Source organism: Aplidium turbinatum, chromosome 10 (genome assembly GCF_918807975.1).
Source record: "Aplidium turbinatum chromosome 10, kaAplTurb1.1, whole genome shotgun sequence".
NCBI classification, from domain to species: Eukaryota; Metazoa; Chordata; class Ascidiacea; order Aplousobranchia; family Polyclinidae; genus Aplidium; species Aplidium turbinatum.
In genome coordinates this window covers 7,751,616-7,823,704 of record NC_137481.1, presented here as the reverse complement: position 1 = coordinate 7,823,704, position 72,089 = coordinate 7,751,616, and the positions used below count along the sequence as shown (strand labels likewise).

The 72,089-nt window shown below is 38.8% G+C and overlaps 4 protein-coding genes across 4 annotated transcripts in view; 2 read left to right on the top strand and 2 right to left on the bottom strand.

Annotated features, from left to right (window-relative positions):
- The window catches only part of LOC145778625 (A-kinase anchor protein 14-like), an 8,359-nt gene extending 2,204 nt beyond the window's left edge, over positions 1 to 6,155 (top strand). Inside the window, exons 4-5 of the mRNA XM_082590154.1 lie at positions 3,556 to 3,608; positions 5,926 to 6,155. Coding sequence (XP_082446280.1) covers positions 3,556 to 3,608; positions 5,926 to 6,010 — 138 coding nt within the window. The 3' untranslated portion in view covers positions 6,011 to 6,155. The remainder of the gene's footprint in view (positions 1 to 3,555; positions 3,609 to 5,925) is intronic.
- Positions 6,156 to 18,392: 12,237 nt separating this feature from the next.
- On the top strand, positions 18,393 to 20,123 carry LOC145778325 (translation initiation factor eIF2B subunit alpha-like). The gene has a single exon (XM_082589791.1). It carries the CDS (start codon positions 18,451 to 18,453, stop codon positions 19,363 to 19,365), a length of 915 nt encoding a protein of 304 aa, XP_082445917.1. The 5' UTR covers positions 18,393 to 18,450; the 3' UTR covers positions 19,366 to 20,123.
- Positions 20,124 to 20,881: 758 nt separating this feature from the next.
- On the bottom strand, positions 20,882 to 29,414 carry LOC145778174 (uncharacterized). The gene is made up of 3 exons (XM_082589608.1): positions 29,230 to 29,414; positions 24,685 to 24,763; positions 20,882 to 23,438 (listed from the first exon to the last, which is right to left on the bottom strand). The coding sequence occupies exons 1-3, from the start codon at positions 29,370 to 29,372 to the stop codon at positions 22,008 to 22,010; spliced, it is 1,653 nt and encodes a 550-aa protein (XP_082445734.1). The 5' UTR covers positions 29,373 to 29,414; the 3' UTR covers positions 20,882 to 22,007.
- A 14,119-nt stretch (positions 29,415 to 43,533) lies between these two features.
- On the bottom strand, positions 43,534 to 50,733 carry LOC145778129 (utrophin-like). The gene is made up of 2 exons (XM_082589544.1): positions 48,238 to 50,733; positions 43,534 to 46,996 (listed from the first exon to the last, which is right to left on the bottom strand). The coding sequence occupies exons 1-2, from the start codon at positions 50,731 to 50,733 to the stop codon at positions 46,802 to 46,804; spliced, it is 2,691 nt and encodes an 896-aa protein (XP_082445670.1). The 3' UTR covers positions 43,534 to 46,801.
- Between the last annotated feature and the right edge of the window lie 21,356 nt (positions 50,734 to 72,089).

The window sequence follows — 72,089 nt, the reverse complement described above, 5'->3', positions numbered from 1 at the left end:
AGGTTATCACTAGCGGATGCTGCATAAGCCTCAGCTAATATGTCTCCCTAAAAAAAGTAAAGTAAATAACAATATTTACTGTATGACGTCATAGAGATATTCTATTCAGTAAATAAAGATGTATATGCATGTTTCATTGATTAATTATGAGAAAGCATTTGATAGAGTTAATCATGAGAAACTGATTCACTATTTGGTCAATATTGGTATGAATGGCAAAGACTTACATTTTATTATCAATTTATACTGGAATCAAAAAGCATTTATTCGCATGGAAAAAGATTTGTTTAATCTAAAGGAACTGATATCAAGCGTGGAGTACGCCAAGGATGTGTACTCTCTCCATGTCTTTTTAATTTGTATACAGAAATGATTTTTCGACACATTGATGATATAGAAGAGGTAAATGTTGGCGGATTGAATATAACAAATGCACGCTATGCTGATGATACTGTTCTTTTGGCTGAATCACAAGAAGATCTTCAAGAAATATTGCACAATGTTAACTCAATTGGAAAAGAATTTAATATGAAAATTAACGCTAAAAAGACTAAATCAATGATAATTTTAAAATCACCAGACACTCCAGTACTCCAAATTAGAATTGACAATCAAAATACACAAAAAGTTAAATCTTTTTCTTATCTTGGACATTTAATAACTGAAAAGGGGAGGTGTGAACATGAAATTCTAAGACGGATAGAAATTGCAAGAACTATATTTGGAAAAATGGAAAATGTTTTAATCAATCAAAGTTTAAATTTAGGCTATCAATTCGTCAAAGAATATTAAAATGCTATGTCTGGTCAACCCTTTTATACAACTCTGAAACTTGGACAGTGTCACAAAAAATGGAAAAACGGATCGATGCCTTCGAGCTCTAGTCATACAGGTAAATGGTAAAAATTTCAAGGAAACAAAAGATCACTAACGATGAAGTATTATCCAAATTTAATTCAAGCAAAATTCTCTTACAAATAGTCAAAAGAAGAAAATTAAAGTATTTTGTACACACAATAAGGCAAAACTCGTTACAAAGATCATTAATAGAAGGGAAGATAAACGGTAAAAGAAACAAAGGTAGACCAAGAATGATTTGGACATCAAACATCACTAAATGGACAAAATTAAGTTATGAAAATGCAGTACGAACAGCTCATGGTCGAGAACAATGGCGCATTGTATCCAACCCTCAATACGAGGAAGGAACGTAATGATGATGATGTCATAGAGAAGCAAAATGCACACCATTGAGGGATCCTGTAAAAAAACGAATTAAATTTATGTTATTTTAAAGTATTTAAGTTTAAAGTTATTGCAATGACGACATTTAACCACCAACTCAGAACGCTTGTTCAGAAGGTCGCTGCAATCGGTCTTTAGAATGGCCAGCTTTTCAGCAAAACAAAGGCCGCAATCGGCAGGATTGTAGCAAACGTCCGCCCCGATAGCTCAGTTGGTTAGCGCGTGACTTCTGGAACAAAAAACTTCAAGATCAAGCGCCGCTGGTTCGATTCTGGAGGTGTGCGCTTGAGCAACGCACGTTAAGGACTGCTCTCCATTCAGCGGCTTCTATTGGATGGAATAATTCTCAGGCAATAAGACTTCAACAATCGGAAACTTTACTCTGTCAATCTCGGTGACCGGGCCTGCGTCAGTGATTCGAAGCCTTTGCAAGTATGCGAAACTGCCAGGATTAAGCTCTGCAAGAAGCTGTCCCAGTCCGAGGATAAAGATTCAATCAATCAACGTTTTCCGTAAAACCACTTTTCAAAAGTGCATCATCAAAAACAGATGCGGTCTTATAAATTCATCCTGGTCAAAGCATGTGGCCGACAATCACTGTGCAATCATTGTCGGTTGTTTCTTAATGTTAGGTGGGTGATTAGACTGGGCATGGATATAAATTAGATCACTGTTTGGTTTCTGAAGGCCAGAATTTACCAGATAACAGATTCAAAGTCACATCAAGAAAATCAGTTTCAGTGAGGCCAGTTTCAACAAAAATACCTCAGCCATGTTGTTTGAACAATTGAATAACATTTTTTTACAAACAGTCAACTTTTGGGCCAGATAAAGTACGTAAGATGGTCCGACCATCATCACGATACAACCCAAGCATCTGTGTCAACAATATCAGACATTTTGCTCAAAAGAAACAAACCAACCAACTCGTCGTAAACCTCAACACCATCAACTGAACCCATGGTAACATCATACAAACCATCTTTTTTATACCAAGTATCGCATTATTGCTTTTTGATGGTGGCGATACTGTAAGACCGCATCTGTTTATCATGATGCGCCCTTTTGACAAGTGGTTTTACGGAGAAAGTTTAGTACAATCCTGCTAACACCTCACGGCCATTTAGAAAAAAGAGTCGAAACATTTTATGGTTTAACCCTCCTTTTAGCATGTAGATTGATATAGCAACATCGGTAAACAATTTTTTAGACTTATTTTCTTACATTTTTTACCCCATCATAGATAGCATCAGATTTTCAACCGCAATACTATTAAGTTAAGCTATATCTGCGCTTCGAATATTGCAAGCACAATATCCACCCACAAAAAATCAATACTACAGGCTAAAAATGAACCATCCCATTTCAGCTGCAATTACAGGGTCAAATCTGATCGTGCGTTGAATGGACATATTGGACAATTCTTGTAAAAAGCCGTTGTTTATAAAGCCACTATTGATAACGGCCCAAAGGTCCTAAACTATATTGGTTGTTGTGAAACAACTTTTAAAGCTCTTTTCAATAATCACAAATCTTTCTTAACAGATAGGTCCAAACGTAATTGTACCGAACTATCTAAGGCGGTTTGGGACCTCAAGGACAAGGGTGTTGATTCCAAAATAGCATGATCCATTCACAGTTATGCTTGCCTATATATATAGTGGAGGTGGCTGTGGCCTTTGTCTTAATAATTCTAGCCTTTGCCTTGATGAAAAGCTGGCCATTTTAAAGACCGATTGCAGCCACTTTCTGAACAAGCGTTCTGAGTTGGTGGTTAAATGTCGTCATTGCAATAAATTTAAACTCAAATACTTTAAAATAATATAAATTTAGTCCGTTTTTTACAGGGTCCCTCAATAGTGTGGATTTTGCTTCATTATGGCGTCATAAATATTGTTGTTTACTTTACTTTTTTTTGGAAGACATATTAGTTGAGGCTTATGCAGCATCCGCTGGTGGTAGCCTTTGATAATTCTGAAGTTTTTTTATGCAGACAGCATTAAGGTTATATTCTATACTTTTTCAAGTGTTGCCACTTTATCATTTTTGCATGTTTTTAAATTCCTTTTGATGATCCTATTGAGGTGAAACAGGCTATTAAGGTTTTTAGTAAACTTGTAACCAACTTTGATGTAATCATTAGATTATATTTTATCATTGTTGTCAGGAACGTAAAGAGTAGTGTATCGATTTCTGATAAACGAGATTTGTTTTAAACCTTCGGACTTTTTTCGACCAAGTTTTTCAGGGAGTTCTAACCTGACTAGTTTTTTCTGTTAAGCAAGCGCACTCATACAAATGTATTTTTAGACTTTGCCAGTGGAAGTGTTTTATGTCTTTGAGGGAAACAAACTTGTGCACAGGTAAGTTGATGCGTCAATGGGTATACAACTTTGCACAATAGTCTACGTACGTGTTAGTTAGTTGGTAGGACAATGGTAGTTTTTTACCATTTAAAAATATTAAGAGTATTCAATTGTATGGATGGTAATAGTATACGGTAGCCTTTGTCTAATAGACTGCTGCGCTAACTTACATTTACTTCACGGCAGAAACGAAAATGGGCCTTCGTTTAAGGGCATAACGAAACCAAATTGCTAAGTAATTTATTAGTTTGCAGGCCGTGAGACTGAGTTTGCAGTCCTTTAGCGTTTTTACATTGAGATGTGGGCTAGGCCCACAGGTGGGCAGTAGCGCGCTACATTTTTGTTGTGTAGCGGCGTTACTTTTTTTAAATGTAGCGGTAGCGTAAAGGCTCTACTTTTCTTCCAGTCGCACTCCCGCTACCTGCTACTTTTCAATTTAAAGTGAAAAAAAATGACTCGTTTTTGGAGATTTTTTATGGAAATAATGCGTGAAAAAATCAAAGCAGAACTTATTCGATTATTGGTATAAATATAAAGCCACGTTAATACCGACAAAAGTGACACTAACACGAGTCCGAGAATGAATTTCTTGGTATGTTTGGTGCCCTCGCATGAAATTTTGGTACGGAAAGAAAAGTCAATGTGGTGGCCTTTTTTCAGACAGAAGCAAGTTTTTCTAGTGCCGATTTATAACGTCTCTTGATTTATACATCACCCCATTCCTTCCAGTGCTGCGGTGGAGATTTTTCTTCATTGGAAAAGACGTGCTGAAGCCAAAGCGGGCAGGACACAGCAACTCGCATTTTGAAATGTTCGTGTTTTGGAAAGATGCGTAGGCCTAACAATAAATTTCACTTAGAATGCGTTTTCTATAACGACCTTGAAACTAGGGTTGCCAGAGGTTAAAATAAAAAGAGTCCAAGCTTATGCAAAGGTAGCCCAATTATTTTAGGGTTCTAAAATGCAGCCCAAAATGGAGCCTAAGCAAAGAGATAGGCTATTATACAAAAATTTTCCAGAGCGCTTGGTCATCAGTCCCAAATTATAAGTGTTTTTCCAGTTCTTCACATCTTTCAAACAGATTGGCAACCATGCATTCATTCAACTGTTTGTTAAAATAAGTACAAACAAATACCAGTTCCTAAACACAAAAAATGGTTTAATTGCTTTTCGTGATGAGCTAACGCATCAAGAGTGTTCTTTCAAGACCATCAACAGTTTTGATAACCCACCAAGGGCGATCAATTTTGTCTTGCTTTTTTTACTCATATAAATTGTTAAAAAAAATCACTAGCCTTTTTTTCTCATCTTTCTACATTTGTAAAAACTTTATTAAGGTGTTGCAACCATGCCATATCTGACTGTCCTGATTTGGCATCATGCACGTTATAACGTCAGTGTTTTGTCGCTTCTACCTTTTCAATTCAATTTATTTTTCTTTGTCGGAAAACAACAGCAATGAATAAAGTTACAAATAGTGAACGGGAACAAAACCAACAAAAGGAAAAGGTGGCAAAGCTACAAAAGTTTAAAACGTGCATGCGATGCAAATTTAAAGGTTACGTACACGAAAGTAAATTAAGCAGGGCCACCAAACCTAAAAAGGTTTTTCTAGACCCCTGCTATGTTCGACATTTATTGTTTTTTGTTGTGATGGTCAGAAATAAAAACAAACTGAACTGATATCCACTGCATTTTCATGAAAACCTGGATCACTTAAGTTGCCAGGATTGCCAGATATTAAAGCCTAAACATGCACATTTTTGAAAATTGGCATCTTTATACCAAATTGGTAATCATGCCTGACCGAGGCCTCCAAATACGCTGCTCCTCAATGAAATAACTACGAATTAGGTAAAAATCTTAAACATGATACAATTTTTACATAAAAAGTTATATTATATTTGAAAAAGTAGCCCAATTGGGCGCCAGCCAAAAAAGCGCGCCCAACGCGAATTTTTGGCGCCTGGAGAAATTAAAATTAGCCCAATTGGGCGTAAAAACGCCCAATCTGGCAACCCTACTTGAAACGGTAGTTTAAATGAATGATACCATTCGTTTTCAAAGTCGTTTTGACGTCACAAAGTGCTTCTTGTGTCAGTTTAAGTTAAGACAAAAGTAGCAGAAACAGGAGCGCCAGCACACGCTGCTTTAACTCAGGTAGCGGTAGTGGGTAGCACGCTACTTTTATCGATTGGTAGGTGTAGCGCACGCCACTTCAGCACGAGTAGCAGGTACCTCGTTACTTTTAAAGTAGTGGATGGCTAGGCAACTGTATCTTAACTAAGGAAGCTAAAACAATTTTTTATTGCAGACCTGGGACATCACGGTTCAGAGAAGTGTGGCTGAAAAACATCATTGAGAGCAAGATTCTAGCTATGGCGTACGTGACATTTTAGCACAAGAAAATTCATCGTAGCATACCGTAGTTTTGTTGCGTTTTTGAATAAAAGAAATTTTTATTCTCATCTGGTTGATCAAATCATTTATTGCACTGCGATAGGCTACTATTTTGTGTGTGGTCGAAATAAAACGTAGCCTACATTTGTGTGGTGCGGAGCAGCGATTGTCTAGTTTAGTCTAGTTTCTTTGAAGCCTATAGTTAGCCTACTTTTGTATTGTAAAGTAATCCTTGGTTGGTTCCGTGCTTTGTAGGCTACATGTTTGAAATATGCAAGATGATCTATTGTATAGTCTATAAGGTTGACTTTCCTCACTGCCTCACACTGATTGCTATCTCTTCTGGGCTTGCACTGTTGCATGTTACTCAAGCTAAGTCTACCGCCGCCACCTGTAGGCAGGGCCGGATTAACCATTAGGCTAATAAGGCTATAGCCTTAGGCCCTGGAAAAAGTCGGCCCTCAATTTTGTAAGGCTGATAGTGATACAGATCCAGTGCCAGTAGTAGGCTACAGTACAGTTTTTGTTCAAAAACGGATGACTGAGTTGAGTCAATTCATATAAACAGTGATGGGCACTATCGGCGATAAGGCACCAAATGGAACGCATGGTATAGCAACGCTGGACGAAGCTACACTCACCTGGCTCTCCATCACCTGCCCTGAAATTTGATTTGATCTAGTCTCAAACGAAAGAAGAAGAAGTAAGTTATATTATGTTTGATTTTTCGTCATGTTGATGAAAACAGTTCGTGCTGCATGGGATAGGGCAGCGCTAATCAAGAATAAAAAAATTATCGTTATGGGACATTAGGCTATCGGTGATACTTTTATCGTTATCGCTTAACTTTTTTTGGATTTATCGTTTATCATCGCTTTAGGCATTTTTCGTTTATCGATTATCGCTTAACTAAAAAATGAGTTATCGCGCCCAACACTGCATATAAAGAGCCCATTTCCAAAACCACGTAGGCGCCACTTTTACCGAAAATGAGTTTAAAGCAGGGCTTTTCAAATTTCAATTATACCTAGGGATCGGAAGCCGTTTTTAAGAGGTTTGCGAGGCGCTTGAAATTCCAGTGTATTATTTTTAATTCTTTTTTGCCAGAAAAGATTAAAAACTGTATTTTTTTCGCAATCGACCATTTCTCTACATGAAGTTTGTTTTTCATATCTTTATCCTGCATTGCGGGAAAGCGGACTTGAGCGCTATGCATCGGTGTACGCCTTCCGACGTACACCTGACCCACGCTGGCAGCCGACGGCAATGTCTGTTTCCGGTTGTCTACTATACTTATGACTTAAATTTGGTACTAGGGGAAGACCTTGACCTATGAACCGGGTTTACCCATGAGCCACCCCCTTTAAAAAAAAATCTGTTGCACTCTAGCGCCAACTTGTACCATTTCTGCACGTGCAAATGCCTCAGAAGGTTCCATGGAAAGTTCTGGGTTAGAGCTAAAAGGTGTTTTCCAGTTGCTAAGAAAGTTCTATTTTGAGCCTTCCAGAGTAAAATTTTGGTGCCATTGATTTTTTGTTCTGGTACCTAAGGTTTAGCTCAGTGCAGGAAGCTGTATTTCGGATATGCAATGGTAGGCATTAGTGCTGAATCTTAGTCAGACTGTGGCTAATAACATGCTTTATTTTTTTAGTTCTGATGCAAAGCATACCAATCAGGCTGGTCTTGACCCATGAACCACCAAGGAGCATGACTCTTGAGCCATGGTTCATGGGTGATGCCATTGTGTCATAGTATGTACGACTGTATAGGTGTATTATGTTGTAAGGTTTAAGTGTAATTTAGCTTGGTAGGGTTAGGGCATGTTCAAATCATATTTAAAATTAATATGTTTTCACACACTAAACCTTTGGGATTACCTACATTTTAATGTTTGTATTGTACACACTGTCATTAAATATTCTCACTTTCCTCACTGTATCTGTGTAACATACTGTTGAGGAATATTAGAAGCTAAAGTGTTTATAACTAGTGAGAGTTTAATTTCTGTTCTAAGAATTACAGTAAAATATTAATGTGAACGATATTTTTGCAAACTAAATTTGTAGGGGGGGGGGGTAGATTTGAATATCGACTAAAAAGATACATAGGATAAAAAAGGTTAGGAACCACTGTACTAGCCTGTTCCGGTACTGTACCACTGTACCAACCGGACCCAAATGAGCTGGTTGAAGGTGGTAATGTTGCTGCTTCTGTAAATTTAGTAACAGGTGCCCTTCATGCAGATCAACTGCCCGAACAAGAAGGCATGGAATCGGTGCTGTTACCTGCGTCAAGCAGAAATATTCCTAGCACCAGCCGGATGGTAGACCTAACACCAGAACAGGTGAGACCATTTTTTCATGCTCAACTGAGAAAAAAAGCGACAAACCGTAGACGTAAGCGAGTAAAATCAGCAGCCATCACTGACTCGCCGGCTAAACCAGCAGAAAATGCTACCACACCCAATTCTGTTGAAGATGTGAGCCTCCAGGTTGCTGCAAGAAAACCTGCTCAAATGGGACAGAAAAAAAAGAGAAATATTTTTAAAGTGTTGTCAGAAGATTCGGAAAATGAAGCTGAAAATGCAACTGTTCTGGATCTTAATGACAACAGTTCGGATGAAAGTGAGGTAGACGACACGATCAATGATTCGAAAGATGAAACTACGGTTAGCATTGGGGACTTTGTGGTTGTTAAGTTTTGTGAGAAGCGAGACGTGCACTTAATTGGAAAGATCACAAAAGAAAAAGATGATGAAGATGATGTAGAGGTGTCCTTTTTGAGAAGGAATCCGAAGGGAAATGGTTTTGTTGAACCTGTTGTTGAAGACATTCAGTCTTTACAAATATGTGATGTCGTTTTGTTGCTTCCTCCACCAAATCCTTGTGGCTCCACTAAACGGACACAAGGGATTAAGCATTTCTCTGTAGATTTAACCCGCTACAACACTGAATAGGTTTTGTGTTAAATGCTTAAACTGAGGACAATTTCTTTAGCAGCATGTAATGTGTTTTATTAATCAGGATCAACTGAAGAATATCCCCCCCCATCGAAATCTAGAGATTTTCCATCCTTCCTAGCATATCCCCAAATGGGGTGGGGAGGGAAAATGGTCTGCTGAAATCTTTCCCCCACTTGTTCTAAGCCGAACTATTTCTCTCCCCCACCCTTATTTTGAGCTACGCTAGGAGGGGCGAAAAAACTACGGATTTCGCTGGGGGGGGGATTGTTCAGTTGGTCCATTAATAGTACCTTTGTAGCCTACTGTACTTTTTGTATGCTTGTGTTTTTTTGCGTCTAAAGTACATTTCATAACAGAAATCAAACAAAGTTGGTTGATTTAATTGCACTGGCTCATGGGTAATTCGGGGTGGTTTATGGGTCATTACCAGCAGGACCCTTGAGCCACTTTGGAAACATTCAGGAAAAAGTTTATAACTGATACGCTATTAAAGGTATTCATCTGAAACTTGCCCATGATCTGCCCCAATAGTTATGTTAAATGCTTTAAAAATTTAAGCGGTCTATCTTCAGCAAAAAAAAAGTTAACGCAAAAAATCTAAAAAGTGGCTCGTAGGTCAAGGTCTTCCCCTACCCATTACTCAAAATCGGTCACTGGGTAGAGGCAATTATCGTAAAGTTTCTTGCCCAGAGAAACAACAGCAAGTGCGGGTGGCTGGAGTTGAACATGCAGGCTCTCGACTGCAAGCCAAACGCGCTAACCACTAGGCCACTTTCAGACGTTGCTAAGGCTTCAACTATAGGAAAGCATTCGATATTTTTCACCAAGTTCTTGTACGTTGTTTTGTGCAGACTAAAGTTAACCAGTAACAACGCTATGGTAAAAAAGCAAAATTATGTAGAATCCTATGCAAAATATAAACTTCTCAGTATCGTTTTCAATGGCATTGAAAAAAGTTAGTGTCAGTTATTTTGTTTCAAAGTTCTTTCAGCAATAGGTGCACGCATTGACAAACTTAATACTTAAAAATATGCAGCACCAACCATCTCACTGAAATTGATTTAAATAAATCCATAAAAGATTGCAATAAATTCAACCGGTGAAAGTGCGAAAACGTAGATTATTCTCATTATTTTTTCTCCTAGTATCAAGCTAAGCTTGATAGAAAATAGAAACAACAATCGGAGGAAATGTAATAAAAGCCGTGATAACATCGTAAAAAACGTTTTTCTTTCGGAAGTTTACGTTGGAACAGCAAAACTAAACATAACTGGATGTCGGCATGAATCAAATTTGGTTAAACTTTGCATTAAATGTGCTTTTGTTGAATACTTTTATGGGGGGGGGGGGGCGCGAGACTACATTGATTGCTCTGAGGGGGTCGCGATGGAAAAAAGGTTGAAAACCCCTGGTTTAGAGTGTCATTACTATCCATTTTTTTTTTCCAAAATCTTTTCCATCTGCTTCAAATTTTCCAATAAAAATTGTGTTTGTTTCCAAAACCAATTATGTGCCATCATATAGCCATTTTTCTGTTATGTATATGTTATTTTGCAGAAAATAATTTCAATTTTTGATGTATATATTTTTATTACTTTCAGTAGCTTGGTTTGCAAAATTATGCCCTTCTCTAGTAAACAGCCTTAGGCCTACAGTACCCTTAATCCGGCCCTGCTTGTAGGCCTAGTGCCCTAGCTACTACGCTGGTCAGATTTCCAGCAATAAAGGTGGAAGTGATTCAACCGCCATATTCGTGTTTTCTATGTGCTAAAGAGTCCTCGCCCAACAATGGCTGGTCAAAATTTTTGGTGACCTCTAGCTTTGCAGGTGGTCTGATTCCCCGTTTCTTCCGCAGGCTAGATTTCAATCTACCAAAACCGATAGATGCGTTAGCAATTCTATTGCAATAGATAGTTCAGCTGGTTATCGCGTGACTTCGTGAACAAAGAATTCCCGGGAAGAAGCTTTAAGATCAAGCTGCGCTGCTGGTTCGACTAGTAGATGGAATAATTCCCCGCCAACAAAGCTTTAACAATCGGAAACTATAGGCCTACATTCTGTCAATCTCGGTGACCGGACCTGCGTCAGTGTTTCAAGCCTCTTCGTGTAGGCTATGCAAAAATACAAGGATGAAGCTCTAAAAAAGCTTTCCCAATTTGAGGATAAAGATTCAATCAATCATTTCCATTTCAATGGTGTCAGAAAAAAGTAAGTGGTGCGAGAAAGAGCACTTCCAAGATGGTAGCCTACTTGAAGCTTTGACAGGCATAAAGTTTCTAACTATTTTACAGTGATGAATGGTTTGCCATGAGATTTTCTTAGGGCTGTTTGGCACTGCACTGTTACTTGGAATACAACACTATTTAAGCAACACATTAGCCTATACTATAGGCTACGCTACAGGGCATCATTAGACCTATAACTTAATAGCCATTGCCCATTAGTCACATCCTCGGGAACCACGCAAAGACTTGAATACGTCTATCACGCAGTCTTTTTTATTTTAACGTTTTTACTAGTTCAAAGATCGAAAATGTTTCACCAACTTTGAAACAGTGGCAGTGTTAGGCCACATATACCCAATCAAAACTATAGCTACTTAATTGCTTTCAATCAATTTTTTGCTTGTTCAATTTCATTTTGTGTTTGTTTAAAAGATCAATAAAAGTCGTTTGAGACAACAAAAAAATTTCAATAGCCTACTCTAGACAAATGCTGATCGAGGTATATATTATAATTATTAGTATGGGTTGCCCACAAACCTTTGAATCACTGTGTGGGTAGCCCATAGTCTGCCCATAAAAAATGTGGGCAGCCCATGGCCTGCCCATAAAAATGTGAGCAGCCCATGGTCTGCCCATAAAAAATGTGGGCAGCCCATGGTCTGCCCATAAAAAATGTGGGAAGCCCACGGTCTGCCCATAAACAAAGTGGGAAGCCCATCAATATTTCACGCTTAGCTCATGATCAAAAATTCTATGTGGCTAAATTTATTAAAATGCATTTATATGATCACGCATTTGAAGATTGGAAGTTTTATATTCCACCTTCTCATTTAGCAACACATTCTGCAAGAAAGCCCATATTGGGCACATATGGCAAAAACACAAAAACCCACATAGAACCCACATGCCCACAAGCCCATTAAAATAGTATATGGGGCCCACATGGGCTTGCTGGCTGGGCTCATGCTGGATGTCGGAGCAAGCGTCAATTAAGTAGTCTGAAGCCGCCAGCCCGGAATTAAACTAATGTTGGCAACTCAAAAATATCAGAAGCTGTAGCGAATTACAAACAGCAAACGAAAACGTCAATAATTTTATAGTAGGCCTAGTGAGTAGGCCTATAATGACAACTTAGATTTTTTCTTTTTATTCAATTTAATTTCCATTGCTGGCGCGCATATGTAGAAAACGATAAGGTAAATACACGAGTTTCGCACCAACAAAAGGAAAAGATGACAAAACCTTTGGGTTTAAAATATGCATCGATAAAACACTATCTTAAAAATTCACAGCCACCAAATCTAGAATAGAAAAAGTAAAGCGTTTATTTCGTCGGTTGTAATTTGTAAAAATAGGCTTACAATCAATACTTGCAAGTGTAACCAAAGCAAGTTAAATTTTACAACATAGCCTATCCTGCAAAAGAAATTCAAAGTTGATTAATTAGCAAATTTAATTCTTACCGTGTGTCCACCAGATCTTGGTTTGTTTGTTGGGCCTGGATAGCTGGCTTTGATTAAGGAGGAGGGGTTAATTTTAATTTCAACTTCAGGCCTGATTTTAAAGTAGGCTACAACAGGACATCATAAGACTTCTACATTTTTTCCGTCCAAACACCCTCCTGTAATTTCCCCTAAAATTACGGTACTTTTCGCATTTATTGCCTTATTGTATTGCATTGACGTCACTTTTTGTTTACGACATTTAAAGTTGAAATATTGTTTACTGCACTAAAACACGTTAATAATAATGCAAGACAGCCGCAAACAGTTTTTCTGGTCTTGGTTCGTAACAAAACATGGAAAAATGGTTATTTTGATTTGTGCGCATGACTACACCCACACGATTGGACAATCTCCCCATTCTCGCTGGCATCTAACCTGCTGAGCTTCGTCGCGAAGAAGCCACTCTGTCCCTCGGTCGACGGGCACTGGAGCCTAACCATCTTCTCCACCACAAGATCTCTGCCTTGCCAAACGGGCACCCCCGCCGACTGAAATCAAGACACCCATTCGTGCCAGCCGCTCGGCTTCTGATCAACGAAGCTGATGAACAAGACATCTCTGCGGCTACTTGGGCGGACCATTAATGGAATTCTGAATGGAGGTCAAGCACCACCAGACTCCATTCATTCATCCCCGACGCCGACACACGCCCCATCGGCCTGACACTACAGAGCAGTGGCGGATTCAGAACGTAATTTATGGGTGGGCCTAGGAAATATCTTGGTGGGCCTTCACCAATAATGCCACGGCGGGCCAGCATCCAAAACTTAGTGTTACCGAATATCTCTTACAAATGCTGTAAAATAGTGATGCCACAGACAATTAAGTGCCACTTGATTGTTTTAGTGTTAAACATTAATATGCTCTTTTTTATGAATTTGATTTTGGGTGGGCCCACTGTCAATCTGGGTGGGCCTGTACCTATCAGGTACAGTTGAGGCGCACTCACGTTGAGGCGCACTCATGCATGTCTCTGTAGCAGGGGCGGATCTACCGGGTGTACCTATCAGGCCCACCCGGTAGATCCGCCCCTGCTACAGAGACATGCATGAGTGCGCCTCAACCGTCTCCGTACGGGCGTCGGGCTTTTCCGCTCAACCATGCACCAATGGGGAATGGCTTCTTCCTCCTCCTGTGAATGTGGTGCCGAGGAACAGACCGCATACCACATCATCAATGACTGTAGCCTCTGTAGGCTACCATCTTCAAGCCACCTAACGGAGTGGAAGGTCTGCGCGTCATGGATGATGAAACTAAAGACTGGCTGCTCTCTAGCAGCCTTCCATTGTAGTCCGGGAACATCGTGAATCTGGGGTGGTAAAAGGATAGACCCTCGGCCCCAGAAGCTCAGACGACGACGACGACTACGCGCATGCGCAAAAGGGATATTTTGGTGTAAATATTCTGGTATTGCAGGCAAGGTTGCCAATTTGGCATATTTTTGTTGTTGTTTGGCATGTAAATTTTGTGTTTGGCATATTTTTGGAAATTTGGCATATTTTGAGTGAAAGTAATGATTTGAATGAAAATAAATAATTTTGAGCTGTTTGCTCTGAATTCTAAAATGTACACAAATTGCGTGAATAAATTTGTGTTCTTTTTGAAGCTGATGTGCAGTTTACACAATGTTTTGATAGTTGCCAATATTTTGTTTGAATTTTCAAATTTTTTTTTTATCTAATTTTGACTTTAAATTTTTGCTAGTTGCTGAATTCTTGATAGTTGTAAATATTTCTTTGAATTTTCAATAGTTTTTATCTAATTTTGACCTTGAATTCTTGCGTTTTCTAATTTGGCATTTTTTCAGAAAAATTTGGCATATTTAGGGCTTTAAAATCTGACAATCTTGACTGCAGCCTAAAAATTAGGAAAAAACCTAGAACATCACACAACTAAGGCGAAAGAGAAAATTGAATTGAGTCCTGTCCAGTGGCGTACGCAGGATTTTCTCAAGGGGGGGGGGGGGGGCATTGACAGTAACGTAGCTAGGAATTTTGAAAGGGGGGGTTTTGACGACCGGCGGGCGAAGCCTGACGGCGTTTTCGCTTAAGACGACACCCAGCGGCGGGGGTCTGGGGGGCCTCCCCCAGAAAATTTTGAAAAATTACTTTGAATTTGGTGCATTCTGAGAGCATTTTCAACAAAAATGTGGGTATGAATATTCCTGTAAAATGGTGCTGTCAGGTGGCATAGCAAAAGGATAAGATCATGTTTTCTTCGGCATTTTTCGGAAATAAAGCTAAGTCTCTATGTTTTCTTGTTAATTCCTGGCTGAGATGTTTGAATGTTTGGTATTGGCAAAACTCGCTCTTTTAATGCAGTTTTGTTTAAAATTAGGCTAGTTTTTTTTAGACTGAAAGCATCATTCCCAAGCATAAAGAAACTGAAAGCATCATTCTCAATATCGTGACGTCACACGCGTGCCAAGTGGGGTTGTAACCCCCCCCCCCTTGGCTACGCCACTGGCCATTGATATCCCAGATGTCTTCATGATATCCCAGTATGGTTTTAGTTTAGACTATATCCATTTCTCTCTCGCTAATCACTGTAATAGGCTTACAGAACACTATGCTACATTGGCATACCTGGGGTGGGGTAGGTGGAGTGGGCCATGCATTTCGTATTGGCTTAGTCTATAAAACAACATTGTTACAGTAATTGCTTTGACAGAGCAATGCAAAACAAATTAAATGCCTTAATCTACGTCGTTAACTACTAAAACTTTTTTAAGGGGGGGGGGGGGGGGGGCATGGCCCAATGGCCCCCCCTGCGTACGCCACTGGTCCTGTCTTTGTCATGAGTTACCAAAGGGGGTGGGGGGGACTTATATACCAGTTTCAGGTATACAAGTCCCCCCATCCCCCTTGGTAACTCATGACAAAGACAGGACTCAATGGACATGGCTCTTTTGCTTTAATTGTGTGATGTTTTAGGCGTTACCAGAAATTAGAATGTCCTGCTGTTTTCTAAGACTAAAACCAACCAGAGTTGCCAGATTAGGCTACTTATCGCGAATTGGGCTACTTTTAATTCGCTTCGCGACTTGAATTTGAAGGTTTGCGATTTTTTGACATTTGCGACTTTTTGGGCTACTATTTACTTCCCAATGCCTAACAAAGATGAAAGTGGAAAGAATCACAGAATAATCGACTTGCATCACGTCTCTCACTTTCGATCGTTTTTACGTTTTTCACTTCTCTCTTTTTTTGGTAAAAATAGCGTGATGATCACGTCCACGTGACCACGTGTACTTGTTCCTAGCCAATGGGCGACTTGCTGAGTTACCCAGATGGCCGAGTATTGTAGCCTCTATCCGGTTCTATGTGTTTGTTAAAATGTAGAAGTTTCCCAGGGGTTTTTGTAAGTAGTTGCTATTGTTAGACTTAGAGAGTGAATTTTGTGATAGACTTATTTTTTGTAGTAAAGAGTTGGGCTTAGGTTTGAATTAGTAAACTTTAGACAAGATATGTATAGTTTAATTAGACAAAAACTAGAAGTGTAGTGAGTAGTAATGTAGCAAATTTTATTAACCTAATGTAGGCTAGCTGTGACAGTCTTATAATATTTTAAGTCAGCAACAATGGTAGCACAATAAATGGAGCTGGTATAAAGGTCCCCCTCTCCCCTGGTAACTCATGACAAAGAGGAATTGACGAAAACATGTGGATTGAAGTGTGTGAACAGTAAAGCAAAGGTAAAGTAGTTTCACCCTATATGTTTGGTCAAGTCCTGTCTTTGTCATGAGTTACCAAGGAGGGGGGGACTTGTATACCAGCTCCCAATACAGCTAATAGAGTGACGTTAAAACTAATTTTGTGACCATCTTTCCGATTACTGACTGTAAATATAATCTTTTTTCTGTTTAGGTAATTTAAGGTTGTAAAGTTTAATTGTACAGTAGGAACTGATATACTATGCAATATTTTGCATTTGGGACATGTTGGAACATTATGCAACATACAAAATGCAATTTTCCTTGAAAGAAAAACATCGTGCAGAAATTGGGCTACTTTCAAATCCATTTTGCTACTTTTTGTAAAAAAAATCTGGCAACTCTGAAACCAACCAGGGCTAAAGAGTAGAGACAAGTTGGATTTGAAAAAAAAGCCGAGTAACCACATCCACTTTAATGGTTCAAGTACAAAGACTACAAGTATCCTTGTAACCCAAGGTAAACTACCTGGATTGACTTTAACAACGGCTTTCTTGGTCTGATAATAAAGATTTCCTTACTTCTAACCACTTGTGGTAGGCTACAGGTACGGTACCCGCCCAGGCCCTAAGAATTTCAGTGTTTGCAAAAAAATTCTTCAAAGAATAAGGTAAAAATAATTTGGACATTTTTTAGATTGAGTCTATAGATAGATACCATATATAAAAACTATCGCCTCTGAGACTATGGTTTCTTCATGTTACGGTACTAGAGCATGATGTCATGTTCTCAAGCATACTTTTTTTGCAGGAGTGTAAGATCATGCATGCATTATAACACATGATGGAACCATTTAAAAAAAATAAAATGTACTTTGATAGAATACTTTCTTTAGAAAGCAGTGTTGTTGATTAGTACAGCCACCAATTCTACTCGTTAACAATAAAGTGTATATAATGTATACATACAAGCACTCATCATCTTTTATCAGGGCCAAGTTTATGCATTTATGGCACATGCACAAAATTTTAGTCAATAAAACAGTTACAAAACCAAATTATTGTTCTAAGCTCATGGTAATTTTAAATGATGCACCAGGGTGTCATGAATCATATTTGACAATTAGGGTACTAGATTGGCCTAATATTGTTTAGATCAGGTTTGGGAATGAGGACTGTTTAGATCAGAGGTGACAAACCTGGGGCCCGCATGTGGCCCGTCAAAAAATTTTGTGCGGCCCGCAAAACAATTTGACAGTCGCTCATGCATTAAAGACAAAAGACATCTCAAAGCTGTTTTATGCCTTCACTGGTATACCTTTCCTTTGCTACAGGTCGAGGCTGACAGATGAAAATGTTAGTGTGCAGTTGAGAGTTGCCACATTGTCTGTTCGACCTAATATTGAACGCTTAGTCAAGCAAAAAACTTCCCAAAAATCCCACTAAGCAAAAAAATTCAGTGCTTCAATGCTGCATTAGATAGCTTCAGCTGTATGATTCGCATGGGCTTTTGTTTGTTGTTTGAAAAAGAAATTGCATTAACTGATTTGTTGTTTAGGAGCATAATGGTCGAAACATTTCGTCAACTTGAGCAAAAAGGATAGAGCCAAAAAAAGAAGAAATCATGCTCATATGAAAGCAAACGCTTAAACTGGAAAATTAAACTGTCTTCAGTGCAAGTACTGTTGCTCTATCCTTTCTGCTCAAGTTGATTTGTTTTTATTTTTACTGTTGTATTTTTCAATTCTGCATAAGATAATTTCAACCATGTGGGTTTTATTACTTTCATTTGCCGTTTGTTACTTTTCATGAATAATATCTTGAGTCGCTTCTAAAACATTTCATAGTAGGTTACGATTAAAAAGTTGTGTGGCCTGATAACTCATGTGTAATTGACAAAGTGGCCCGCGACTGCAAAAAGGTTTGTCACCCCTGGTTTAGATGGTAAGAAATGATAAAGGTTATCACAATGTCTAGGTTGAAACCCATTGTTGCACTTAATTTCCATTCTTATTCAAGAATTTTATTTTAGGTACAGTGTACCACAAGCAGATTGTAACTATTGGTTTCTGTAATAGTTTTACTTTAGGAAAATCATGGAAGAAAATGAAGTATCTGAATATTTTATAAAGAAGATGAATGATGGAGAAATTGCAACAGCCATAGCTGCTATTGAAACTTTATTAGAGTGTATAAAGCGAGACACAGCACCGACTCTCTCTGGATTAATTGATAATCTGAAACAAGCAACCAAAATATTAGTAACAACCGATTGTATGGCATCCACTTCAGTTTCATCAGGTTCTGATCTGTTTTTGAGATTTATTACATTGGCATCTCTTGAGTTGCAAGACTTTCAAGAAGTTAAAAAGATATTAATAAGTCGTGGTGAACTATTTCTCAAAAAAGTATCAACATGCAGGCAAAAAATCTCTCATTTGGGTGTACCATTCATTAAAGATGGAGCTGTAATTTTGACACATGCACATTCTCGGGTGGTTGCATGTGTTTTGCAGCAGGCAGCAAAAGCTCAAAAACGATTTTCTGTTTTTGTTACCGAATCATGTCCTGACAAGTCAGGTTATATTATGGAGAATGCTTTGAAAAATTACAACATTCCAGTTACAGTAATATTGGATGCTGCAGCTGGTTATATTATGGAAAATGTAGATTTAATATTAGTTGGTGCTGAGGGTGTGGTGGAAAATGGTGGCATTGTTAACAAGGTTGGTAGCTATCAACTTGCTTTATGTGCCAAGGCTCTCAATAAGCCTCTTTATGTGCTTGCAGAAAGTTTCAAGTTTGTTCGTTTTTACCCACTTAACCAACAAGACTTGCCTAACCGACTTAAATACAAAGCATCTCTTCTAAAAAATGATAACAAAGATCTTAAAAAAGAACATCCTATTGTGGATTATACACCACCGTCTTTAATTAGTTTACTCATCACTGACTTAGGCGTGTTGACACCATCAGCTGTAAGTGATGAATTAATTAAGTTGTACTTATAGAGGTTTTACATTAATTTCTTGATTTCTTAGTTCAGTTTCATCACATTGGAGTTCAGTCATTTTTTTACTGGTTTTGCTTGACAAGAATGTCGTAGACTGAGTTAAAATTCTGCTAGACATGTTTTCTTTACATTTAACAAAGCTGATGCCACATGCAAGTCTCAACCTTTGTGAACAAGCTTTCATCGACATGCTTCATTCAGTTATCATTAACTACCCCTCATGATCGATGATCTTCACCTAAACGCCAACAGTGAGATCTTAAATGGCTACTACAAGTCCAATTTATGTTTTAAACGTTTTGCCACGCTGTAAACATTTGAGGTTATGTAAGTGATTAGATCGTCGGTGTTGCTTCATTCGTTCAATTACTGGCTTAATCACTGTATTGTTGCACATGTGTGTACGATTACTTTGTTTCATAAAAACTAGTGCAGTACGACACTACGACAGCCTATTATTGCATTTCAGCATGTCTCTGTCTGGTCATGCATTGTTTTGGCATTGTCTACGACTTCTGCATCTTGCGAAGATGGCCAATGGTAACCATTTATTTTAGTCGAAATGCGCACTGGATACGTGTATTTGTTTACGTAGAAGATTATTATGTCGTATCGTATCCATGCCCAAGCAATAAAAAAATTGTCATTTCAGTGATAGTTCCATGTTATTGGGTCAAAATGTTTACGGGTGTGATTTGTACCGACGAAAACCAGGTTTTTATTTCCGTCGTGAACTCAATAAGAATAAAGAATTGGAACCAAGATTTGTTTGGCAGTCGAGTGAGCCGGAAATAGTAGGTAGGCCTACTTAATCTCAATCAATCTACAACTCTATAATAACTTCAAAGTCGGAGTTCTCCAGTTAGCCGTGCATTTATGCACTTGCTCAATAACGAAACTGGTAATAGACTATGAACCGCACCGTTGATAAAATCCGTGGTTACTTTTTCGATTTAGTTGCCGAGTGGTTAGCGCGTTGGGCTCGCAGTTGAGAGCCTGCATATTCGACTCCAGCCACCCGCACTTGCTGTTGTTTCTCTGGGCAAGAAACTATACGATAATTGCCTCTACCCAGTGATCGATTTCGAGTAATGGGTAGTACCAAATTTAAGTCATAAGCAGTGCCGGATTAAGGGTCTGCTGGCCTGTAGGCACATTTTATAAGTAGTCCGAAAATCAGGGTTGCCAACTAAAATATTAGAATTATTAGTGTTGCCAAATCATTGTCACAAAGATCATTGTTGCAACTATAACACAGGGCACCGTGCAAAAACTTGGTCATATGCCTAACTAAATAACAACTTTGCGCGTTTTTGCGATTGAAAACGCGTTAACTAGTTGTTGGAGGTCAATCTTACGGAGTAGATCGCTTTCAATACACAAAAATGTGTATTGAAAGCGATCTACTGTCAAGAGCCTCTACAAGTATGCGAAACTACCAAAAATAACCAATCAAGGCTTTGTCAGTCCGAGGATAAAGATTTAAAACCAACCAAGATAGGCATTGAAACTTTGAAAGAAATAGTTTTGTTTGCTTAAAAAAAACACCTTTATACAACATGCAACCAGTTTATTTTACACAATGTAAATTAGCCAGTCCCTTGTTGCAGTCACAAATCGGCGTTGAGTGGTGCGCATTTCGGCCGATTACATGACGTAGTACATGTTAATAAGAAATCACGTATATATGTGATTTCACGAAATGCACAAATTACGCAATTCACAAACTAATGAGACTGCTGTAAATTGTACAATGGATGCAATGCAGGCCCTAAGGTCCTACATCGCACAATCAGACTTTCACCCTGCAGCATAATGAAAGTCAAGGGCCACAAGTCCTGATGAATTCAAACTGAGTGAACGTACTTCTGGTCCGAGCGCAAACCTCGAAAACAAATCATTTACATGAAATACACGATTGGGATCACTCTTAGGTACGCTTGCCTATCCTAACAATGACGCAAACCAGGGCGGGCGAAAATCATACAAACACGCCAAAATCCCTCCGACTCCACAGCCCTGGCGTAAACCTCAAGATACGCCATTACCATGCCAGAAAAAAAAACGTAGCTAAAAGGTGGGTATACTGTGAGAGTATTGTAGTCTTGAAATATTTTCTGACATTTTTCCGTCACGCCCTTCTGGAAGTACTTAACGAGTGCAACATGTCACGTGAAGCCAAGTCAGTGATTACACTTGAAACTACTTTGCAAGCAAAGAAGTGAGATTACTTGGGAAAGCGCTACTTTTTTAAAATCGATTTTGTCCCCACTAGTGGAGGACCGGGAGGTGGCCGATTTTTTTCCTTTCAACGATTGTCTTTACTCCTATTCTCCATCTCATTCTGTCCATTGCATCTTCTTCTTCCAGTCAGCCAGTAGTAGGTATGAAAATGATTAAAAGTGTGACAAACCTGGCTACAAACAAACAAATAGCCAAGTCAAATAACGATGGTTCAACTCTCCCCATGAACTATTAGGCAACTCAGATATAGTCCTTCATTCAACGATAACCCATAAATAGAATGACTGACTTGTATTGTCTTGGTGTTCGTCGTATTTACTCTGAGAAATAACTTTATAAAATGTCTATCACATATTGGTGACAAATAAAGTGTACTGTTTTACCAAGTTTCAATATCTAAGACCTTCGTGAGTGCTTAGATGCAGTGCGTGATGTTGAGTGTTTGCTGGCTCTTTTTACATCGTGCCGGCTATCACGCAGTTTTTCTGACGACCTGTGACTGCGATGATTGACAGGCGAGAAAGATTTAACCTTTTTCTTCGAACTGCTATACACGTCATTGGAGTCAACAGAGTCTTCGCTAAACGATGTGGGTTTACTTTTCTTTTCTTTAAAAGGCTTTGACTTTCTTTCGCTTTCGGAACTGTCACTTTCCGACCCTGAAGAGCTTGTACTTTTTCTTTTCTGCTTTTTTGGTCTGTGTCGTTTTGAATGTTTCGATTGTTTCTCTCTTGGTGGGGACCAACTAGGAGATCGCACTCGGTCATATTTTCGAGCAGAGTTCTCAAAATTTCTTCTTTCCGCTTTATCAACACTCCTCTTTCTCTGGGAGTGCTTCATCCACCTTTCGTTGTCACTTTCAGAACTGTTACTTCCAGAGTCTGACGAACTTGTCTGCCTTTTTCTTCTTTTTTGTTTCTTTGATTTGTATTGTTTCTCCTCGATTGGTTTGTTGTTTTTTGAATATTTTAGGGGTTTCTCCTCTACTGACTTACGGTTTTTGTAATGCTTTAGTTGTTTCTCTCTTGGCGGTGATCTACTGGGAGATCTCACTCTATCACATTTTCGTGATGTGTATTTAACGGTCTTTTTTTCTGTTATGCTCATGCTCTTTCTTTTGGAATGATTCGTATTTCTTTCGTTTTCACTTTCTGAACTGTCACTTTCCGATTCTGAAGAACTTGGACTTCTTTTTCTTCTTCTGTCGTATTTCTTTGATTTATCCTTCTTTGAATGTTTTACTTGTTTCTCTCTTGGTGGAGACCGACTAGGAGATCGCACTCGGTCATATTTTCGTGCAGTTTTCTCCAACCTTTCTCTTTTCGCCTTATCAACACTCCTCTTTCTTTGGGAGTGCTTCATCCGCCTTTCGTTGTCACTTTCAGAACTGTCACTTCCAGATTCTGACGAACTTGTCTCCCGTTTCCTTCTTTTTTGTTTCTTTGGTTTGTGTTGCTTCTGTTGCTCCTCCGTTGGTTTCTGCCTTCTAGAGTGTTTCGATTTGTCTTCTTTAGGTGGTGATCGGCTGGGAGAACGTACTATATCATATCTCTGGACCTTTTCTTCGGTAGCTTTTTTGTCAGTCATGCCCACATTGTCAAAAGCACTGCCTTTAACATAGTCCTTACGAATTCCAAAAGCAGCCCTAATGTTTTCGTTCTCCCGTTCTTTCATTTCAGCAATTTGATGTGTTTCTGTCACAATAGGTCGTCCGGAAGAATCTTCTTTGCCTGGCAGGGATTCTTGATTTTCTGACAACATTTGACGATATGAATCCACTTTTCTCTTAATTTCCTCTTCAGAATATCCTTGTTCTTCCATCAAGTCCTGTAAACAGTTTATATTATCAAAAATAAAGGTTTTAAAAAATATCCTAACGTAAGTCCTTAAAATCGATTTCAATGCAATTAAAGAAGTGAAAATTGCAAATGCGTGACAAAACTCTGGTCACACTGTCCCGTGATTACCTAGGTTAGTTACATAAAACACAAGACCTTGTTAACATCATTTTCAATTTAAGGAAGAGTAATGTTGTTTCGAGACAAACAATCCCGTTTAATTCTCACCAATGTATTCTCCAATTCAAGAAAATACAATACGCACAATAGAGCATAAAATTGAAACAACTTTTCGTACTTCATACAACATCATGTTGCTCAGCATCTCAAGATGTTTTGTTGTTAATTCAAAATTTTAGAATTAACGTAAGGGATTGTGATTCACCAAGTGAGATTGCATTTGGGAGTTTGAACTAAAATCTGGTGTATTTTACCGTGATATCATGCGCGATTCACTAACAAGCGCTGGAGTAGCAAGGAAACCACTGATTTAATCTGTATTAATATTCAAGTCTGTATGACAAAAAATAAAAGCAAATCACATACAACAATTAGGGATGAGCAATTTAAAATACCGAATTGATTGGAATTATTCATTTTTATATCTCTTCGTGCCACATTCACGCTATTAATAGGTATTAGCGTAATGGCCCGTTTCGGTGAGTCCGATTCGGTGAGTCCGATCCCTTAACGGGGGATTTTTTCAATTTTTTTTTAAAATTATCGGGTACCGTAGCCTAATTATCATTGCCGTTTTAGGGTTAGGGGTTAGAGGTTAGGAACTCACCGAAACGGACTCACCGAATCGGACTCACCGAATAGTAGCAGACCCAGGTATTAGAATAGCGACTGCACTGCGTAATTTGACATATTGTTACTTTCCAATGTGTAGATAACTGCCATCAAATTGGAATGATACTCAACAGGTAAATATTAGAAAAAACCTCAATACTGCAATAATTTAAATGAGCAGAATATGTTGCTGCGAACACAACGTTATTGCTTTGGATTCTAGATTTGGTACACCATTCTAAAATGGATTCAAATCGACCAATATTTTAAAAAGCCCATCCCTGACAATAATTTTCCTAATTAGAAATACGAAACGAAGACACTTTCTTTAATATTATACATAAATAATAGCCTATTCAGTAAAATGAAAAGAATCAGTTAATAATTAATGACTAATTTTTATGTGAAAAAATCATTTCAAAAAGACTTGGCTAATAGCTTACCTGTAGTTCCATACACTTCACTTCAACACGACGCTTTAAATCATGTTGCAACAGCTCCGCATTAGGTTTTTTCTCCATTCTAAAAACAATATTTGATAAAGGATAAAAAATTTAAAAAAAATAATAATGAGAATTTATTTGTCGGTTCTGGTTCATGTCCGAGCATTGGTTTGTCTTCAAATTGAATTTGGCTTTGCATGGTGATGTCGTATGTGGCTTTGGAGGCCCAGTCTATGATGGAAAAGACGTGGGCAACAGGCACATTGTATTGAAGGTGGGGGGCGTGGTAGTTTTAGCTTTCTTTTCTAGCTTTTGTTTCGTTTTTCTTGGGCTTTTTGAGGCAATCTTCCCAACGAGTGCCTAGCATTTGCCTCAGTTTCCTCTGCTGGAAATTTTCAAGGGAACAAGTCTTTTAGGTGCAGACAGTTAGGCACCGGTCAAATAGGCGCGCACACTGTGGCGCCTGGATATTTAGGTGCGGAGCACTGTGGCGCTCGTTCATTTAGGTGCTATTCCTGGTAAAGTCTGCAGAGTGTATCAGCTTGGCAGGTAGGGCAATGCTTTTCACACAAAATGTTATATTGACCAAAAAAATATATTGTTTTTTTAATGGGCGTGTTCGGCATTTATTTGTTGTTAGTACAGGTTTGCATCGGCGAAAGCTTTATCAATAAATTATTCAAGTTTACGAACATGACTGAGTTCACCTTTAGTTATATAAGTCAAATAATAACTACCACTAATGGCACTAAACAATAAACATCAGTAAAAATATACCGTAGTAGCCATAGGCGTCATTTCAGGGGTGCAAAGGGTGCTTAAGCACCCCAAAATAAAAATCTGAGGTAACAACATAAATGAGAGAGCACCCCTGGGCCCTGGTTTGCATACAAAATATACCGATTCAAATGGAAATTTGCATTGCTAAATAACGTTTTTTTTTTCTTTCTTGAAAGTCGTTTCACCAAAGCGCAATATTTTTAGTGTTTTACATTTGTGTGTGGCACGCAGCGCCACACATATTAAAGGTAGACATGATTGTACTATTGCGTAACAATTAAGCACAAACGCGCGCACTGCGTCAAGAAGTGCCGTTTGAGAGAAAACAATTTGTCTGGCTTGAAGAAAATTGCTGTTTTCTACTCAAACGTCTAAAAAAACATTCTGCAAACGGCGTCAGATGCAATCGTTAGCCGTTTCCCCTCTTCATCATACCGAATGGCAGACTTGCTACGAGAGCTGCTAGAGAATCCCACAATGAAAGAAGCCGATGTTACGAAAGTAAGCAAATTTTATGATGGTGACTGAGAACGCAAGGATTTGCTGCGTGAACGCAAACAGTGGTTCGCTTGTTGCAAACGTGACGGTGATGTTGTGACAGTGAATACGCTACGTCAGAAATTCATTGCACAGCCGTCAATGGTCGATATAATGCCAAGTATATATGCAGCTTTGGCAGGGTTAATCGGTTTAAATGGGGGCGGTTTAAACCGCCCGGTTAAAACCGGTTAAAACCTGGTTTAAACCGGGCAGTTTTGACCACCTATTACTGGTCAAAACCCCTTTAGTGTATGAATTAAGTTGCTTTTCAATTGAATTACAAATATTACCCTCCATGTTTAGTAATGATGTTCAACTATATTTTGTTTTGATCAACAATAACCTAAATGCTGGATTTGGAACAAAAAATATTCAATTTCTCAGTTTATTTTTGATATTTCAATCAGTTGGTTATTTTAATTAATGAGAAAATTCAAATTCTAAAGATAAGTTTCTGATAAACCAAAAAATGCTTGGTAGAACGATGAACCATTTGCACAGCCAACTGAAGTACAAGAATTTATTCCAACAAATTTTTTTTTATGAAAAACATTTGCCATAAAATTTGCGCAACATTTGCCCTCCTGTTGCGTAGCACATAAGACGTAGCACGACATGTAATTTAAGGTAGTAGTCTTAGCGCTGTGTGATGTCTTGTTTTTGGCGGCGCTGAAACAAGAGAAAAATTCAAGATAAATATAATCTTTCGTATGAACTTTACAGGCAGCCATCTGTGGCTGCCTGACAGGTCGGTATTGGCAGCCATTAATGAAAGTTCAGGCGGCCATGGCCGCCAGCTATTTCGAGGCCTGCATATCAAAATGGTCACAACTCACAACTGCTTTTATATATATATATTTCCTAAATAGCCCATAGCCCAGGTAGCCGACCATTCACTACATATAATAAAAATGTTTTTCTGGGTTTTGACCGGTTTAAACCTAGTTTTCACCGGTTAAAACCAGGTTTAAACCGCTTAGTGGTCAAAATTAGTTTAGACCACTTAGAGATCAACCCTGAGCTTTGGTAACTTACATTGTTATGCCGACTTCTTCCTGTGAAGCCGAACGTTCCTTTTCGTTATTACGACGCTTGAAGACCTACCTTCGCAGCACTCAAACGCAACAACGACTGAACAATTTGGCCGTTATAGGTAGTCATCGCGAATTGGCGGAGAAATTAAACATGGAAGAACTTGTCACGGAGTTTGTTTCCAAGACAACGACCCGCAGAAACAAATTTGGATGTGATTAATTTATAGCAAGCCGCATTATAAGGCAGACGTGAACAAATTAAAGCAATTAAAGTCGAATATATTTCAATATTCAATGTAAGATCACTTTCACCTCGCATGTAGCCTAATACTTGTTTTCATTTCTATTTGATCGTTTGACATACCGCTGCAGTCTATTCGATTACACATACGACAGAATTATCTTCTTTTATGTTGATTCGACGTTTCATGACGTAGGCTAAACATGGTTGAATTTACTATTAGATTGAGTCATTTGTTTTAACATTTTCCATCGGTCAGGTTTTCAATTGATTAGCCTATATTGACAATTTTCATAAGATAACTTAGAGCACCCCTAAGTTCGTCAAATTTTTTTTAAAAATTACGCCAATGGTAGTAGCCTATATTCAAGCGGGTGGGAGGCTTGAGTGAAGAGTAACTTAGTTTTCCGTCAAAACCCCGACTAAGTTTTGCCAAAGCTGAGCTTATACAATCTGCAGACTTTACCAGGAATAGCACCTAAATGAATGGGCGCCACAGTGCTACGCACCTAAATATCCGGATGCCACAATGTGCGCGCCTATTTGACCGGCGCCTAACTGTCTGCGCCTAAAAGACGTCGACCCATTTTCAAGATGTTTGATCTCACGTGACCGCATGTTCACATGATAATTTATTAAAGGAGTATTAACGAGGCATAGTATTTTACAAGCAGTGAAAGTAACACATCCAGCAGAGCTTCGCAACATCAAGCTAATATTGACAAACCATCCATAAGCTATGGTACACTGTGTGTGTGTTGACAGTCAAAACTTAACTTTACTAGACTATTAGACACTGTTAGTCACTACAAAGTGTTGAAAGTCATAATAGACATTCAGGACATACATATATATGATTCAAATGTTAAATTGACAAGCTAAAACTGTCAAAGCCGATCATGAATCATCAAATTCGCCACATAACACTTTTCAAAGGTAACTTTGAAAAATTGCACAAAGGTGACTTTGCATTCATCTACAGTACGGAACATATCGACTGTTTTCGGACAAAGTTGTCAATTTTTTTTCCAAAAACAAGTAAGAGATCATGTAATTTTTGGCAGCTCTAGTAATTTAGGGTCCATGTACATATTTGCAACCATCAACGTAATTGTGACCATTTCACATACACAAGTTGTAAATAATTTGACAGAAAAAAAATTAACAGTTTATTATATCAATAATGTTATCACAACTTGTGTAAGTTTTATCTTTTTATGCTAACTATGCGACTTGTTTTTGGGATTTCAAATTATGTTTTAAGAAAAACTCTGTTTTAAAAAAAAATAATTAATTAAAATAGCATGCTGACTTTTAAGCAGCATAAAAATAAATATGTAAACGAGAAGTGCTTTTATCAGAATCCACGTGTTGTTGCTGTCATCACATTATTTCCCGCATGCCTTTTACATATGGTTTCATTAGGCGGATCATGCAGAATTATTTCACCAAAATGACAGCATGGGTTTGGACACATTTTGGAATTAAAACAGCAATCACAAAATGCGCTAAATTTTAATAAAAACAAATATACCACCAAATTATTACATGCTTAAGAGCATGAAAAGTGAAAACATCTTTCTAATTAAAAAAAGAGTAACTGTTTAAGCTAACAAATGTGATTTTCAGAGGTTTTTGTAAAAAAATGGTCCTTGAGTAGAATAACCTTCAGTAGTCAAGACAAGATGATAGTCCAAGATCATTACTAAAATTTATATATAAGTAGTCTAAATTTGTTGCAAATTAACAAAAGACAAAGCCCAGTATCAGTAAAATGTACTAAGATATATATAGGTTAAATAATGACATTACAAAATAGTCTTGGTTTATTATCAAAGCCAATGTACAATATTTGGCCTAGTGTGACACTTTAGGCTATTATATATAGTTTTTATTTCAGTTGGCTAGATACTAGTTCTTAGTCAATATTAAATTTCAATACTGAAATACCTTGAATCTAATTTAGCCATATCTTCTTCAGATTTCATTCCCACATGATCCCGTATTCGTCGAACAGCAGATAAATTTCTCTGAACATATCCATTTGTTCCACTACCCCGAACAGTTGTTAAACCAATGCCATTGTACGACATTGCTCTACTTTTAACAGTTTCTTCTATGGGTACAAAATCAGTCAATTAGTTAGATCTATTGAAATAGCATATTAGCTTAGATATGCGCAAAAAAGCAGTTCTCAATCTATTAAAATGCATACTTATTATGGACTGGAGATAGTGTACAAGTCTCTGCAATGGTCAAAAATACCAAAGCATACATTGTAATCAATTAAAAACCACTTTTGCAGCCTCTTTTGTCCCCTGAACACTTTGTCCCCGATTTCAGGGGGCATTCAGTATTTCAGGGATGAAGTATTCAGGGGAAGAAATTGGTTACATCCTTTGACAACAACCAAAAGGAAGTTGGCAAAACCCAAAGGTTTAAAATATACATCAATAAAACATTTACGATATTAAAGCCTGTATTTAAGATTGCCATGATTTAAATAAGTGATGCCTTGTTTCAAACATGGTACTGCTATTTTGCATTCATTGCATTGTTTCAAACATATTTTCTTATTCAAACACAACAATTGATTTTTGTAACAAAGTTTTGTTTTGACTTTCATCTTATTTTTATTGAGGCTGCTGCAATTATAAAATCTGGCAACCTTTGTTTAGTCACTTCTGGACTGCGCATCCGCATACACAGTCTGGAAGTTACAGCAACTTCTGGACAGTTTCACTGGTACCGGTACTACCGGTATCTTTAAACTTTTTTCTGCTATAAGCAAACATTTATTATGCTTTGGCATGTATCTTTGCTGTAACGGTTAGTGATTTTGCTTTATACCTTTTAACAACCACCACGGACTTACAAAGCAAATTAGAGAGGCAATGAGCGAATGATGCCATTGACAAGATCAGCCTAAAATTTAATTGAATTATTATAGAAAGCAGTACAGTGTAATGATTTGGGAAGAAAGGTTGCAATTTCAACTGATTTTTTAGAAATACTACAAATAGCCTAGATCAGGGCCTCCCAAAACTTTTTGCTCGCGACTAGAGCTCGACCGATATCACTTTTTCAGGCCGATACCGATATTTATGAAAGTTTTAGGCCGATACCGATATATATCGGCCGATATATATCAGCTACAAAAAATTTGTTACCAACAACGTTATTAAGCAACAAACCAGTCCAAGAAACTTTATGTTTGGAATGCTTTTTAAAATTTCAGCGAAGACTTTCATCAGACCAACGAGGTGCGCTTGGAGAGTCAAAGCACCGTGTAGCTGCAGCCTACAATACGCCGCATAACTGATTAACTTCCACCGAACGAGGTCGTGTGGCTTCTTGCGTCACAATGCTCTGGGCACGGGTCGAAAAACTTCGACAATGACGCTACACGGGACGCTACTATTTTCTTCAGTGCAAAGTTTCACTAAGCTTTTTTTTGGGTTTATTTTTGCAACTTTTACAATGACGCTACTATATTTTCTTCTGTGCAAAGTTTCACTGGGCTTTTTTCTTTGGGTTTATTTTTGCATGTCATGTGAGCGAAAGTTAATTTACCCTGGGCCATTTCTTTCTTACTGTAATACCAAAACTTGACAAATTTTGCTGCATCATGAAAAAAAAAAGCCTACTCGTATAATCTTGCCTTATCAATATCACTCGGAGATCAAAGTCTGACATGATTGTGACGTAAGACTTGAAATAAGTTGCGCGTGGTTAGTGTAGAAGTACACCGGTACTCCCATCGATTCTTAGCGAAAAATTCACCTTTGTTACACTGATTCAATGTCATCAATCGTTGAAGCAACGTAAAACTTGAAAGTTTTCTTGCTTGAATGGAAGCTAAGGGATACAGTATTAACATTTTCTAGATGCGCGCACTAGAATGGGCAGGAAATCATATTCTCGCAACAATTGTTCGTGCTATGCAAGCACGTTTGAGCAACTTGTGTTTCTTCTAAAGGCATGTATGGCTGGTTTTGAGTTTGCTTTTGCTGGCCGATGTTTATCGGCGAAAAATAGCCGATACAATATATCGGCTACCGTACACCTGATATCGGCCGATATATATCGGCTGACCGATATATCGGTCGAGCTCTACTCGCAACCCCTTTTAATCTCCTAAAAATTTTTGCGACCCCTTACGATTAAAAACGATAAACAGTGCAAAATATTCACTTGTGATTAGAGATGTAAATGCAAAAAAAACGAACCGTTTTTTTTTTAAAAAAAACGTGTTTTTTTTCAAAAAAAACTTGAGCCAAAAAAAACACTCGTTTTTTGGTTTTTTTTGTTTTTTTTCATATTTTTCTGGAAAAGTTGCAATTTTTTTGCAATTTACAGCTTAGTTTCATTATAGTGCTCTTGAAAAACATTAAATTACTAAAAATAGTTTTATTGGTGTGCTGAAATTCCTAAGTGTTTGTGTTTGGCAGCATATGTTCTTGCATAGTCCTATGAGGACCTATGTTGTTTCGCCTTCTTCTTCATTCTCTGGCATGTTTGTGGCAGTAGACCTGACAAACATTGAATTAATGAAATTTGATACATGACATAATGTAGATGAGTTAATTTCTTTTTCCTTTTATGGAAGTTAGCCTAGTATGTTAGTATACTGTGGTACTGGTTATTCTTGTACACACTCAATGGGTTGACGAAATTTTGACAAAACAAGGTGGCAGTATTCAGTACACACATTTACCTTGTTTGTGGACGTGATAATTTACTAATGCAAGCTATTGCCAATAGCTTGTTTAAACATGTTTTGTAACTGATAGCTTGCCAACGATGTATATGCTTTATAAATGTTGAAACAGAAGTATTCTTCGTCATTGATGCTTCTTGCAGATTATTCGGGACATATAATGCAAGAGACCTTATCACTGATATTTTTAGCTGTCAAAAGTTAGTGCATTTGTCAGAAAAGGTTTAGGTTAATGTTCCTTTCAAATGCCCACCACCCATGTTGACTATTGCTAGTAACTACCATTCTACCAACCTTGAATGAAGAAGTTTTTCCTTTAAAGTGGAGTTTTTCAGCACTGCTCAGTGCTCAGTGTTCACATAGTGAATAAATGCTTTATAATGCTTTTCCTGACAAGAATAAAGTTTTACCCATATTCCCACAATGCAGGATAAAGATACAAAACAAACATCAAAGATGAAAACTTATTTTATTTGAGAACTAGGCCTACTGTTTTTTGAGATAAAAAGAAATTGACCTCTTGTCGTTACGCACCAATAAAACCATGATGCAAACTTTAATTTTTTTTATTGGGCAGAGGAAAGATTGACGAAAAGTTAGGCAAAAACAAAAAAAGTGCTAAAGTCTCAAAGTTCTGCAAACTAGTTCAAATTGGATGGATTAAGTGCAACCAATAACCATACTTCTTTTAAACATGTCTATGACAGCACAATGGTGTGATTAAGGGAAAACAAACATGACTATGACGTCACAAAGGATTATTGAATCTCTTCAGGGAAAATAAAAAAACATCAAAACGTTTCCATCTTTCACTACATTTAAATGTGATTTGGGCAGGGGCGTATCCTCAATGGAAGCAAGGGAAGCATTGCTTCCCTTGTCAAAATTGAAAAAAGAGAAGCTGATATTTTTCAGTAAAACGATTTCGTAATTTCTTCACCTAAATGCGATTTAGAACGGTTTTTAACTCATGCCCCCCATATGAGTTTAACTCGGTTTTAATTTAAAAAAAGTTAGAAGCCAACGGAAGCGAAGATTCGCATTGCATCCGTTGCTCTCGTTTTTGCAATAAGAAGAAACAAGTTTGAAAGAAAGGAAAAAAGCAGCGCTAAGTTTTCGCATTTTACGTTTCTTTTAACTAATCGCTGGAAGCGATTTAAAAATTGCTTCCAGTCGCGGGGTTGCCAGATTAGCCAAATTCCGCGAATTAGTTTTTTTTTCAAATAGCTCTTCAAAATGCATAATAATCAATATTTCTCTAATATTGTAACCTTACCAGATGAAACCATATTCAACATTGTTCAATACATGTTCTATACTTGTTTAATACTCGTAATGTGGCGGATCAAAACTCATCCACTACTTTTATAGGCAAACTTGCTATTTTTTGGGCTACTTTCAGAATTATTTTTGCTACAATTTATTAAAATCCACTAAAAGTTATAAAATATATATGTAAATTTTATTATTTTTGATAGAAACAGGTAAATATATCCATTTGACCTTTTTTGTCTAATATTTTTGTTGTTTTGGCCTTTTCTTTGTATTATTTTGACTTTAAGACTTTTTCATAATCTGGCAACTTTGCTCTGTTGGATATTGTGCCAGTGAGCAATGTAATGAGAAAATCTAGGGCACTGTTATGGTTATAATATCGGCCTTGTAAGCAAAAGTTTGAGCCAAATGTTGGCTTTACACTGTTATCCTGGCTGGATAGACTTTGGAATAAGACAGGATATGTGAGGTCTAAGCTAGACTTGACTTTGTAGCTGAGTTTTTGGTGTTCTCTAATAGTCGCACTTTTTGCCCTTTGCTCGTTCGTGTGAAAGAGCTACCTTTAATAAGTTAATAGCTGTTTATCTGCTAATAAATTTCATACAAAAATTACCCTAAAAGTGTTTCCAGAAAGTAGTATAATTCACTATTTGAGTGTAATTTTGCAAAAATTTTCCGGGGGAGCATGCCCCCCGGACCCCCCCTAGAAAACACGTGCCTTCGGCACGCTCCATTCCCCCACCAGTTTTATTGCTTCCCTTGCTCAACCAACCAGGATACGCCACTGGATTTGGGCTAAAAGTTGGGACTTTAGCACTACACTGCTTTTGCCAAACTTGCAGGGCCTGATTAAGGCTCATGGGGGCCCGAGGCACAGCTAAGTTTAGGGGCCCCTGTTGGCAATCGCTTTCAATGCAATACCATGTAGTCTCTGCGAATGATGAAATATGGGCTAACAAATAGTTCAAGCAAAACTATAACTTCATAAATATTAATTTAGCCAATTTACCTACAACTTTCTAACAGTATGAACACTCTTATACTTGTTACAAAAATTATTGGATGAAGAATCTCTCTAACAGATTGAAAATTGAGCTCATTTCAATTTCATACTGGAAACACTAGCAAAATATAGGCTACATTTGAATTTGAACTAGCAGAGTTTATTAATGGATCCTTGAAACCAGTGCTGTGTTAAACCCTTTGTGGGCCCCGGGGCCAGAATAATTTTGGGCTCTCTACCGTCAAGCAGACCTATAATATTGTGTATATTTTCACTGCACCGACATGGAAATGTGGTTCATTTCAATAGACTTTCCCACCAGTTTAGAAAACAACACAAGTGTAAGTAACCGCAAACACAGGTTTATCATTTCTTAGCTACACCTTTGCTCGGAATGAAAGCCAAAAGTGTTAACAATTTCTAATAAAAAAAATACTGGCAATGGAACATATCAAACATAGGCTATCGGTCACGACGCGGTAATACCATCGTACAAAATTTTGACTGTTTGAACTTTGCCGCCCGGTACCGCGCAGATAAAATCTGAGGACAAAACCAAAACTGTAGAAATTATTAATTTCCATTCAGATTTGGTCATCTGGTAACAATTGTTTTTCTCCATTTTTATTTTTTATCTGGCAACATTACTTGTTCTGTCAACCAAGGTAAAAACATTGTAGCCTTAACAGTAATTGTAAACAAAAGGAGTGTAAAGCGTTTTGAGGATCAGGTGTTCAATTATTTTTATTCAACATTATTTCATTCCAAGGCAAAGCTTTCATAAATTTATGTAGGCATTCAAGTCTAATTAAAGTTTTTAGGGTATGGTAGCCTAGGTTAGTGGCAAGAATAAACAGCTTCCTTGTGTTAAGAATGATTTTTGTTTTGTACCGTACAACATGTGATATGCCAGGCTTATAAGGTATTTGAAGATAAGAGCAATTTCATGTGCATATATTCAGAAAAATTAAATACAGAAGAACGTTTCTGCTAAAAGTACAGGACAGGTTTTTCCTGCTCGCAACATCACTAGTCACGAGGATATTTATAATTACGGTATGGTAAATGTTAAAATGAAATGATAATTAAACTATCTGAAATGCTATTTTGCTTACACCTAACAATTTTTTAAAACAAAACACTTTTATTGGTGAAAATAAATTGAATATGTGAATTCACAAAGGGCCCAACCCCATTTTTTTTTACTTTTTGTGCTTTCCGATTTCTTTCAATGAAAAGAAATTGATTATATGAATTCAAAAAGGGCCCTCCAGTTTTTTTTTTCACTTTTTGTGCTTTCCGATTTCTTTCAATGTCTTCTAAATGATACTTTAAAAAAACAGCCAAATATTTAAAACATACCGGTACACACATAAAAAATACCCTATCAATTTTTCCATTGATTTTAAAATGGGCCCAACTACAGCAATTGCACTTCAATTTCTTTGTAGTTTCTCCACAGAATCCTCACTGAGTGAACTTTTTAGGTATGATGCTTCTTACCAGTATGTTTAAGCATATAATCATTATCGAAGTTTCACGACAAAAGTAAATGACCAAAATAATTAAAACAGTTGTGCCAAAAACACTTTGTGGCAATTGGGCCCTTTTTGAATTCATATATTCAATTGCATCAAACCTGTTATATGTTAAATACATTTCTGCAGATCATGTTACTAATGTTATTCCATTTTAACTTTGTTTTTAGAGATGTTTCAGTGTAGTTAGGGCCCAAATTTGTATAATAGGGGCCAAATTTGAGATGTTTTAGTATAATAAGGGCCTAAATCATCTTCTTAATGGACAAGTACCTGCAGTGAACTTTAGCAACTCAAAAACACTTTACTGAAACGCAAAAATGTATTATTTGTGGCCCCTGATATGGTGGGCCCGAGGTCCGGGCCCCCTTGACACGGCACTGCTTGAAACCTATAAAAGTATTGACGCCTACGGTACTAAGGTAAAAAAAAATTGGGGGCCCCCAAATCCAGGGGGCCTGAGGCCTGTGCCTCGTGTGCCTCATGGTTAATCGGGCCCTGCAAACTTGTCATCAATCTTTCTTCTACCCAATTATTATTTTTTTTAATTTACGCACCATGGTTTTATTGGTGCGTAACGACAAGAGGTTAATTTCTTTTTAGCTCAAAAAGTAGTAGCCAAAACTTGTTTTAATATTCATAAACAGATAGCCCACCCCATAAAACATGGGGGTAGAGCTAAAACTTATGTAAATATGTTGAGCGGTTCTTGAGATATGGCCGTTTTTCTATTGCTCCTTATCTATAAAGCCACTTAGTGGCTAAGGTTATTTCACTTATAACTCGAGAACCGCTTGTGTGATTTTCATCACGTTTGCACCAATTGCACATCAACTGGAACAATCTCTTGACGTTGTACTGGTAATGGTGTGCTGGTGAAAAGTGCCTTTGTGAAGTAGAGAAACAGGACCCTGACCACCTGGTCTTAACGTAACATGCCCATTAAGGCATTAACCAAAATCCCAGGTGGCTTCGAAACTGTACACGAGTGTGGTACTGCATTTAACAACTGGCTGAACCAAATTACAGACAATACTGGAGATGTGTCAACCATAGGACACTGTGTTACTATTTGAGACGATGAGAAACCTTTATGGCTCGTGTGTTGAGACTTGAGAGACATATTGTCTCATTTGAAAGATGTTATACGAGTTATGAGACTATTTTTTTGTTGAAAGAGACGCTATTGCAATGAGTTTACCCTAATTGCTGCATATTGTGACATTTAATAAAAAAATAGGTAAAAAAAACAAAAAAAACGAATAAAAAACAAAAAAAACGATAAAAAACAAAAAAAACGAGCTCGTTTTTTTTAAAAACAAAAAAAAACCGTTTTTTTACATCTCTACTTGTGATGTTTACTGAAAAGCTTAGATCAAACGAAAACCAAAAACAATTTACCGGCACTCACTTCAGTTTGTTTTTATTTATTTCTGACCATCACAACGAAGCCTATGGGTAGCCTATTGGAAACAAAAAAGCAAACACATTTATTCAGTATGATGGGTGTGTGTGACTGCTTTCTGCCACAAAGCAAGTCCAGTCGTGGCTCAGTGTTTGTTAATGCAGGTCTTAAGGCGGTTTCGATGTTGCTTAGACTGGAACGGTAGGCTAAGTCAGAACATTTCAGATAAATCATTTTGAAATTTTTGTTTCCTGATGTTCAATTTTTTGACCAATCTTAGATTTCAATTCAAGATATTGATGTTTCTTCCTAGGAGGGCCATATTAAATTTGTTCAATTTTTCAAGCAAATCTGACATTGAGCACCACAGTAATTCCAAAAGCTAGATGCGAAAATGGTGGACCAAGACTGAATTTTATTCTTTTAGAAAAATCCTGATTTCAGTTTTCAACGTTCATTAGCTAGCCATTTTAAAGCTTTGACTTTTGAAAGCCACCTCAATTCACGATGCGGTAAAAGAGTTTATATCTCCGATTCCATATTTCACCTCATAAATTTTTAAAAATACAGGCAGCCTATTGAGTGCGCAACTCTTAATAAAGTTAATAACTGTCACAACATCTCGCACAGAAGTGTTAATTATGCAGTACCTTGTACAAATCGGTATACTTTCTGCGACCCCCAGTTTGGGAAGCCCTGGCCTAGATAAAGCAGGTTCTTCTAAATTTTAATTTAAAGTGCTGAAAATTAACTTCCAAAAATATCCTGCCAAACGCATAACACCAATATAAGAACCCAGTCACTGTGGCTGCCAATGTTGCCACAGCAAAATCAGAAAAAGCACAAGATTTAAGAAAAAAAAAACGCAAGATTTGGATACAAAAGCTTAAGATTGCAAAATTGAACCTTTGCGACCCATTTTGTGCCAATTTGAGAATAACATGACTCTGACGTCAACAGTTTAGAGAAGGTACGTATTAGTGATGCAAGCCGCGCCGCGCCGCGTACGCGGCCGCTTTTGACTTTTTCGCCGCGTGCCGTGCCGCGCCGCGTGGAAGGTTGAAATGACAAAGCCGCGCCGCGCCGCTTGCCGCGTAAACTTTCAAGAAATTAATTTTTCGTAAACGTAAACTTTCAAGAAATTAAACTTTCGTAAACGTAAACTTTCAACTTTTCAAGAATCAGCTATGAAACTTCAAATTTAAATTGGAAACACGGATCAGTTATTTTTCCCTTCGGAAACCCTAAGATGGAAAGCTATGCAAATGCAAATTGCAAATGGCTTGCAGTTGACAGGGTTTTAGGGCTTGCTTGTCAGGGAAGCTGTACGAATGTTTTTGGTTAGTAGCCTAGCTGATAAGCTCAGTTACCAGGCTATAGGCCTAGCGCAACTACCGCATTATTTACTATATCAGTTAGCCCAGTGAGTTCAGGCTATAAGTTTTACTCTTGTGTGTGTAGTTCATATAGCCACTGGCATTATAATTGCATTATTGCTTACAAAAAGTGTTCAAAAGTCCTGATACTGGATCCAGGAACATTCTATTTGTCTTAGTTTGTATTATGTCTTAGAACTTAGATGCATTGCTGATAAGAGAATATGATCTGGTTAGCCTGGCCAATTAGTGCACAACTGTATTGGTACTAGGTTACCAGTTATATGCCATGGATGCTTTTTCCTACAATTGACTTTCTAAACAATAACTCGTTAAAATATTTTTTTTTAATTTTGTAATTTGCGGTGTGCGGTGCGGTGCAGTGTCAAAGTTCCAGATAAATTGCGGTGTGCGGTGCGGTGCGCGGATAGATGAGTCAGTTGCGGTGCGGTGTGCGGATAAAAATTTTGGGTTCGCTGCATCTCTAGTACGTATGCACATTGTACACTGTTCTCTTTCGATTCGTGGTCTTTAATTTAATATCGCAAATCTTATAAAAGGCTAGTACATATCGATCAGTTTTGTCTTCTTGTATCAAACTTTTAAAATAAGGATCATTCAACCATTGACGATTAAAAGGCTGTTTATACCACTTTTTCGTTTTGGGACTTGGTAAATGATTGTCATTATTTGATGCTGATGTAAGCCTACTCTTTTCGCTGCTGTTGTTATCTAGTATCTAGCAACACCACCTCTGAGTCTGACGGCGAGCACATACCGTACTCTCTTCAGATCAAGTTTTTAGCTAATCTTGTCAGGCTTGACAACTCAATGAGTAAAATTGATCAATATGCCTAAGTACGGTACCAGAAACCTAGTTACCAAAACCTTTTAGTTCCAGTTCTTAATTCTCTACTAAACTCAAACCACGGTAGCAATGATTAATTTGACTTTGATCAAAAAACACGAGATTTAGCCAAAAATCGATCGGAAAGCACAAGATCAAAAGTAAAAACACAAGAGCTTGTTCTAAAACACAAACAAGCCGTGACACCACTGGTGGCTGCGCCCTGCAGCCCTGGCCCCTGCAGATAGCAGGTGATAAAAAGGGAAGTTGTTTATAGTGTTTCCATTTACAATAAAAATAATTCAAAGCATAATCAATTTCCGACTTCATTGTTTGCTGTCATCAGACTAGGGCTAGGCACTTTACTTTAGATAGAGTTATGAAATTAATAAATCAAGTGGCTGCTCCACTCGATGACTGGAAGGCCCCTACGTTGCCTCTTCAGCGTTGGATGCATAATTAATTTATTGTTTATGTTTTCGCGTTTACGTGTTCCTATTACTGTTCACATAAATGCAATGATGAATGAATAAACTTTTTCTTGTCTGCACTCGAGAATAGGTAGCCGGTCTCTCTGAGAATGTTTTTTTTTTTTTCAATTCAATTCAATTTATTTTTTCTTTGTCGGAAAACAACAGCAATGATAAAGTTACAAATAGTGAACGGGAACAAAACCAACAAAAGGAAAAGGTGGCAAAACTACAAAAGTTTAAAACGTGCATGCGATGCAAATTTAAAGGTTACGTACACGAAAGTAAATTAAGCACGGCCACCAAACCTAACAGTTTAAAGTAGATGAATTAGTTGGAAGAACCAGTTGGCTCCACATACCTAAAGCAACTGGAGGTGTGCCAGTTGATGAAACCATGCGGGGACGACTGAACCTTACAACCAATATAAAAAAGGAAAATCAACAACACGAGCATTCAAGAATAAACAATGAACATACGGCATATTATTACATATTAAACATATTACATATTATTTACATATTAAACATATTACATATACAAAATACTATGTACAGTAGGCCTACATCGTTTTAAGTAAAATGGAGTGTTCGCAGCAACGACATCTTACTTCTTATCTTATCTTACATCTTATCTTACTTTTTACATCTTATCTTTTAATCTACATCTTATCTTTTAATCTACATCTTATCTTACTTTTTTGTGAAGGTGTTGCTACCGTGCCAGTGTTTTATCCAAAGAGCTTGTTTCGGTCTTGAACACTTTTTACGTTCGAATTTTGTCGCCAGTTACGTTGACAGGGGAGTCCAGGAGATACTTTTGCACCCTGGCCCAAGATAATTTTAGGGCCCCGAAACCTTTCCAAAAGGCCCGGAAACTTGAGAAACTACCACGTATTCCCTGGATATAGGTGGTCACAGCGGTAAACCATAATCTCTTCGTGGGAAAATTTTAACATAAAGTTCCCGAATCCGTTCGTCTGTATATAATGACCGAAGAAACACACACTTGAACTTCTTTTCAAACAGTGTATTTCTGTAAAATTAGCCTGCGGCTATCGAAATGGGGTGCAACGCGATACACCTCTAAAACTGTCACTACGATACAGATTACTTGGATAAAAGACGGAGAATTTGTCCAGCTAGCAAGCACCAAATAAACCAGTTAAATGTGCGACCGACTTCCAACAAACAACTTCGAGAATGAATCAGAAAAATTTGTGATAACTCAAAGGCACGCCAGCAGTAGCGCGACGCAACATTTCATGTCCAAACAGGTTTCAAACTGAAACAGGTTTAAACCGGTTTGACACAGGTCTTACGGACGATGGTGCAATTTTGGCTCATGTTTTAGGAATTTCCATTACGTAATATTCAGTAGACCCGAACGGTTTCTACATGACGTTTGACCAGGCGAACAACCGTCTGGAACAATAGGCCTAATGCGTTTTTCTTAGAATTGTCTTGATTTGACTCTAGTTCGACTCTTGGGGTGTGCACTTGAGCAACGCACGTTTAGGACGGGGACTTAGAGAGCATTACGTTTGGTAACGCTCTCTAAGTCCCCGGTTTAGGACTACTCTCCATTCAGCGGCATCTAATGGCTGGACTAAATCCCCGGCAACAACAGGAAACTTCTGTCAATCTCTGTGACCGGGCCTACGTCAGTGATTCAAAGCCTCTACCACCTACAATATGCGAAACTGCCAGGATAAAGCTCTGCAAGAAGCTTTCCCAGTCTGAAGATAAAAACTTAATCAATCAATTTGGGGCCCGAAAATCTCATTGGTGGCGGGCCCAATATATTTTCTCAATGGCCCTGTTTGTAGCTTTCACTTTTTGTTTTCGTTGTGATGGTCAGAAAAAAACACACAATTGAACTGAACTTTAAACACTATGCTAGCCTATGTGGTTGGTTAGGCCTATCTTTTTAGCATTTAAGTTGATTACGGTAGTTAATTAATGATTTTGCTGAACCTAGTTTAAGGAGGTAGGTGAATTGGTGATATAGTTAATAGTGAGATTCCGTGATGTCCATATTTTTGGATTAATCTGACATAGAATAGTCACCATTTTTAATGGCACAATGAAGTTGAATTTCCATGTGAGGGAGAAATGATGCACTCTATTGTAGGTTAGGCCTAGGCTACATTTGAAAAAAAATGTTCATGGGCTATCGCTAGCCTATATGTTGTTGTAAAACCTTTGCTGTGTTTTGCTCACAACACTTCATTCTCAATGAACTTTAAAACTTAATCTAATGAGTGAAATTTGCTTGCAATGTTTGTTCAAACTAGGCTACAAATTTCCATTAAATTAGTGCACAGTGATGGCCAGGGCCGTGTGAGAATCATCTTGGGTTTCCCCAGAAATCCACTTGTGTCCTCTTATGTTTAATGATTGCTCTTAAAATAGGATCAGAAAGGTTTTAAGGCAGCAAACTTTTTAATGTGGGAAAAATGTAGGGTTAGTTCATTCATAGGCCTTCATATAGGCATAGGCTACATCCCACTTTCATTATTTTAGCAGAGTAAACCACTTTTAAGGTTTTATAGAAAAAAATAGTTAGGCCTACAATGGGTTAAAAGGATTGAGTTGGGTTAAAGTTTTTGGTTTAAAATTTAAGTTAGCCTACCATTTGAAAAAAAAAAATCATTCACGACTAGCCTACAGAAGGTTTTCAATAATATGTTTCTTGAAAGTTTTTAGCCCATAGCTTTGAAAGTGGTGTAGCCTTTCAGCAGGCTACAACTTCGATAATTTATATGAGGTGTTCCCACCTTCGTCGATAGCATTTTCAGGTCATAACCTATCTCGATTAACGCTGGAATTTATAAATTTAATTTTTAATTAGCTAGGCTATTTAAGTTAGCAGTGTTTACTTTGGAATATTGGATTATTTTGTTGTTTTTTGGAACAAAAAACTTTTCACTGACTTACGACTTACGCGGGCCATTTGAGTATTTACTGCTAATTTGTAATCTTGGAAATGGCTGTCTTATAATTTCTAATTAAAACCCTGACACCAACATTTTAATCTTAGAAATGTGTAATATCCTCTTTTACAATCGTAAGAACAATAGACATACCAAGATATAACTAAGTCAACAAAGTTTTTGCTACACGTCGACATTTCAATGTGAAGTTTGGCACTGTTTTTCTCTAACAAGTTAGGCCATATGCGGTGAAATGAACGATGTAGCAATGCAAAGCGACTTTTCCATATGGCTGTCAGAAATTAGTAAACTTACTCGCACAAGTAGCTAAGTGCTGCCGAATAATGATGTCACGAAAACTGCCAATCTGTAAATTCTCTGATATTTTTTATTAAAAACATTTTTTATATCACTGATTGCCTGACTCTTGAAAAGTCCCTACTCTTGAAGCACGAGTACGATTAGACAAGAAAGCAAACAATATATGCCAATTTCTCGAAATGTAGGTTCGCAATGAATTACGTAGGCGATTGAGTTGATATGTCATTTCAAAACATTCCACGAGGGCAACTCAGAACCTTCTCGCGGGCCACGGGTTGGACACCCCTGAATTAGAAGACACAGAACACGTCCACGGCTGAGCTGATAAGCACCTGGCAAGGACAAAGCGGTAATGAAAGTGCAAGGTCATGTAAATATTGCTTCTGTCAAGCACGTAAGTGCTCATTACAGATTTGTATCTGTTAGCTAAACATCGATTCTTGCAATAACATCAATGAAACGTTATTCAAACAGAAATATTTATTGTTATAAACCTGAAGTAAAGAAATGATGTCAAATCCCATGCTATAAAAACAATCAGTGAAGATTTTAAAGAAAATGGCAGGAACTATGGGAGATTGGTATACAGCAAGGCAACACAACGAAATTAATCAATGTAGCCTACAATGATTTCGAAACCACTATTAGAAAATAAACTGAGAGTGTCAACTTGTAAAGCAAGATAATGAGTTATCGTGATTTTGTGTAGTTGTATTAGCCTAACATGTATTTGTTGAGGCAAAAACACGATTCAATATCATCTGACGGCATGACATTGCTGTATGACAACCGGCGAAAAATCAATTAAAGAGTAAAACGTTTGATCTTACGCTGTGCAAACGAGCTGTTATTTTGATAAAAGGAAATATCCTGTAATATCGTTTATATCCATATGAAAGCACCACTATAAAGAGAACAAAAAATTAGTTTCAAAATACAGTACCATCGATCGGTGAAAACTAGAAAGCAATTAGTTTGATTCAACAGAAAGCTAAATCGTGATTAAAGCATATGACAGTGAACATGCTGTGTTATAACTAAGTGAACATTATATGTGCGTGATGCAAAATCAGCCAGGTTTTAAAAATAGAAAATGGCAGATACGTGTTGTGTAAAAATGACTACGGTACCTAAAGCTGTTGCTGAGGTATCATTACAATATTAAGCTTTTCACTTGGAGTTCATAAAGCACCTTCGCCATTTAACAAATTATAGAAAAGTTGTTAACAACTTTGATAGGCCTACAGGTTTATGTTTTCGAGTGTAGTCAAAAAATGGATTTCATACGAAGTACCACAAACTTTTTACTCGACCGAATTGCATGCAAGTTGGCAACCAACGAAAGGCCGCAATACTCTTGTTTCTCCGGATCATTTTGGAATCACTCACCAGCAAATTAATACTGTTGGCAAAAAAACAGCAACATTGATCGATTATTATGCATACCTTGAACATGCAAAAGATACAACAACGCAAAATACACGTATCGACAACATATCATCTTGAATTTAAAAGCCAAAAGGACACATGTCATGCACACATACAGAAAACATAACTTTAAAAAATAAAAATGCAAACAAGCAAGTGAAGATGATAATGACATGAAAAATCACATTGGTTACGGTCATATGAATAATTGAATATCCGCTTGAAGTACAGTATGTACTATGTGTCTCGGATGAAATTATGAAGTACTTTGGGATGAGTGTTAGTATTGTTTGGAGAAAATGGCATGAAGACCCTTAAGCATGTTAAAATATACAATAACTTGTAGCACATAGGCTAACTTTGAGCACGCAACAGGTATAAAATTCAACGCTAATTAAATACACATGAATTGTAAAAACGAGAAAAACACAAAAAGATCAACAAATCTCTATGCCTTCGAAAATTCAGCGTACCTTTCAGCCAGCAAAGCATTTCAATAAGAAACTAGAAAAATGATTTATTTAGCAAAAACGAGGTGAAACAACGATTGGCAAGCTGTGTACCCCAGCTTGGTTGCGGGTCTCACTACCAATCACAAGGGTATAGCACAAAACACTGAAATAATAGTTGAAATATTTATTTTGTTACGGTAGAAAAGCATTATGTAACAAGTATTGGATATTTCAGCCGGGAACATTCTAGAAAACTAAAATAATTTCAAAACCACGCAAACACTTAAAACAGTAACACAATACGACCCAGATATCCAGCACGGGTCAGACAAGCGAAGAAACTAAACAAAATGAGAGAGTAGAAGTTGAATGCGTTCGTCTGTGCATCTACTCTTGCTTTAGCTAACGAATTTTGTATGTTCATTGTGAACCATACCGCAGTGCTGCCTTGTGAGTTAATATGGAGAAGCCTTTTTATTCTATTTGTTTTGTAATATGTGCTTTAACCTTGTACATTTAAGGTGTAAACACAGCGTGTCCCTGGTGAGAAGTAATTATAGGAACGAATTAAAACACACTTGTCAGTCTCAAGCCTGAAAAAACTTAACATGGAACAATTTTCTTGACACCGTATTATTTCAAAAACGTCGTGCGTATCAAATGTTGACCCGTAGTTGACCTAGATTAAGATTTGAAAAAGAATAGGAATCTTACGAAACACTGGAAAACATATGAGTAAAAGTTTATGCAACACATCACCATTTAAAAACAATCACACCACAGACACAATCCTTCCAATAGAAAAAGTTGCTAACAATATATTTCAATGTTCAAGTAATTTATGAAATTCATATCTTTATTACACATCTTGATATATGAATCAGATTATAAACACATTTGCCCCACCTTATGAAAACACGATGCTGGTATAGTTTACAGTCATATGAGCTGAGCAGTGCTTAATTGCTAAATGCATCTTTTGAAAAGATAATCACCATAAGTAGCAAAAGTCGCCATTTTTGCATCATATTAACGTCTACCAAAGTTTGAACGATGTAAAATGGCCCACCTAATGTTAGCTGAGCCTTAGCTATTTTAACGATCGCCACCAAAACGTTTTCCCTTTTCAAAAATTCTGCATGAAAATTAGTATTGGCAAAATTTGCCATGGCTACCCGAGCCTGTATTGATCAATGCACATGTACAAATCAAAATGATCAGTCATTTGATATTTACATAACTTATCACAGCAATTTTAACAAAATCCTATTGATTTATTTCAAAGTTTCCACAAACTTAAAACCATAAAATATTTGATCTTATTTTTAAAAGGTTTAAGTGTGCTGTGTTAATATGGAATAGTTGTTCAATGTTCAGAAGCAATAAAAACCTTGATAACCATGCTCAATCATGCTAAAGCAGTAAAGCCGTTTCTATGCAGGATTCTAAACTATCACTGTTTCTTTTTTAAAAATTCTTTTGATCTCTCTCAAACACGCAATAAGAAAGTTAATTTCCCTTTGCACTGATATATATATATATATTACTTTACACATCCCATGATATAGCATCAATTCAACATCAACAAATACCAATTCACATGAATGAGTTCACAACGTATGCTGAGATAGATACACAATTTTCATTGATAAAAATAAACACACCGATATTACATGAAAATCAAACAAATAAACAAGCTACTTTTAGTTCATAGCTTACAAAACAATATATATATATTGTACTTCCTATAGTTTATTTTTCCTCCAACAAAAACAAAAGATCTCCCGCATTACACAAAAGTCTGTTGATGTGTGAAGAAGCTGTTGGAAACATTTGATCTTCATCATGAGGACTACCTTGTTCAAATGCGGCAGTGGTGCAACTTGGTGAAGACAATGGACTTTGCTCAGACATGGATTTTCTCTCTTGTGGATTCTCAATCAAAACCTGAAATAAATTGTATAAACAACGACTGATAAAAACTGTTATCAACAACAAACCAGTGTTGATGCAGAAATGGCTAACAAAAACTGGAAGTTACGGTTACGGATTAGAAAAGTAAAAAAGATAGAAATACCAGAGGATTAAGTGGATTTAGGCTGACTGCTTAAGTAAGAAACAATGATACCTGCCTGCTCACACACACTTAGCCAACTAAACATTACGGTCCAGCAAGGCCAAAATGTGCAACTTCAATGGAGCAGGTAAGGACATAATGTTGCACCGGGTCGCTAGGTATTTTGCCTGTTAAGCCACGCTATATAGGGTGCGTGCTTGTCAGAGACCACACAAAATTTGGACAAAAAATAAAGATTTATGTGTGTACATTGGACACATGAGATACCAGTAATATCGCTAGTGTTCATCTATTTTAATGAATAATATGTTGAATGCCTATTGCCTACTAATGGCTATTGCAATGCCCAGCCCCAGATCTAGTAATAAATTTGTAGTTATTAATATTAAATAATAATTTCTGCAGATACTTTTTATAATAAAACTCTATTGATTTTTTAAAGTTTAAATTTATTATGTAATGCTACAAGGTTAGATTGTTTTAAAAATGCCACCATTTAAAACCAAACTGCTAAATGCAAATTAGCAGTTCTAGTTTTATTTTGACAATGCTATCTCTGATTCTATCAATGAATAGTGCACATTTGAAACAAAATAAAGTGACTTGAATTTGTAAATAAAAGGCTTACACTATCACAGTCAAATTAATAATAATCAGTAGTCCAAGCACATCTACTTGAAACTTGTAAATGGCTTAAATTTTACAACATTTCATTTATATTTTATTGTTAAAATCAATCTTCACTCTATAGCTTTCTAAAGGCAAATCTTCAAAAATTCAAGGTTAAAAATTAATGAAATACATATGTAAGATATCAAAACAATGAAAACTATTAATACTACAAAAAGTGCTCAATGCTAAGCAAAAAAGCAAAGCAGAGCGAATAAAATCTGTTAAAAAAAAGTTAAGGCTGTTAAGGTTTCAAATAATAATAATTATATTTGATTTATGTAAGATATCAAATATATATTCAAAAGCGATTTCTTCATTGACTCAAAGCACAATACAGTCAAATGCAATGCTTAATCTGACAAATTTGTATTCTTAATTTAGTGTAATATAAAACCAGCAATAATGGATTTAGTGGTACTGTACTACAATAGCACAATACCTGTAGCTCTTCTAGTTGATCCTTTATTGCAGAATTATGGTCTTCTAGCATTTGTACCTGGCTGTCTATTCTGCTGGAATGTTCATGAAGAAGTTGGGCTTCAAGGACTAACTCTGAATTTGTTGTTTCTGAAGATGAAGCAACAGTGTTCTGGGTGATGGTGTGCAATCCAGGAGCATGTTCAGAATATGCAATCTCTGTTGATGCAGTGTTCACGGAAGACTTTTCATTCAAGTTCATATCAGAATAATTGGCTGCCAAGTGTTTGGAAGCATGATCTGTTTTCAGTTTATTGAATATAAAACTTGGTGGTTCACTTGCAGTTTGTGGTACCACATGGATTCCATTGAAAGGTGTGTCATCTTGCTTTTGACTGAATATTGCAGAATGACGTTGTGGGTTACAGGCCAAATCACTCTGAATTTGAGATTGTTTCATTGCTTCGCAATATTGAAAAATCATTTGTTGTTCATCATCTAACTCTTCTTCAGATGTTTTAAATAATCCCTCATCATCACCAATTTTTGCTAACCTTGTAGCATACTTCTGAATTTTCATGTGGGCTTCTGAAGCAATGCTTTCTATGTTAGGCATACACGGTGGTGGATTGCTTTCTAGGCAATGTGTCTCAGAATTGCTGTTGGTATACAGCTCTTGTAACACTGGAGAATGATCCTTACTTAAGCCATTGTTATTTACAGGCAGATAACCCAGCGGTGCTTTGGTAACTTTACCACGAAGTTTGTTTTTTAAAACCTTTGCCATATCCCGAAGATTTTCAGAAGGTGTTGTTGGGATGCAGTGTTCAACAATTGGAAAACAAAACTTGTTTCTTTTGGCAACTCTTCCAGAAAAAAAGCAGCTTTGGCAAATATCATAATTAAAGTGACGAAGACTACGATATCGTAAGCCCACAATTGGTGACTCACGACAAACTACACAACGAGCAGAATGAATGACATTTTCTGCAGCAGTAAGACGGTGTAAAACATGGAACCAAACTATTGTCTGAGGTTCATGTCGCAACCAATCAATAAACTGTGCTGCATCAATTTCAGGTTTATTTCTCACCAATTGAAAACAGCTCTGAACACTCGGATAGGGGTTTGTTCCCCCAAAAGAGTCTGATTCACCAAGTTGCCAAGGTATTTTCATTAAACTTTTAAAGATTTCAGCCAGTTTACCTTCATCTGCAAACCCAGTATGTGTTGCTACCTGGCAAAAGATGTATCTGTACTTGTCTTCTAATTGGGCATTACATAAAGATACTAGTCCTATTTTGAAGGACAATGCATGAATTTTTCCTTGACGCTTAGTATCATAAACATTAAGAAGCCAGTTTAAGCACATGTCTACACAAAGAGGTACATTAACCAATGCCTTGTGATCTTGTTCTAGAAAATCATACAAAGTTGTTAAGCAACCAATCATTTCCAGAACACTCATGTCCTTGTCGAGTGCTGGATTCCCAAAAGTTGCACTCAATTTATGATGATTGAAAGTACTTTGGGCTTCTTTTAGAGAAAGCAAATCCAAACATAAAGCTTTTTGCAGTCGACGTACTTTCATTGCTGTCCTATAAGCAGCAAATCTGATATCATTAAGATCAACCATTGATTCAAGAAGTTCAGCCATCTGGGGATGGTCCCAACTGGTCGAGAGACTTTTGTGATTCATGTAGTATGGAACTTTATTGTCAGACACTGCTCTTTCCCAAGGCCCATCTACTGATGTTGTCAGAAAAAGTTGAGAATTTGGACCAAAGTCTCTTATGGCCTCTAAAAGTTGCTTTGTGCGTTCATTGCAATATATTTGAATCAATTTCCAGCGCATATGAATCTCATCAACTCTTTTACCAGCATCTATAGAAATTCCCATATTAGTGTTATGAAGTTGAGCAACATGAGAATCCAATACTTTAATCTGGTCATGCAATGGCAAGATAGATGAGTTCTTGAATTGCTTCATTGTTACTATGTGATCTTTCAGTGATTCAACAGGAAGCTCTCCCACGGATTTCCACATGTCTCTTACTATATCTAACTGTTGTAATGTTTCGGTACAGGATTGAATATGATTCCATAGTACTTGAACAGCTGGAAGTAAAGTATTGATTTGATTCTTCCACTGCATGTTTTTCTTTTTGACAATGTTCCATTCCTCTTCTAGCTGATGAGCAAGTTTATTCATTGAATTTATTGTAAAATCACTTGCCTGGCTGTTTTTAGAAATATTACCACCTGCCACAACAAGTCGTCTATTTTCCATCTGTATCTGTGCAACAGTATTTTTGGCTGTTTGAATGCTGGTCTCAATGATAGTTGTTTTTGCATCCAACTCAAGTGTCAGCATTTGCTGCTGAGTGTTTTGTTGTTGCAGTAACTTTACATCTGCACTGGTTTGCATCATCATGGTGTTAACATCATTATTCTTCAGTCTTAACCACTCTAGTTGTTCTTTCAGTATTTGAGCTATATGAGTAACTTGAGCATCCATCATGGAAGAATAATCTTTTATTTCCAAAATAATACTGTAATTGTAGACTACTATCTTGATTGATTGTGCAAATGATTTAACTTAATCTTTTCCATATCAAAATTCCTCAACCTGTTGTGTAAATGCAAATAAAGATTAAAAGTGATGGAAGTAGTGTTCTCATGTGCCAAAGCAATGAAATTGGAAATATTTACCCACTACAAATGGCAATAGAGAAAAAGCGTGACATATTATTTTAGGAACATTCTGACTTGTTTAAGCCTCACTAATCTTTCTTCATTCATGAGCTAGATCAAGTACAAGAGAATTCTTTAGGCAATTTCCATCTTATCAAAGTCTTTTTTACATTACATGATATTCAGGGGTGCATTCCTAAAATTTTTTTTGGGGGGGCTCTAACACTTGGCTGTGTTGTTATAGACAAAGTATGTATAAGTAATCGGTGTAGGTTAGCCAACAATGTTTACCTTTTTTAAAAGGAAACACTGTTCAGTATGTTTTTACTTCTGAACATCATGTCGAAAAACAAACCATGCTAAAACATAGCTTGAAGTACAGAAAAAGGTAGAAGCAACAAAATGTGAAAGCGTGGTTGAATCCGATATAAAATTATAAGTTTGAAATTTGGCTTGGTTGCTACACTGCAATCTCCTTTGCTTTTTTTTACTGAGTAGGCCTACACTTGAAACTCGATTTGCATGAGCTAATTTCAATCTCTTAACTCAATTGTAAACTTATTTGTATGAGCCAATCCTAAGCACACTTGCAAAAACATTGACTGCAATAGGAAAGTAAGGAAATGCAATTCTTGAAATGAGCGATTGTGGTTGCAGATTTGCTATATAAGAACCAATAAGCTGCCAATGTGACAGTTACACTAAAATCTCATTTAGTTATTAACGAACAGTTTAAAAAACTCCAATTACAGCAAAAGCATATTCCAAGTTGGTGCAAATGAGATTACACAAAACAAACAGCCTGTCTGCCAGGTCTTTGGTTTTATGGGCTAAGTTTAAAGCACCACGACAGTCCTTGATTTTAGCCAGCAAACAGTTTTTGCGGAGATCTGAGTTCATTCAATGTGGGCAGCTTAGAATGCTTAACTTGAACCTCCACAGCCGACCGATGAGTCTGCAACCACTTCTGAGTTGCCGCAGTGCCATTCCATCAATGAGGAGGTGGTCCATTGATGCTGATGAACAACAATGCTGAAACAAGTGATATGGTCAGCCGTGATCGTAGCTGTGTAATGACCAAGTTCATTTGTGAAAATCTACGTTCGGCTTCAGCAGAACTTATAGCAATCATGTTTAGTACTATACGTTCTTGAGCAACTTTATCGTATCTGGTATATGACAAGGATTGTCAACATACAATCGAAAATCGGAAATAGGAGTGATGACATGAAATCTCTCCTCTATTTTTCGTAATCTCTGCTCCCCTTCTTGCCATGGAACTTCGACTGCAGCAGGCCATAACTCTGGTACAATAATTTCCAAGCTCTTCACAGAATTTTCATTGTTGGTGTCCACCATCCTGCTTCCAATGTTCTCAACCAAAGCTTGAATAAACTGATTACGATCAAAAGAAGGGTAGGCTAGTCTCTACGTCGAGCTTTGAACTGGTCCAATGTTGTGCCTTTAAAGGAGTAGTTTTTTGTACTTCCGGAACTCAAGTTAACAACTTCATCAAACGAATACTTTCCTTCTTGAATAGCTTTTTTTATTTGAAGTAGGCTAGAGAATTAACAGTCCATTTGACATGACGATTAGCTACTACGAAGTTGATATTCCCAGTCTGGAGAGTTTCTGACAAAAGTGATAATTGGCGATTGCTATCAACTTATGTTCGTGTTTTTTTGCAGTTCTGTTGTGAGAAAGCTGTTAAAGTGTTACTTGTTCAGTCAAGAAGTTGTTGTTCAGCCAGAAAAGCTGAAAAATGGAAGCTTGAACGAGCCCCCCCTGAGCCCCCCCTACATCAAGCCTTTTCGTTTTTCGGGGGGCTGGGCCCCCCCAGGAATGCAACCCTGATGATATTACCTGACAGGAGTCAACAAAAAAGCGATCATACGCAAACACCAGCGCGGATTCGCGGGGGAACTCGGAAGCAGCGGATGGCGAAGCGCAGCAAGCGACCTTTTCTGTTTATTGAAGGTTGCCACACAAATTTTGAATTATGCTGGATTGTGATCAAAACTCCAGAAAATCGAAAAATAAAGCAAGCTGCTACAAAAATTTAGTCGAAAACATATTCGATGAAAACCAGACAAATGTATAATTTTATTAGTTTATTTTAACAATAACCAAAGCACAATAATGATATGCTAGAAAAGAAATAGCTGGAAAGGGAGCACAACACTTCCCAAGCTGGTTATCGTGATAGAACTATGCAAAAACAGAGGTACCGTATATGGTTAGTGGTTTTGAATCTTTATCCTCGGACTGACAAAGTTTCGCACACTTTCAGAGGCTTTTGACCATCGGGAGTTACTAAAGAAGTAGATGCGTAGGCTATATGTACGAAGGAGGGAGGAAGTAGGGATATCTAAAGAAGTAGATGCGAAGGCTTTCATTACGTCTGACAATAGCCTACATACCTCCTGTTTATCGTAAAATTACAATTGGCACCGATAGTTACTTTAATAAACCTTGTTATGATAACCTGCATTGAGTTGTTACTTATTAGGTACCGTCAGGATTCAGGAAAGGATATCCACTGAAACGAATGCTCATAATTCAACTACCGCACCCGAATACGGTAGCCTATTTGCTTTACACCTAGCCTACTGCAAAGGCTTTGTAAAGAAAAACAGCTTTCTGGTACTCTTTCAATTGTCTTTCCAAACAAGCATTTTTTAAATATGTTCTACGCATGGATATCTAGAGAAGGGGATATGAAGGCTCGCAGCGATTACCTTATTCTCATGACACTACCAGGGCGGTAGTTTGCAGCGCTTTAAACATGTGGTTCTTTTTAAAATCGTAGAAAGTTTTGCAGTGCAGCTGGTACAGTCAGCTACAGAAGACAGTTAGCAAATGTCACGTAGAGCATATTTAAAGAATACTTGTTTACAAACACAGTTGAAAAGTTACCAGTAAGCTGTTTTTTTTTAACAAAGCCTTTGCAGTAGGCTAGATGTAAAGCAAGTACATGGGTAGTGTAGTTGAATTAACAAGCTGGTCACAGCGGTAAACCATAATTTCTTCGTGGGAAAATTGTAACTTAAAGTTCCCGGATCCTTTCGTCTGCATATAATGACCGAAGAAACACACACTTGAACTTCTTTTCAAACAGTGTATTTCTGTAAAAATTAGCCCACGGCTACCAAAAACGAGGGGGTGCAACGCGTACACCACTTAAACTGTCACTACACAACAGATTAGGCTACTTGGTTAAAAGACGGAACTTTTGTCCAGCTAGCAAGCACTAAGCCAACAGTTAAATGTGCGGCCAACTTTCAAACAATCATTTTACGAATGACCAGAATAGATAGCAATATCTCAAATTCACGTATGCAGTACTGTGACGCAATAATGAAAGACAATTATGAAGTCATTCCAACAGGTGTTTAAGCTGATGTAATATTTCCTGTTTAAACAGGCCCAAACAGGTCTTATGAACGATGGTGCAATTTTGGCACATGCTTAGGAATTTCCATGACGTAATATTCAGTAGACTTGAACGGTTTTTATATGACGTTTGATTTGGTGAAAATTGTCGGGAACATAGCGGCCCCTAGTTATGACAGTCTGACATGGCATAACTAAAAAGAAATGACGACAATTGTGAGCCAATGAATAAAAACACATGATACACAAATTGTTTGAATCACTCACGTTTAAGTTAATACGCAAATACAAAGGGCATGCAAAGAATGAACAGCAATAAGAATAAACACGACGATACATGAAATTGGTACCATAGGTACACGCTAAAATGACGCTATATACAATTGTTGCGATAATAACCGACTGTTCTGGGCTCAGACAAGTATCGGCCACCGCAGACAAAACCAGGCTCAAACCCTAACACTTAGGTGTTCTTTACGGGGGCGAGGCACGAAATATCCCTCAACACGTAGTCTACTTTTACTTTCCCCGTACTCTCATCATAGTTGCAGACGGCAACTTTGGCTCTACGAACCACAGGCTTCCCTTTCCTAATTTGTGGAACTACCTCATGCACCCTCCCAAGTTGATACTTCCCACGTTTACCAATGTCTTGGAGAGAACCTACCACTACAAGTTGACCAGGCTCCAAATTCTCGGCCATTTTTAGCCATTTTTTCCGGCCCTGAAGACCTGGCAAGTAAAAATCGATCCATTTACTCCAAAACTGCTGAGAAAGTGACAAATTAAACCGATAATCCCTTCTTAATTGGTCACGATCATGTGGTTGCCCAACAGCACAGTATGGGTCTAAGTATGGGGTCAAAAGTGAGGCAGGGGTGATGACAGTAAAATCCCTAGGGTCGTCACTCAAAGGTACCAAAGGGCGTTCGTTCACGATCCGAACGGCACTGCCTGTGTACGTAAGCAGTTCAATAAAATTGGGCTTACGAATTGAAGAGTCCAAAATGTGAAAAAATGCAATTTTAAATTGTTTAACCATTGCCTCCCAGGCGCCACCTTGCGCCGGAGCATACGGAGGTATAAATTCCCAGTTTATCTCTCTCTGTCTCAGGGCGTTGTGAAATTCAGCTGATTCTATCAACTCGGGTAACTTCTTAGATGCTGCCTGAAAGGTACTTCCATTATCGGAATAGATAGCATTAACCTGCCCACGTAAATCTGTAAACCTTGTAAAGGCAAGTAAAAAATCACTCAGCGACAATGACGTGACCAGCTCAACATGAATAGCGCGAGATGCCATACATGTGAATAAGAGTCCCCAAGCTTTTTTGTGACTCCTACCTTCAACAAAGGTCAATGGTCCAAGATAGTCCAAGCCGCAATCAAAAAAGGGTTTCCTATGGGCAGTTGTGCGAGACAAAGGTAAATCAGACATGAGCTGCCTTATAGGCCGAGCTTTCTCAATCGCACATACACCACAATCATTAAGATACCTCTTCACGGAAGCATTACCATTAGCGATCCAAAACTTCTGTCGCGTAGACAACAAAGTGTGCTGTACTCCACAGTGCGCATTTCGATTATGATGCGACAGTACAACAAGCCTAGTGAAGGGGTGCTTCGAAGGCAAAACAATCGGATGCTTTGCTTCTAGAGAAATCTCGGGAGAATTACTTAAGCGCCCTTCAATGCGGATTACACCAGCATCATCTACACAAGGTCTGTACTTTTTAAGTGAACGCAATCCTTTCAAGCGTTCCTTCTCACGTTGCGAAGCGCCAACACTACCCCGCTTTATCACTTCCTCAAGTGCATCCGGCGATCGTTTGGTCATTAAATGTAACACATCGCCATACACGCTTTTCTGAACAAACTTCACAGTTAAGTCTAAGGCTTTATCAAGATAAGAGGCGTCCAGTTTTGGCTTCATAAAGCTACGCTTTTTCGTTTTACAGCACAAAAATTCAACAAAAGCAACCAAATAAGCAATTCTCTTTTTCATAACATACAAAGAAGGTGCGGCCTCGATCAATCTGTGAAGGCCACCCTGTCCAACGTCAAGCGACCCCTCTTCGTCACGAAGATATAGGCTATGGACAGGTACTGGAGTGGGGTTTTCTACAGATGGAATTTCTTCACACTGATAGAGAAGACTAGAACCATTTAACCACAACTCTCGAAACTCTTTCTTTGTAATAAGATTTGGCCTTGTGCCAACATCAGCTGGGTTCATATCGGTAGGGCAAAAACGCCAATCCTGGGCTCCAGACAACAATAAAATATGCTCAACTCGACGCGTAATAAACTTATTCAAACGTAAATCAGGGTTCTTAACCCACTGCAACACAGTCCGAGAATCACACCAAAAATACTTACTGCAGTCGGGCATCTTCAATGCCTCGTAGGCCTGCTTCACGAGTCTTGCTGTATTTAAAGCGGCAACAAGCTCTTTCCTAGCTATCGGCCAAGAAAACTGATTTTTTACAACAATGGTAGATTTACCCAGAACGAAAGACACACTCGGAACTCCGTTAACCAGTCTACGTAAGTAAACAACAGAAGAGAAAGCTTGATTCGAAGCATCACTAAACCCATGCAATTGATATGAAACAATATCATCAGGACTGCACACACCAGAGTTTGCAAAATACCATCTCGGTAACGAAAAATCCTTAAGCAGGTCCAAAGAGCGAAGCCACGACTCCCACTCTTTAACAAAGCTATCAGGGACCTCGGTGTCCCAATCAAACTTGTCTATCGCCAATTGCTGAAGTATAAGGCGTGCTTTTAGAAAAAATGGCGCTCCAAAGCCTAGCGGATCAAAATTTTGTCCAAGCTGACTGAGCATACTTCGGCGCGTGTGTTTAGCTAAGGGCTTTAAGGAACATGCGATACGCATCTCGTCAGACTCGGTTTGCCACACACAACCCAATGTCTTCGCTGATGGCAAAGTCATATTTTCAGTCTGAAAGTCAATGTCACGAATCAAAGGTGAAAGCATCTCATTATCCAAATTTGACAAGACAATCATAGACTCCTTGTTAGCACTCCACTTAACAAGTTTAAACCCACGGCTATCAAACAAAGCAATTGATTCATGAGTGATTTGCTGAGCTTCCTCTAAGCTATCAGCCGAAAATATAAAATCATCCATGTACATATTATTTGCAATATTGCAGAGAGTCAATTCACCAGCACTGCTGGGATTCTGCTCGATCATTTTCTTTATAGCCAAGCAAGCGATATACGGGCTACTCTTTATTCCCCAAGGGTGTACACAAAAACGAAATGGTACCATCCTACCATTTTCAAGGTCATCATCTTCAAACCACAATATACGAAACAAATCCCTTTGCGACTCCGGTAACTTTATTTGAAAGAAGCATTTAGTCACATCAGCCATGAGACCAAATCTACCAAGCCGAAATCTAGCCAAGACATTTACCAGAGGGTTTAACAAGTCAGGACCCGAAAACATTACATCATTAACACAAGTTCCTCGAAATTCAGACTTGCCATCGTAAACAATGCGCTTTTTTAATTGTGACGTCACAAAGTATGGTAAATACCATTCAAATCCCTTGACATTTCCTGCTTCACCCGCGCGCTCAATATAGCCATTAGATTTAAGATCTTTCATGGTGTCAGTAAGGAAATCACGAAGTTCAGGTTGTTTTAAAGCTTTCTTTCTTAAAGCAGCAGCTCTATCTGACGCCAACACAAAATTGTTAGGTAGATCAATATCTTCCTTCAACGGAACAGGTATCTCAAATCGACCATCTTTCAACTCAATATTCGGTTCGACAAGTTCTCTAGCCAAAATATCATTGCGAGACAAATCACATTTTTCATTTTGCAAAGTCAAATCCTGAATGACTTTATTCAGGTCTGCTATTTCCATATCACGAGACTCAATTTTACGCTGAAAGCCAGAGATGACATCCGACTCTGAAGACGTCTGCACTCTGCACACTTTAGCAACGCTTTCAACTAAGGGTGACTTACCACCACAAGCCAACCAACCGAGAGGAGTGAGTAAAGCATGCGGTTCACTGCGATTTTCACCAACACGTTCTTCTTTTGCCCACATCAAATAAGCGTTGTCGTTTCCAATCAGTACATCTACAGTACTACAATCATTCAAATGAAACATATTCACGTCATGAAAATGACGGAAACTACTTAAATCCTGCTTATGTGGTAAAGTCTTAACATCGTCAGCCCAAGCTGGGTTAACCACCGAAGTTATATCACAAAACAGTTCATTCGTCTCTAACGACTGAATGTTGAGTTTAACAAGTTCAGCACAAGTAAGTTTCTGACCAGCCAGAGTATCCATTTTAAACGACGCTTTATCATACGGTTTAAGGCCAAGTTCGCACACCAAGTCACTCGAAACAAAGGTCAACTGCGAACCAGGATCATGCTGACAATACACCAACTTCGATTTGCCAGTCATTGGATTCAAAACACGAGCAGCAGTAACGCGGTTAAAGGCTGCTTTAACATTTCCAATCTTAACATTACGCACAGGAACTCTGGCACCAGCATCATCTTTACCGACCGAATCCAGAGAATCACGTGACGTCACATAAAAATCATGCAGAAGAAAATAGTGTTTCCTATCGTTGGTAGGTCCACACTTACGACAGTTATTTGCATGATTACAGTCTCTAACCATATGCTGGCGCAAACAATTCAAGCATTTGCCAGCTTTCACAATGACATCTCTCCGATCTTTAGGTGTCAAGCGCAAAAATTCTTTACAATTAGACAAAAAATGATATTCAACTTGACCACGTGACGAACAACAAAAACATGCCGGTATGTCACTACGTCTGGCCACACCGCCGCGCGGTGCGCCAACAGCAGTCGAGTAGCCTACTGCGAACTCCCTGAAATCACATTATCATGGGGTTTTACCGACGTCTGCCTAACCGGACATGAAGGCAATTTTCCTTTGCCAAACTTTTTAAAATGCTGCGACTCACCAGAATCGCCCATTAGCATAATGCTAAAATCAGTCGACTTGCGCGTTTCCTCCCGTACTACAAAATCAAACAAACTCTGAAAGGTAGGTTCCTCAGTGCTACCATACTGATCACCTAAAAAGTCAAGATAACGCTGCTTAGCGTCAAACGGGAGTCGCTTAGCCAAATCCAAAACAAAACGTCCTTCTAATTTATCACGCTGACCATAAGCTTTCGCGTAAAGCAAACACTGCGACAATTCATCTTTAAACTCTTTCAAATCACTGGAAGAGATAGAAGTCAATTTGCTACCATAGCGATACTTTCTAATTTCTGGTTCTGCGAAAAGACCTCCACGAACCCCAAAACGTTGGGACAAGCGAGCTAACGACATTTCTATCCTGTCTTCCTCTGACAAGCCAGGAGTGTCAGAAACCAAATTAGCAATCGTTTGTGCAGCTGTTCTAACACAAGCTGCTTGCAACAAAGTCAAACGAGTTCCCTTAAAGGGCGAAGCTGCCATCAAGGCCATAACACGATTTTTAAAGAAAACAAATGGCATATTATTACCATCGTAACCAATCAAGGCCGCCTTATCGAAGAACGTCCTACTATTTTGGTATTCAAAAAAGCAATCCTGCTGTTGAGAACTCGATTTAGCGGGAGAAGACAAGCTATATCCCTTAATGGGCTGAGTGGGCTCAGTCACATGCACAGCCCGATCACGATTCTCACATACGTTAAAATCAGGAGACACGATACGCCTCTCACAACCACCCAAATTACGTGTAGCTGGGCGATCAAAAACTAGCGGCGCTGAAAACTGTGAAGGGGGCAAAGCATTACTGCTAATGGCGGCCCCGTGACCTGTACGCTCTGGGGGAGGAGTTCGGTTGTAATTTGCAGACCTTGGCTCTACAGCCTTCGGAAGATCCTTAGCCGCGGCCCCGAGACCTCCTGAAACAGCTGGAAAACATGTGGATTGTACAGGTCCACTTACGGATTGAACAGGCGTGTGGAAAAGGTTAGGTAAATTAAACTGTGATTGATGTTCACTTCTGGAATGCCTAGAAGAGCCCTTCCTAGAGCTACGCCGGGAGCCCAACTCAGAACGATATTCAGCTAAAACTACCTCTTTACGTTGTTCGGCCCTCAACTGAGCGTCTTTGAGTGCGAACTCAGCAGCTCTAGCTTCGGCTCTCGCGGCGGCCTCAGCAGCTCTCGCTTCGGCCTCAGCAGCTCTCGCGTCGGCCTCAGCTCTCGCGGCAGCCTCAGCTCGTATGACCTCAGCTCGTATGGCCTCAGCTCTTGCGGCAGCCTCTGCTCGTGCGGCAGCCTCAGCTCGTATGGCTTCAGCTCTTGCGATGGCCTCAGCAGCTCTTGCTTCGGCCTCAGCTTGGATCTGGAGCTCCTCTCGTCTTAACTGTAGGTTAATTTGTGCAACTATCCGTGACGAGCTCTCAGACATCCTAGTGCTTACATTTGAGGCGCTATCCTCAGGATGTATGTCAGCATCCAACCTATCTGACAACTCACTTTCTTTTTGTTCGAAGTTATTTTTTAACGAGTTAAATTCGGGATCTACCCTATCACGAAGTTCTGCCAAGATTGCAGAGTTAACAATTTTACTCAAAAGAGCATGGAAATGCCGTAATTCCTCTTCTAAAGTAGATAACTTAGATCTAAAAATTAACAGATCCTGCTTATCACTCAAAGAACCTAGGGCTACAGAAAGTTTCCCAATTTGAGTCAAAATATCCCGTCTAAGATGCCGGGCCTCTCGAACTGACTTAGCCTCATCGTTAATGGGTCCCTCCCCAGAATGGCCTGCCCGACCGCAAAGAACATCATCAGGCTTAAACTCAGTCGAGTCGACGGCGGTCGAGTCCCTGTCGCCACCGAGTGTAGACATATTAAATGTTAGGGCTAAATTTAACAATTAAAAAATTAAGTTACACAAACACACAAAATTACAGTAGTTATAAAAAACTTAACTGCAAAGACCGTAAAAATACAAAAAAGAATTTAAATGCACGATACCGTAGCTGTACGAGTATGTGAAGTCCAAACGTCCACAAAACTTGCTTGGATTCTTCCACTTGAATCTTCAAGCACAGATGGATTGCCTTTAATCTTCTTTCTTGCCAATGAATGTCAAAGTTATTTTTTCTTCTGTACCAAACTGAGAAGAAATGTCTTTACTTTTCTTTACTTCTTTAGACTACCAACCAATAAGATCTTCTTTTATTATTTCTTTGCTTCTAAGTGCTTCTTAGCCTACCAACTAACCAACTTCGTCTTTTATTTTTTTGCTTCTAAGTGCTTCTGTGCCAAACACTAGACAGAGAATCGTCTTTTATTTTTTATGGTCACAGCGGTAAACCATAATCTCTTCGTGGGAAAATTGTAACGTAAGATTCCCAAATCCGTTCGTCTGCATGTAATGACCGAAGAAACACACACTTGAACTTCTTTTTCAAACAGTGTATTCCTGTAAAATTAGCCCGAGGCTACCGAAAACGAGGGGGTGCAACGCCTACACCACTTAAACTGTCACTACACAACAGATTACTTGGATAAAAGACGGAACCTTTGTCCAGCTAGCAAGCACTAAGCCAACAGTTAAATGTGCGGCCAACTTTCAAACAATCATTTTACGAATGACCAGAATAGATATCAATATCTCAAATTCACGTAGAAAGTAACTGTGACGCAATAAATGAAAGACAATTATGAAGTCATTCCAACAGGTGTTCAAGCTGATGTAATATTTCCTGTTTAAACAGGCCCAAACAAGTCCAAACAAGTTTGACACAAGTCTATGAACGATGGTGCAATTTTGGCACATTTTCTAGCAACTTCCATGACGTAATATTCAGTAGACTTGAACGGTTTTATATGACGTTTGATTTGTACAGAGATTGGCCGTAACAGCCGTATGCGTCAACGCAACTTGTAAAAAGATTTGGCGGCGTCAGCGCATACACTAGCGTAAACGAATTTTGTTTGCTAGGTGCCAAACATTCACACGGTATAATATAAACCACTCGAAACAAACAAGTTTTATTTTGAATTTTCACGAAGAAACACAAGCATCTGAAAGTGTTCATCTGACATGTTGCTGTGTTTTGGTTCCAATATGATTTGCCCATTGAAAACATTCTTTCAACTGCAGCGCTGGAAGGTATTGGCGTTGTAGCGAGAAAAAAGACATTAAAAAGTATGCGTTGACGCTATGCGCTAAAAAACGCAAAAACTTTACGGCGTAGCCTCAAGCACAAACTACCCAAAAAAATGTGGCCGCAAGCGTTAGCGTAACCAAAAAGTCTACGCCGCAAGTATGCGGCGCAGAATTTGCGGCGTATACATACATCTCTGGATACATCTGACAAAATTATTAGGCTGCTGCAGCTTTAGTGACAGGGAATAGAGAAGGTAGGTAGCCTAAGCTATATTGGCATATAACAAGATCTGGATTGACAGTTTACGGTTTGCGTTTGGAGTCCGATTTGAGTTTCGAGTCAACACTTCCAAAATATTTGAAGCAAAAGTAGCTCTGGAGTCACAGATATTAGCGTTTAACAGTTTGAGTCCAAAAACCTGACTTCGTATGCTACACCTCTGGCCATAGCATCTTTTCACAAATTGGGACTAGGTGGGCAAATTTTCAAAAAAGGTCACTTTTAGCGCGAGGGTTATGTTAAAAAGGGCACTTTTCGCGCGTAAATGATCGGAAAAAGGGCGTTTTTCCGGAGCGTAAAACTTAAAAATGTAGATTTCTCTGACAAATAGTGGATGAAAAGGCATATTATAACTAGACTAAACTTTTGAGACCCATAATTTATTCCTATATTCATCCCCGCCCACAATATTTTGTAAATAATAGCCTAATGTAGGCCTAATAAAATTTAATCTAGCAACATTTAGTTGCAGAGGTCTCTTGTACTAAGGTAAAAAGTACAACGGCTTTTCAGGGCACGGCAGTGCTCGAACTGTCGAAAAGTACCGACGACCCACCGTACTGCAGCTGAACACCGAGGGCATCACGGCCAGCAAGCTCAACATCATCGAGCACCTGGCCACCAAGCATCAAGCCCTCATCATCCTCCTCCAGGAGACTCACTGTACATCTGTGGACAAGTTGGTAATAACCAACTTCACACTCGCAGGCGCAACCTGCAGCAGGAAACACGGCCTCGCCACGTTTGTCCATGACCGGCTGAGCTGGTCCTTGGTTGACCAATCCCAAGCTCAATCGGAGATCGAGTGGCTTTGTGTAGATGTAGCAGGCTACAACATCGTCAATGTCTACAAGCCTCCACCTTCGCGGATAACATCAACAGCCATCCCAGTGTTCCCCCACCCCAGCCTCTACGCTGGCGATTTTAACTGCCACCACACTGACTGGGGCTACAACTCCATCAACAACGACGGAGAAAGTCTGGCCGCTTGGGCAACCAACAACAACCTCGCCCTCTTATACGATCCTAAGGGCGTACCGAGCTTCCACTCCGGTCGTTGGAACACTGGCACGAACCCAGACCTGGCTTTCGCAAGTGATGACCCCGATGATCGCCAGCCGGACAGACGTGTGCTAGAGAAGTTCCCAAGGTCTCAACACCGACCCTCGCTAATTACGGCCCCCTTGCTTGCCACACCTATTCCGAGCAAGCCTGTCAAGCGATGGAACTTCAGAAAGGCCGATTGGGAATACTACAGCTTACTCACAAACGAAGCTACGCAGTACCTCCCATCCCCACACACCATCAAAGTGGATGAAGCCTACCAGGACTTCTGTGATGCAATCATATCTGCGGCAAAAGACTCCATCCCGCGAGGTCGACGGAAAAACTACATACCTTGCTGGGATGTGGAGTGCGACAGGCTCTACCGCGACTTCCTCCGTTCCCCCCAGGGCACCGCCACCACCAACTCAGCAACAGCCCTGCTGGCAAGATTGGATTCAAAGAGGAAGAAGCGCTGGACAGAAGCCATAGACTCAATCGACTTCACGCACTCCAGCCGCACAGCATGGAGTACACTCAACAACCTCACTGGCAGATCACGTGCCTCTCGTCGCCAATGCCCCATTTCAGCAAATGCCATCGCCTCACAACTTGTGAAAAATGGAGTGCACAGAACGAGAGACCGTGAATCAGACAAGTCCGTTCTCAAGGAAATGACGGACCTCTGGAAGGTCCCAACACCTGTCGAGGGCAACATCTCTGGTGAGTTTACCCCAGAAGAATTTGCCTCCGCCCTCCAGCACCTAAAGCCAGGCAAATCCCCGGGCCTTGACCACCTATGCCCGGAACTAATACTCCAAGCTGCCCCCTCTATGAGGTCCTGGTTAAAAGACTTCCTTTCCTGCTGCTTGCGTCACCTGCGCATCCCAAGAATCTGGAGAAGAGCCCTAGTGGTTGCAGTCCCAAAGCCGAAGAAGCCCCCAGGGGATCCGAAGAGCTACCGTCCCATCTCTCTGCTCTGTATCCCCTTCAAGATACTCGAAAGACTTATCTACGCCCGTGTCGAACCGATAATAGATCCTCAGCTCCCTCGGGAACAAGCCGGCTTTCGCCACGGTAGATCAACTGTAGACCAGGTCACCCTGATGACCCAAGACATCGAGGACAGCTTCTCGGCAAAAAAGAAGGCTGGCGCCGTGTTTGTCGATCTCACGGCTGCCTACGACACTGTATGGCACAGCGGCCTTACCTGCAAACTACTTCGTCTCCTTCCTGACAGGCACATGGTCCATATGATTATGGAACTTGTGCAAAACCGCAGCTTTACTCTTTCCACCGGTAGCGGCCGACGAAGTAGACTACGTCGACTCAGGAACGGCGTCCCACAGGGCTCTGTCCTGGCTCCCCTCCTCTTTAACACTTACATCTATGACCTGCCTGACACCATCTCCAGGAAGTATGCTTACGCAGACGATCTGGCTCTCCTGCATCCAGCCGGAGACTGGCAGTCAATGGAGAGGAACCTAAGCCAGGACATGTCAACTATATCAACATATCTCCAGAAATGGAAGCTACAGCTCAGCAAGGCAAAGACAGTGTCGGCGGCCTTCCATCTAAACAACAAGGAAGCAAAACGTGAGATCAACATTACCACCGATGACGAACACCTCCCCTACTGCGCCGAACCCACCTACCTCGGCGTAACCCTGGACAGGTCACTCACGTACCGACGACACCTGGAGTCACTGCGCAAAAAACTATCGGCGCGCGTTGCACTTTTGAGGCGGCTGGCGGGTTCCGGCTGGGGAGCTGATGCGAAAACCCTTCGCACAGCTACCTTGGCCCTCGTCCATTCTACCGCTGAGTACTGCGCACCAGTGTGGTGCCGCAGCTCTCACACCCGCCACATTGACACCGCCATCAATGACGCACTACGCACTGTGACTGGATGCCTGCGTCCCACTCCAACGGACTGCCTTCCCATCCTTGCAGGCATCCAACCTGCTGAGCTTCGCCGTAAAGGAGCCATGATTTCCCTTGCTCGTCGCGCACTGGACCCCGACCACCTCCTCCACAGTGCACTCCAGCGCCTACCTGGAGGACAGCAGCGACTGAAATCAAGACGCCCATTTGTGCCCGCCGCACAACAGCTTCTGAACAACGTTGAAGATCTTGGAATAAGTGCGGCACACTGGACGAACTACACATGGAACATGGAGTGGCAAAACAACACCTCCCGACTCCATGATTTCCTACCCGACGTCGATCCCCACCCTCCGGGAATGTCCCTCGCAAGACTTGCGTGGGTCCGGCTTAACCGCCTACGAACCGGCGTCGGTCGCTTTCGTTCAGACATGTGCAGATGGGGCCTGGCTCCCTCACCGGGATGCGAGTGTGGCGCCACAGACCAGACAGTAGATCATGTCGTCCATGACTGCCCAATCCATCAACCACCACATGGAACGCTTGGACTGAAGACCCTGGATGACGAGACTGTAGAGTGGCTGATGACATCATGCCCAAACATATAGTCCCGAAGAACAGCTCATACGACGAAGAAGAAGAAGTTGTTGGGTAGACTGCTGTACAATAAAGCTTACTTTGCACTTATTTTGCTGTACCCGGTTACGCCTACAGCATGTAAGAAAGTGTCGAAAGAGGGAACTGTGTCCTAGTCCATTGTGTTTTAACCTTAATTACATGAAGATTTAAGCAAGCTAACAAAAGCTCTCTTTTTGATCTGGAAGAAAAGTTAGAAGAAGATGCGCATGTTTTGGCAGCTATTGTAAGTCACTGTACTCATTTGTTATACACTTTTATGCCACAAGCTACATGTGTGGTAGGCCATGTCGGAATAGGTACATGCAATCCTATTCCGACATGGCTACACCAGCCTTATGTCATGCAACAACCGATCAGTTAAATTCTAACATGACCTGTTGACAAAATATTTGGTGTTGCACCTATAAAGTAACTGTTGTCATATTACAGTAGTTATATGTTTGTTTTCGCTTTGCAGATGGTAACTACAGTAAATCATACTCAAAAAAGATTAGAACCTCCCAGACAGCAAAACCCGTCATTTTTACATTGATGTGACGTCTGCGGACATTGAACCAATGTAAAAATGACAGATTTTGCTGTCTGGGCTTTTAATTATTCAACTGCTCAGTTTCAATTTTTAAAACTTGTTTGTTTTGCTCTAAATGCTTCCACATACATTTTGTGTGCAGAAATAATTTAGTTTGTAAAATAGAATCATGTTTATTAGACCAATTTATGATGATTTTTAAAGAATAACCTAACGATTAACCAATATATAGAACGTGTGGTTGTTTGGTTTGAGTTCACGATCTAGACTTCGCTTGTTACCTTGTTCAGTTTTAAACTGACTATTGAGTAACGTGTGGATGTTCATTTAACAGCGATGGAAAATAACAACGGTTGGAGGAAATGATTGTACCGAAACTGTGTGGAGAGTTATGCGACTTTTAATGAATGACGATCTGGCCGCTCAGTTTAATTGGAGTGGAAAAAACGAAAAAACTGCCTTTCTTGATCTGAAAATAAAAAAGTGTTATTTGGTAAGTTTGTATTTATATAATTGTATCTTTAAGTAGTTTTACGAGCTACCGTCAGTAATAAGTGCTGCAATGCTATTGCTAACACCATGCATACTACAGTACGATACGATGGTGGAAAATGCCAGGCTTCTTTGTTTTTATGAATGGAAGTTAAATATAAATCAAATCAACTGAGGATTGACAAATTGGAAGATTTATCAAGGAATGGAATATTTCTGTAATATAAACGTTAAAATGTGACAACGTCCTGTAATATATCAGTTTTTACTATTTAGCCATGCCTTCCCGATATCACATGCGTGGTTGTTGTTGCAGGATAAAACACGGGTTTCAGCAGCACCTTATCAACCCCCCTCCCCCACCGATGTGACGCTAACGTAACGCTTTACATACCCCCCTCCCCGTCGCAGGCGTTACGTAATATTTGAACGTTCCCTAATTACAATTTTTTTTTTATTACTACCCGTCTTGCTACGTCATAGGGGGGCTTATACAGTACATTTAATTGTAATGAACCCCGCTCATGTCCTCATACAGGTTAAGGATACTTGCCATCGGTTCGATCCCTAATAATGAGTTAGTAGTGTAATTAAGTTGTTGTGAGCGAAATTGTTTTCACGGAGAGCTCATATTGTATTATTACAGATGTGATACAAGGCAAGCCAAGGCGACGGACAAAGTTATCAAATCTGCAGTGAAGCGGTATTTGAAGGCGGCTGGTGACAGAAATGAAAAAAAAAGAACCGGGCAAACAAAACTTCCGGCGCAGATAAAAATTCGGACGATACATGAACGCTATCTGTTTTTTGATTGTTTGTTGACCTTTTAGTGTTCTCTTTTAACATCTTGCTGCGAATTATTATTTTTGCGTGCCTCTTAATTCGGTTTGCTTCCTTCGTACAGTAGTTGTATTTGGGAAAATCTTATCCCGACAAGCTATTGCCAAACACTGTTGTGCCGTCTATTCACTAATATTAATTCTTGTAGTGAAGTCGAGTTTAATGTTATTAATCATTTAATTAATATGTTTAATGTTGTTATTCAAACGTGTTTTCGGAGGGGTGTTTTGCCGCCAGTACTAATCCCTAACATTACCCCGAACCAAAGCTCTTTGGCGTCAAAACGACCTGTTCCCGTTTTTTTTGTTTATTTACCTAATGGATGTCGGAACGCAATAATCACTCATGATTGTTGGTATACTGCATGTATCCTACGTGGATTTACATTTTTTTTCATGCAATGGTATGTTATGAAGGTTTGAATTTTGTGCTATCTGGCTTTGAAGGTTGCCAGCATGACAGCCACAACAGATGTGCAAACGAAAATGCGTTATGGTCGTCGTTCAGGCGGCCCTTCCCTATAATTGTGGTTGCCGTGCTGGCAACCCTCAAAACCAGATAGCCCAAAAAACTCATTAATTTGAATTTCTCTGCTGGCTACGTATTAATCTTTATTACATCATAGAGTACAGTAGAAGCAATAGTAGTGTTCTTGATGTTGCTGTGTATTTTCTTCCAGTGCTGTGATTTTGACGTATTGCAATAGGCTACCTATCATATATGCTTATATAATTATGATACTGTCGTATGTAGTACACAATTGGTTTCTAACCGGGAGTAAATATTACTTACCCCTACCCTAGGCCTAAGGTAAATCTTGCAAGCAAACATTTTAATCAAACTCATTATAGTTTGGAAAACCAAGAAAGTTTTTTTAATATATATAATTTTTTGCTTAAAAATTATTGTTTCGCGAAAACTGTCAAAATTCACTTAACAGCTGCTGGGCTTTTACAAATAATCTCATGTTTATAGTCTTTAGCTTTGCTCTCACATGGCTTGGACTTGTAAATTGTTCTGTTATTTGTATTACAAATGATCAGAAAAACCGTCATTCCTTATTACTGAAACATTTTTTAGCATTGTGTTACGAAAATGGAGCTGTGGTAAGACAGTGTATTAAAAATCTTCATTGTTTTCGTTGTTTTACATTCTTGAATTGCGTCTCGCTTTAACCACAAAAAGACAATTAATACACGAAATGCTTCAAAAAGTTTTAGTGTTTTGTTTTGATAATTTTGCAAACAACAGCTGCTGCTGGTGGCCGAAAAAAAGGGCTTCAGCAGGGCGACATTCGTCAGTCCAGCGACAGCGCGCGCAGCCGCAAAAGCGTGCCAGTAAGTTTAGCGAAATTCGTTGGCGTACAGACAGCGCGCCGTTAACTAACTTGAGCGACTTTCGCGATCGAGGCGCTTGCGCACAGCCGACTTTATTGTCGAATTTCGCCAGCGTTACGCCGGCTATGCGATGAGCAGATCGGTGGCGGCTGGATGGCGATTATCGCTGGCGCGTCGCCAATAACTTCGCTAGCGTGGAGCTGGCTAGACGCCAATCTTTGCTACTTGGGTCTTTCTTGCCAATAAATGTCAAAGTTATTTTTCTTCTGTACCAAACTGAGAAGAAATGTCTTTAATTTTCTTTGCTTCTTTAGACTACCAACCAATAAGATCTTCTTTTATTATTTCTTTGCTTCTAAGTGCTTCTGTGCCAAACACTAGACAGAGAACCGTCTTTTATTTTTTATGCTGCCTGTGCTTCCGTACAAACACTAGCCAGAGAATCGTCTTTTATTTTTTTGTGGTCACAGCGGTAAACCATAATTTCTTCGTGGGAAAATTGTAACTTAAAGTTCCCGGATCCTTTCGTCTGCATATAATGACCGAAGAAACACACACTTGAACTTCTTTTCAAACAGTGTATTTCTGTAAAAATTAGCCCACGGCTACCAAAAACGAGGGGGTGCAACGCGTACACCACTTAAACTGTCACTACACAACAGATTACTTGGTTAAAAGACGGAACTTTTGTCCAGCTAGCAAGCACTAAGCCAACAGTTAAATGTGCGGCCAACTTTCAAACAATCATTTTACGAATGACCAGAATAGATAGCAATATCTCAAATTCACGTATGCAGTACTGTGACGCAATAATGAAAGACAATTATGAAGTCATTCCAACAGGTGTTTAAGCTGATGTAATATTTCCTGTTTAAACAGGCCCAAACAGGTCTTATGAACGATGGTGCAATTTTGGCACAAGCTTAGGAATTTCCATGACGTAATATTCAGTAGACTTGAACGGTTTTTATATGACGTTTGATTTGGTGAAAATTGTCGGGAACACAAGCAACCATGCGCATGCTGTGAATATCCAGGCCTGATGCTAATAGCGCAATGCAAGTTATCATAACAAAATTTATTAAACTATTATCGGTGCCGATTGTCATTTTACGATAAACACAAATTATTTACGATCAACAAAAGCCCTTCTATTGTCAGACGTACCGGTAATAAGAGCCTTCGTATCCCCTTCTTTAGATATCTTTGGTTCTACGTAACATTTGCTAATTATTATTGTCTTCTGTAGTTGATTGCAGGCTCAGCTGCACTACAAAACTCCGCAATTTAAAAAAAGACCGCATGTTTAACTCGGTACCAACTACCGCCCTTCTAGTGTCGTGAGAATAAAGCAATCGCTGTGAGCTTTCGTATCCCCTTATTAAGGGAGGATGTTTTCTTCGAAAAGCATTAACTTTGAAGGTAGATGGGAAGAGAAAACGGGGACGTACAAAAAGAGCATGAAAAAAAAACAGGTAAACAATAAGGCCAAGTCGGACTAAAGGAAGAAAATGCAATCGAGAATGGGAGTGAAAGCAATCGCTACAAGGAAAGAATCGGCCACCCACTCGTGGGTACCAAACGAATTTGGATGGAGGCTGGAGCACATACAAATTAAGTAGACTACCAAATAGCAAGCATATGGTAGGGTTGCCATACCGTCCGGAAAATTCCGGACATGTCCGGAATTTAGGGTTAAATTTTGCGTCCGGGAGGAATTTAAAAAAATGCTCAAATGTCCGGAATTTTATGATGGGTGTTTTGGGGAATTAAAATTGCGGGAATAATCCTGTAAATTAGGAGTGTCCTAGAAAATTCGCTCAGCCAGCTCATTTTACTGCATCTGCAATCGTACTGTGCAGTGTGCGCACTGCCAATCCAGAACATTGTTATTTCGTACCGTGTGCATTTTTTTTACTACGAGGTTGTACAGAATTATGATGCAACAGAGCGTTTTCCTTATCAATGATGTTTACCACTTAGAAGTCAGTGTTACCATTTGAGTCTTTTTAAAACCAAATCTGGTTTATTTTGCAACCGTTTGGTTTATTTTTTTTTCGATTTGGTTTATTATTTTTTTTATTTTTCTGTTTTTTTTGGTTGATAATTTGTTTTTTTAACATACTTTACGTCAGGTATTCGGTTCGTTGCAGTGATTACTTCACTCGAATAGTACTTCACTCGAAATAGATTACTCACTCATCGCCAAATATTAGCACGATTAATTTTGTATTACCTTTATGCTACCGATAGACTACTAAATATATTTCTCTATGACCATCTTCTAACACCTTGTCTCAATTTTCGTTATTGAATTATTCTTATCGCAATTTTAGAACTTCTATTAGAATCTGGGGTATCTGCTTGACTCGAAGACCCATGGTCTCTTCGCAGATTCCCGTTGCTGGAAATTCCTTTTTTATTGCTGTATTTATTGTATTATATTTACCTACAACGAAATAAAATCAATCAATCAATCAATCGAACAAATTTTTTAGGTTATTTCTGCTTTAATGTCCGTGTTTCATGGACGTATTCAAGTAGTTGAGAGAGAAAACAATTCCGTTGCAGAAGTGCTAGAAAATTTG

Bases quoted from the DNA above. Each gene is read 5' to 3' on its own strand.
- LOC145778325 (XM_082589791.1), top strand. From the start codon at position 18,451: ATGGAAGAAAATGAAGTATCTGAATATTTTATAAAGAAGATGAATGAT.
- LOC145778174 (XM_082589608.1), bottom strand. From the start codon at position 29,372: ATGTCGTACAATGGCATTGGTTTAACAACTGTTCGGGGTAGTGGAACA. The intron at 24,764-29,229 runs GTATTTCAGTAT...TATTGTTTTTAG, and splicing joins ATGGCTAAATTAGATTCAAG to AATGGAGAAAAAACCTAATG. The intron at 23,439-24,684 runs GTAAGCTATTAG...AACTGTTTACAG, and splicing joins TGAAGTGTATGGAACTACAG to GACTTGATGGAAGAACAAGG.
- LOC145778129 (XM_082589544.1), bottom strand. From the start codon at position 50,733: ATGGATGCTCAAGTTACTCATATAGCTCAAATACTGAAAGAACAACTA. The intron at 46,997-48,237 runs GTATTGTGCTAT...AATTTATTTCAG, and splicing joins ATCAACTAGAAGAGCTACAG to GTTTTGATTGAGAATCCACA.